Source organism: Rosa rugosa, chromosome 6, assembly GCF_958449725.1.
Source record: "Rosa rugosa chromosome 6, drRosRugo1.1, whole genome shotgun sequence".
In the NCBI taxonomy this organism is placed as follows: Eukaryota; Viridiplantae; Streptophyta; class Magnoliopsida; order Rosales; family Rosaceae; genus Rosa; species Rosa rugosa.
The window spans coordinates 43,351,010-43,410,382 of NC_084825.1; the positions used below are offsets into that span (position 1 = coordinate 43,351,010).

General features: G+C 38.8%; 6 protein-coding genes and 1 non-coding gene across 11 annotated transcripts; 2 read left to right on the plus strand and 5 right to left on the minus strand.

Annotated features, from left to right (window-relative positions):
* Positions 1-6,489: 6,489 nt before the first annotated feature.
* On the minus strand, positions 6,490-16,369 carry LOC133714526 (E3 SUMO-protein ligase SIZ1-like). Of its 3 annotated transcripts, XR_009848704.1 has the most exons (19): positions 15,960-16,367; positions 15,783-15,860; positions 15,577-15,657; positions 15,033-15,075; positions 14,667-14,745; positions 14,224-14,389; positions 12,684-12,814; positions 12,288-12,356; positions 11,968-12,055; positions 11,773-11,848; positions 11,085-11,158; positions 10,623-10,730; positions 10,242-10,403; positions 9,560-9,664; positions 9,393-9,473; positions 8,193-9,303; positions 7,643-7,799; positions 7,407-7,538; positions 6,490-7,196 (listed from the first exon to the last, which is right to left on the minus strand). XR_009848704.1 is itself a non-coding variant. In XM_062140648.1 (17 exons), exons 2-17 carry the CDS (start codon positions 15,825-15,827, stop codon positions 7,648-7,650), a joined length of 2,571 nt encoding a protein of 856 aa, XP_061996632.1. In that variant the 5' UTR covers positions 15,828-15,860; positions 15,960-16,369; the 3' UTR covers positions 7,642-7,647. The 3 variants fall into 3 exon arrangements, 1 of the variants encoding a protein (XP_061996632.1); XR_009848705.1 differs by lacking the exons at positions 15,577-15,657; positions 15,783-15,860; positions 15,960-16,367 and adding an exon at positions 15,180-15,203; XM_062140648.1 differs by lacking the exons at positions 6,490-7,196; positions 7,407-7,538 and having other exon boundaries at positions 7,642-7,799; positions 15,960-16,369.
* Positions 16,370-16,884: 515 nt separating this feature from the next.
* On the minus strand, positions 16,885-19,767 carry LOC133715506 (transcription factor GTE6-like). 2 transcript variants are annotated; one of them, XM_062142019.1, is made up of 9 exons: positions 19,628-19,767; positions 19,389-19,514; positions 18,927-19,136; positions 18,603-18,680; positions 18,182-18,406; positions 17,914-18,012; positions 17,718-17,776; positions 17,351-17,501; positions 16,885-17,237 (listed from the first exon to the last, which is right to left on the minus strand). In XM_062142019.1, exons 2-9 carry the CDS (start codon positions 19,512-19,514, stop codon positions 17,019-17,021), a joined length of 1,167 nt encoding a protein of 388 aa, XP_061998003.1. In that variant the 5' UTR covers positions 19,628-19,767; the 3' UTR covers positions 16,885-17,018. The 2 variants fall into 2 exon arrangements, with proteins under 2 accessions (XP_061998003.1, XP_061998004.1); XM_062142020.1 differs by lacking the exon at positions 18,603-18,680.
* A 14,242-nt stretch (positions 19,768-34,009) lies between these two features.
* TRNAP-AGG (transfer RNA proline (anticodon AGG)) lies at positions 34,010-34,081 on the minus strand. The gene has a single exon. It is a non-coding gene; the product is annotated as a tRNA-Pro (tRNA).
* A 54-nt stretch (positions 34,082-34,135) lies between these two features.
* LOC133715355 (uncharacterized) lies at positions 34,136-36,044 on the plus strand. The gene is made up of 2 exons (XM_062141829.1): positions 34,136-34,293; positions 35,182-36,044. The coding sequence occupies exons 1-2, from the start codon at positions 34,221-34,223 to the stop codon at positions 35,841-35,843; spliced, it is 735 nt and encodes a 244-aa protein (XP_061997813.1). The 5' UTR covers positions 34,136-34,220; the 3' UTR covers positions 35,844-36,044.
* A 3,326-nt stretch (positions 36,045-39,370) lies between these two features.
* On the minus strand, positions 39,371-42,550 carry LOC133713633 (cyclic nucleotide-gated ion channel 1-like). The gene is made up of 8 exons (XM_062139669.1): positions 42,330-42,550; positions 41,875-42,218; positions 41,694-41,755; positions 41,132-41,344; positions 40,767-41,041; positions 40,506-40,617; positions 40,123-40,407; positions 39,371-39,971 (listed from the first exon to the last, which is right to left on the minus strand). Exons 1-8 carry the CDS (start codon positions 42,404-42,406, stop codon positions 39,510-39,512), a joined length of 1,830 nt encoding a protein of 609 aa, XP_061995653.1. The 5' UTR covers positions 42,407-42,550; the 3' UTR covers positions 39,371-39,509.
* Positions 42,551-42,651: 101 nt separating this feature from the next.
* LOC133713634 (wall-associated receptor kinase 3-like) lies at positions 42,652-44,635 on the plus strand. 2 transcript variants are annotated; one of them, XM_062139670.1, is made up of 3 exons: positions 42,652-42,744; positions 42,897-42,943; positions 43,313-44,634. In XM_062139670.1, exons 2-3 carry the CDS (start codon positions 42,898-42,900, stop codon positions 44,518-44,520), a joined length of 1,254 nt encoding a protein of 417 aa, XP_061995654.1. In that variant the 5' UTR covers positions 42,652-42,744; position 42,897; the 3' UTR covers positions 44,521-44,634. The 2 variants fall into 2 exon arrangements, with proteins under 2 accessions (XP_061995654.1, XP_061995655.1); XM_062139671.1 differs by lacking the exon at positions 42,652-42,744 and having other exon boundaries at positions 42,809-42,943; positions 43,313-44,635.
* A 472-nt stretch (positions 44,636-45,107) lies between these two features.
* LOC133714611 (elongation factor 1-alpha-like) lies at positions 45,108-47,711 on the minus strand. Its single transcript, XM_062140767.1, has 3 exons — positions 47,566-47,711; positions 46,444-46,925; positions 45,108-46,296 (listed from the first exon to the last, which is right to left on the minus strand). The coding sequence occupies exons 2-3, from the start codon at positions 46,903-46,905 to the stop codon at positions 45,415-45,417; spliced, it is 1,344 nt and encodes a 447-aa protein (XP_061996751.1). The 5' UTR covers positions 46,906-46,925; positions 47,566-47,711; the 3' UTR covers positions 45,108-45,414.
* Between the last annotated feature and the right edge of the window lie 11,662 nt (positions 47,712-59,373).

A 59,373-nucleotide genomic window follows, 5' to 3' on the forward strand; every position in this document is an offset into this window, starting at 1 on the left:
TAGCTACCGTTTTTTTGCTCCAACTGCATTTGCCGTGCGGCGCAAGAATAATGAATAGCCAACTCTGTCTCTCTTGTCTATGATGATCAATGACCAAAACATCGAGTATCAAGAAAATATCGATAGTTTGAAAAATGAAAATTTAGAGGAAAATATTGGAAAATTTTCGATATCGAAAATTTTTCAAAAGAAATGGTGGAAATTGAGAGAAAATTATCCAAATTTTAAGTGAAACTTTGTGAGCTACTTATTTGTTTCATTATCTATTATATTTGAAAAAAAAATGGTGAAAAACCTTCATATCATAGTTAATTAAGTAATTAAGAGTATATATATGCTGCCGCCAGTAAAATATTTGGTACTAATTATAATTAGAGATTTAATAAAGTTGTAGAACTATTCAATCAAATACAAACTAATTAATACTACTAAAACGTGGCAAAAGTATTTTGGAGATCTTATAAAACATTAAACTATTTAGAAATGGTGGTTCTAGTTGGACCTCCAAATTTGCTATTTGGACCTCCTAGCTATACTTAGTACACCTCTAATTTACTTTTTAGAATACTTGAAAAGTGGAGTAGACCTCCTTATTTTTACCAAAGCACCCTTGAACTCGTTACTCTACATTTTATCTCTATCTTTAATCACGAGAAGAAGAATGAATCAAAATCACATGATATTGCTCTCTTATGAGTATGTCTCTCCTCCACCAAAATTAATCAGAGGGTTGGTTCTTGAGCTTGATATGTTGCTAGAATCCTTTTGAATTTGCTAAAAGAAGGATTTCAAGGGTTTTGGGTTGGAAGATTGAGTAATAACTATATCATAATATTCAATTAATTTAGTTTTAAAAAAATTCCAAATTAGATTGTTTTGAATTTACTTTTGTATTAAATGATGGGTTATGTATAGAAATTATTATTTTTACTTAATTGTTTTAGGTAAATTATAAAACTATATGGCAATATAAGGAAATTCTGGAAAAAGAAAAAAATAATTTAATTGAATGTTATATTTGGGGAGGTAAGAAGAGTAATTTTTTTTTTTCCATTTTTCTCACTTTGTCCTTGTTTGTCTTTTCATATAACTTGACAAAGTCTATTAATAATTGAAAAAAGTTGGAGGTCCAACTATCAAATTTGGAGGTTCAACTAGAACCACCCTTTTAATTAATATGTTAGAGTCAACAAACTAAAAATATAAATTTTCTAGAAATTATATCTTAGAAGTTTAAATTAATTATCTAAATAAATTAGTAATCTATTCCATGAAAAATACATACTAATATAAGAAAAAGTGTATTAGAACCAAAAACAACGTTAGTCCAGTTGGTTGGGGCGTTCTCCTGACTTCTTTTAGGAAGGCATATCTCTCGAGATTATGGTGGTAGGCTACCGAAAAAAAAAAATAATAAAAAAAAAAATAAAAAAAAAGAGGGTATTTTAGTCGTTGATGATGATATCAAAAATGGGTGTGAACTGTGAAGGTTCGGTATGCAATATGATAAAAACCCCCAGCTCTTGTCAGGCAGACTATAAATGCGTCCCCATTGCCGTAGTGCTACCCGTAGGGATCTGCCTTGGTAACTGTTGCAATAGTCCACCGTCGCCTCCCAAGCCACCATCACCTCCTCTTCCGCCACCGTCACCTCCTCCCATGACACCACCACATCCTCTGACTTCACCACCACATCCTCTGGCTCCGCCACCTCATCCTCCAATGCTAGTGCCCTGTCCTCCCAAGCCACCGTCACTGCCTCGGGCTCTTTAGCCTAAAATGATGTTTTTCCATCAACCCAACCGTCACACCTTAGCACAAATAAATAGTTCATCCATCCAATATTAGTCGTTTATATTCTGCTGTGTCTGTACGTAAGGATGTAATTCACTTACACTGTGATCAGCATGAGCTACATGGAAATGTGATCATGTATGTGTTATCTAATATTAATTGTTGTGTCTCATATTGTTAACCTTGCTAATTATGCTACGTACTACGGCAACAAAATCTAGACCAAAGACAAATCAAACGAATAAATTTTTTTCAACTAGTTACAATATTTTTATCAGCCAATTTCATCCTTAACTAGTAGTTATAATATCAAATGTTCAACGTGATCTCAAAGAATTGAAGATACATATATGCAAGAATTCAAATAAAGTTCAAGACTCATGGATCTTATTAGTGCACAGGTGTACCTTTAACATACTTATAGTTCCCTATCTACGGTATTAATTTTGGCGCTTTTCCTAATGGTTGGGTACAGAAGTTGATCAGTAACGAAAATTCATTTGATGATCCATGCTCATAGAAAAGTGTTAAAGTTTAATGATGAATTATGAGATTGATCAGTATAAAGATTAGTATAAGTGCAAGTATTTCGTAAGATCTAGTAAGTAAAATAAAATGTAACTATCGTCCCTAATTGTAATTTTTTATACTAGAATTTCAAAAATTGGTAGGATAGTAGTCATTGTACTTGCATGTAGATGAAATAAAATTAACCAAAACATAGTTTTATATTAATTTGATAAGTGAAATCATCTGGCAAGTTTTCATAACATGAGACCGCATCTTATTGTGAAACTTTTTGTAATATTGGTGTTAATTTTTATCTTACAAAGGTTTCCCCAAATTAGAATGTGTTTTTGGCTACATCCCTGCTTGAGGCCAGTATCAAACACGACCAAACTAGTCGTGCAATGGAGAAGGAACCGATAGATGTTTCCTTTATGCTCCGCAGAGCGAAACCCTAGCTAGTTTCTCACCTCCTAACTATCAAGCACTTGAAGTTTCTTTTGTTCTTCTTTTGATATCATAGTTTTCTTGCAAGTAAAAGTTGAGATTGTTGGGACTTGAACGTGGCTGGGGGTTTCACTCAAAGCCCAGGTCTTTCTAATCTTGCCAACCCGATTGGCATACCAACAACCCCGATTGTTTCGACTCTAAAACTGAATTATCTAACTATCAATGGGTGACAGACATGCAGTGATCGTCATCTGAAGGTGCTGATCATATAACTAGCTAAATAATCTACATGGTTGCTAAGCATACCGACATGAATATGTATCAATCAGGAATGAGCTACCAGAGACAGTTATAATATGGTCTCGGACTATGATACATGTGGTGGTTCAAATTGATGTCATTGGTCCATATATTTATGATATATTGGTCTCTTAAATTATTACTATTATTTATTTATTTTTACCCCTACAAGGTCATCACTAAATTCGAGTGTTATAATTTCTCCCTCACGGAAGTATTATTTTACTTGAAGGCCTAATGAGGGCCTTCCGCCTCTCTCTCTCTCTGCTAAACCCTAGCCCCCACGGCTTGGGACTCTATCAATGGAGCACGACGCCAACACCACGCAGATCAACTGTCTCTGCCTCTCGCTGTCTCTTTACGGCAATCCAACATCGACTTTGGGCGACGCATGTCCAATCGATTGTTCTCATCGCTGAGAATTATCGAGATGAGTTTGGGGGGTTTGCCTTTGCTGGGCTATCGCGTGTGATAGCAGATAATCCGGTCAGATTCCGGCCAGGCAGGAAGCTACTGAAGGCGGGTTTGGTGGGCCTTGCCGGAGAGACGGATTTCTGGATTCGCCCATGTCGGGCTCGACTCAAACCGGATCTGAGACTTGGTGGAGGAGAATACACAGCGAGATCAGGGGATGATCACCTCCTCCATGACCTATTTCTACCGGTGACGGAAAACCGACGTGCAGATCAGGGGCTTACCTATTCTGGTTTGCGATTGGAACTGGCTGTTGTTGTCGATCTGATACGGAAGACAGTGGTCTCAAGGTATCGATCTGCGGGCTCACCAAAGGGGTCTGATAGTCGTGAGCGTTGCATGACGGCGATGGTGGCAGCGAACGGGACAAACGCCGGTGATAGAAAGGCAGTGGTGCCCAGTTCTGGTTGGGTGCCAAAATTAATCTGTTCAGGGGCCCACACCAGATTGGACGCCCAAAGGGGGCTGGAGGCTTAATTGGCTAAGGGCTTGGTTTTGGACTACAAGGTTGGGCTTGATTACTTCAAGGTATCGTATTTGGGATCCTGGTGGGTGGATTCAAACAGCCTCGCTTATGTTTGACATAAGTGACATTGGCTTTCTTTTATGTTTCTATGCCTATACACTATGTATTAGATTATGTCATAGTTATAGGCTCTTTTTAGATCAGTGAGCGATAAGTTCGAATATAGTTGGTCTATCCTATGTACCACTGTGGCCCCTCCACAAATTCTTGTCTGACCATTGTTATGTGTCAGCGGATGGGTATGTAATGGTCTTCTTGGCATGCGATAATCAATGGATTTCCATTATCTCAAAAAAAAAAAAAAAAACTAAATTCGAGTGTTATTATTGACCCGGACCATCATATGACAATGTCACGTGGTAGTCGGGGACCATAGAATAATTACTCAAACACAGACAAATTAGATATATATCCCAGCCCTTTAACCTTAACCGCAAGAAAGTCAGATTCCTGAACCAAAAAGCAAACTATTACCCGAGTCCCGAGATAAGGAGCGGCAGGGGTGAGGATCCCGGTGATTCAAAATCCATGTTGTTGCGAGCATTACGTCGATAATCAAACAAAGGAGACGTTTAGGAGGTTACACAACAATAAGAGAGCACGAAAATGGTGTGATAACTTCTTTTCTGAATTTGCTATGTTCCTTGTCGCATGGTAAGTACGTTGTTAGGCTGGGAGAGGAAGCAGTTCCCAAATGAAATTATACATTCTTAGTCAACTGCACACTTTTATTTTCCATTCTAACTATAAATATGCGTTCGATTAGGTTCAGATATAGGCTACAAAAGGTCTTAAAAGAAAAGAGAAATATACATGGAGACTAATAAGTTCAGTTTGGTGGCAACGGTGGTTGTGCTCACCTTTTTCACTCCAACTGCCTTCGCCGTGTGGCATACAAATTATGAAGTAGCCTCGGCAGCTGCAGAGCCTGCAGACTCTGACTATCATATTGAAGTAGCCTTGGCCGCGGCTGAGCCTGACCTTGACGAGAGTATTGAAGTAGCCTCGGCCGCTGCTGAGCCTGCGGATCCTGTGGATTATTATGATAATATTATGGTAAAAAACGAAAGCATCATTAGTACTGGGTTAATACGTCGGAAGGTCGATGGTTGTACAACTTCGATATGCAATATGATGTTCAGCCCTTGCAAGATGGGTTGTATTTGCGTTCCCCTTGGAACGCTTCCTATTGGGCTCTGCATTGGTCTCTGTCATTGCAATATTACTCCACCTCCAGGTCCACAGCCACAGCCGCAGCCGCCTTCAGTCTCACTATCACCGTCACCATCACCGTCACCACTGATGTTTTAGCATAAAATGATGTCGATCAATCCATTTAATCGTCACCTTAGCTCAGACCAAAAAAAAAAAAAAAATTTGTCACCTTAGCATGAAATATTGTCGTATCCTCCATCGATCGTATGTATTGCGGTGTGTGTAGTGCTGTACGTGTATGTGTAATTTCACGTCGTGATCATCATAAGCTGCATATCTAGTGCATGGAAATGTGATCATGTTCTTGTTACTACATAATATATCTATTTAAATTGGTGTTATCTTTTCACTTTCTAATTAAGACTAATGTTGTCGATATACGTACATAAGCATTCATAATCAGATTGGTCTGCTTGCTAGCTGACGACCAACTAGGTTTATCAAAGAGGAATCAAACAAAACAAATTTCATCTTTCTTTTTTTTCTTTTATTGTATTCATCTTGGTGTTAGGAAGAAAATAAATGAAACATACTTATTACTACTGCTTGGCCTCCAAAGCTTGATATTAGAAACTGAACCAGCCATAAATACAGCCATATATGAAAGAGGAAGAAAGAATTGAAACAACTGGGACAGAACAAAACTACAAAAGACAAAGAGCCTCTTTTGCCCTTGGCCTTGCTCATTTGCCTGGAAACGTAAATTTGGGACAGGCGTTTTGGAAAGCACAAAGATGGTGCTGGTTCTTCTTTTGCCGAAGCACAAAGACAAAATTAAGGGTTTTGATCAGTGACAGGCTTCCAAAATACACACTTGCATATTGCAAGAAGTATATGGAGATATACAAGAAGGTGATGAATTAAGCGTGGGTTTTAATTTACTGGTGGCTGTGGTGGCGGTGGTGCTAATCGTATACTTGAGCGTTGAGCCGGCGGTGGGAGTTAACGTACTGTCCTGCAACGCTCCCACAACAATACGGGTCGTCATAGATGGTTTCATATATATTTTGTCCGACGAAATGTCCTAGGCACGTGTTTTCCATATACATCTTTTCTAATTGTGAATTATGGGTGTGTTTTACATGGTTTAGAAAAGGAAATCTTCTCTTTTTCTTTTATGATCCCAAATTTTGAAATTAGAAAATGACCAAGCTAGTGCACAGTTCTCAGTTCACTACTTATACAATGAAGAAAGAAACAATTGGGAAAGAACACAGCCAAAAGAATACCAATGGTAGGTGGGGAGTAATCAAGATGCTGCATATCAAAGATATCTCTGTATGTACAAATAAAAGTAACCAGAAAATTTGGCCATCATATTCGGGGAAGTACAGGTTACTACCTCCTCTTAACCACCGAACACTGGCACTAATCTGTAACTAGTACAGAACAGTTACACTAATGTAATGATATTTTAGCCTACTTCACCCCGGTGCCCATCTCTTCCCGTCTCTGTCTAAAGTCAGCACAGACGAAGAAGCATTTATCTTGTGAGAAAAAAAAATATTAATTGGCGAATGTGACACTGCAAGATTATCTCAAGTCCAAGTAACCAGACAGGATGGAAATCCACACTTCCATGTTATCTTCTATGTACACTCAACTCCAGTATATATCCAATCAATAAACCATATAGGGAAGAAACAGGAACCCACCCACTACTACTATGATAAAGTACAAAATGTTACAGGCTTGACTAGCTTTCAGATTGAAACTCTTTTTTTTTTACATTGCAGCTAAAACATCTAAAAGTACTAAACTTTGATGGTCCGGGAGGCACTAAAAGAGCACCCGCCTGTTGGTTATAAGTTATAACGGTTAGGCTTCCACTACGTCTGTTTATAAGCAAGTGGTGGATTTATAGGAATTAGTTTCTATGCGATGGCAATTTCAGTTCAGAATTGGTTCCAGTGGAGCAAGTCAAACCCACCTGAGAAAGAAAAAAAATGTCAGAACTTCTAATCAGTGTGTCAAACTTAGCTGCTAGAAAATGTATGTGCAATATGCACATGCAGACTATTCAGCTGACTTCTACTTTATGATACATTTGTTGGTAAATGTCAACACATTAATGATGCAAATATCTTAATCAAACGTTGATCCAGGATCTTGAAACATTAGCAGTTAATTTAGGGCTCACCATTAAATAAAGAGGCTCCAGAACTGCTCCTAACAGAATGAGAGTGAATCTGTGATGAGAGGGACTTCCAACAAATATGCTTTGCACATGGCTGAAACCTTGAACTTACAAAAATTAAGGTGTTTGTTTATCCTATAGGAATAAGATGAAAAATGCAGAATCGTCATTGACCAAAAGTGAAAAGAAACTGTGGAAAATGAATTATGTACCCAGTGGCTTCTTAACTAAGCAACAACCTTGTCTATTCAGAATTGGAATCTACTGACAGATACACTCGCGGTCTCACAGACCGTGGCTGACGGGGAAAGGAGAAAGGTCCATCCGAAAGTTTCCTTATATTTGCTCTGTTAGATTTCGACTTAGATCCCTCATTTCTATCCGTGATTAAAGCCACTGCATATGATTCAAAATATGAAACATTTAGACAGAGAAACATCAAAATCCTCATATTCAAAACAAATTCAGACCACATGAGAGCCTTCCTGCAGAATTCTTTAATCAACAGATATCCAAGTAATTGAAAGAATCGAACAAGACCCTAATCATTGTGTATGTATAGCTATATATGTAATATACATAATTTTATATGGATAATTTGATAAATTTTAGGATTGACATAATTATATACCAGCCTTCAAGAGATCAAGATGAAGTTTTATCGAGCAAAAATAATTGAAATCATATAATAATCTTTAATTTGAGACTTTATCATTAGGACAATATAAATTCCTCTTCCAATGTTAAGTAAAATCTTTCAGCAATTATTAAATAATTGAAGATTTTTACCCTTATTTGATCCACATTGGTTTCTTGAATATAGTCCATTTGTGTCTGCAGGTTCAGCATTTGCATCAACTTCATTGGGAACACTTTCACCTATACCAAGGCTAAGAGCAACCCAATCACTAGTAATGCCATTTGAGACTGGTTGATGTTGTCCAAAATCAGACTGCTCCAACAAACAAGAGGGATGACTTGGAAGAAAACTTTGCATTGAGGGGTCCTCACTACCAAAGCCCAAAGGATTATCAACCAAGCTAGCCAAGTTAGCATTGGTATGGGAAACAGAAGAGTTTAAGACATGTCCGCTTGGTTCTAGATTTTTATCTGAAACCAATGTGTTACCATTCATTGGAGCTGAACCATCAACTGATGTCTGCTCCAAATCAATAAAAGCATCGGAGAGATCTGAATCAGTACCAAATAATTGGAACCCAGGATCGGCGTGAGTACCAGTAGGATATGCATATTGTGACATCCCAGTGTCATTACCATTTCCATTTAAAAGACCCAAACAAGACGCATATGGGTCTGAAATGCCAGGAGCTGCAGACAGGGAGCATGCACTGCTGCTTACTGGGCAAGTATTGTTGATAACTCTTGGAGAAACCAAGTTGACTGTTTCATCTTCTGAGTCACTGAGAATAATAATACCAGCATTAACAGCTTCAGCAGAAGTACCATTCCCAATTTCAAATGTTGAGGCAAAATTAGGAGAAAGTGAATTGACTTCGTTGTCATCATATGCGGAGACATCTATATGAACACTGCTTTTGTGATTCATAATAAAGTCTTCATCCTCTCTGCCACAGGAAGTGTCACTGCTGCTCATTGTTATAACCTTTTGCTCGAAAGCCTCAAATTCTTTGTCTAATGGATCACCCAGATGTTTACCAACTTCACTGACCCCACCATGATTAGACATAAACCTATGGTGTTGGTTTGAACATGATTCTGGGTTGGACTGGCCTGTGGTTCCCAAATCCATACCAACATATGGAGATCCATCAGGAAAGTGCCATTGCGCAAGGTCGCTAAACTCACCCTTAGTCTTTGCACTCCAAGAACCATCTGGCTTCACATTGATCTCTGTTATGTCTTCCCCACAAATTCGCATCTGTGCACCAAATAAACAGAAAGATATGTCTTTGATTCCATATAATTTCACACTACATAAACTCAGATAATCTCCGCTACAGGAACTACCATAGTTGTGATGCGATTGAAATAACGGTCAATGATGATGTCCTCCAACGAGTAGTTCTTGAGGCATATGGGGCATTGCCACTGCAATAATAAAATGCCACATGTTCATATTTGCTGATGTTTAAAGAATAAAAATTTACAATTTATAGGTATGTTGTATCACTTGCCTTCCTAGATCGCTGGTTTAGCTCCACGAAAGTTTCGAGATCAAAGCAACCCATGTGAGCACAAGGTTTGAATCTGCCAGCTACCTTCATTCGAGAACCACTCATCTGCCAATTACATGTACACATTATTCCATAGGCAGCATTATCTACGAACTATACACCAAAACCTTACGGATAAACTATACAATTATTTTACTCATAACTTGGGCACTTCATATATATGCTATAGTCAAAGCCATAAAGATACAAACAAAAATTTGACCAAAGATGACATATCATAGTAGCCTGCACTTCAATACCCAATATACTAGCCAGAGGTAAGCCTGAACCAAACAAAAAAAAAGGAAAAAAAAAAAGAGCTTTTGAGACGTGGTGAAGCGCATCATTGGACTTCTAGACCATGAAAGGGTCAGCCTAGCCCAGCTCTTCTTTAGGAGGCCTCAGCATGAGCAAAGATTTTAGGCTGTAAGGTTTGACGAAAACTCCAGAAACTCAATATAAATTTAATATTTGTGGGCAAGCTCATTCCAAGCATCTTAAAGTTATAAAAAATTGATCCAGACCACCTCATGTATAACCAATCACCCTCCAAGCATGAATACATCAAGCAGAATATCATTAAAAAAAGCACACAGAAGTTAAAGGCCATAATGCTATCAAAAAAAAATTAACCATCACTTACAGGGCACCGGAGATTAACGGAAACTGAATCTGAAATCACTTCTAAATCACTATCACTATCTTCATGTGCCATAGCAGCCCCACCACCAATGCAACGACGAACCCGCGCAAGTGCATCCTCAAAAAGCTCACCATCTTCTTCTTTAGGAATCAGGTTGAGAACCTTTACATTAAGTTGCAAAAAGAATAAATGCAGTTCATGAGATGGGATGGAATTCAGATTTGAAGCTTGCTTTTTAACATCTTCCATCATTTGTTGGAATTTAATATTTGAACATAAATAGTAAAGAATTATCAGATTTGTTGCCATGGATCAATAATGTTCCTTCACTAATTTAAAAACAAAAAAAAGAAAGTTATATAAGAACCAGTGAGGTTGTACCTGCTGAAATGTTCGTCGTTTTACCAGTCTGACGCCAAAACAGAAAGCACGATTATCACATCCTGATAATGAAATCTTATTGATTCCCTCCCCAATGCAAAATGTGATCTGACATAAAGAAAGGTTAATTTAGACTTAAACCTATTTTGCTAAAATATATGGATCTGATTATACAAAAAAAAAATGAAGTTATTTTAGTTCTAAAAAAATTTTAAGCAACTACCAGAGGTACAACATCCAAAGTATACAGCAAATAAAAATGTTCAACAAACAATTCTAGAACACTGCAAAACGAAGGATGGATCCAAAAATATATATGCTAATGAGACTTAAACATCAAGAATGAGGTATGCAATCCATAGATGTGGAGTGCCTTGGATTGTGAATTAATCCATGCAGAAAAGAAATTTAAAAAATAAAAAATAAAAAAAATGTATAAAAACAAAAGTGAAATAGACTCACTAATGCTCCATCATCACGGCCATTAGCACCTAACAATTGATGTCCAGGTCTATTAACTGCCCTAACACTCGTACCTGTAAATAGGGTACAGATTTAAATGTTAGTTAAGCAGAGGGGATTCATTTCCTTACTGGAATTTAAAAAGGAAAGCACAATAGCAAGTCTAGCCAGCCTGTAGTAGTACCAAAAGAATTAATTTCTAGGTCATCCAAGATGCCAAAAATAGCAGGCCAAACTCAGTAGACCTGTTCTCTCTTGGGCACATGAATAGAGGATATATATATATATATATATATAAAAAGGGACTGGTATGATATTTTGACGTTTCGGGAAGAGTTTGACTTTCTTGAAAGAAAAGATACAGTACGCAAAGGCTGAAGCCGAGAGGTGTTTGACTCTGCCAAGAGCTTATTGACTCAACCCACCTTGAGCTAACAGAAAGGTTTACTGCCTCCATAAATTAGCCCACATATTTGACTTAATTCCATTGGTTCTATATAGGTATAGATGAAAAGGGAAAAACCAAAGCCCAGCAGGTACCAGTTCAATGCACCATCATTGAAAATGAGAGGCAGGTACCAGTTCAATGCACCATCATTGAAAATGAGAGAGAGAGAGAGAGAGAGAGAGAGCAACACATTTAGTTATATTATCATAATTAATGGGACAGGATCACCAAATTGCATACCATTAACTTGTAATTCTGCAAACTGAGGCCATTGCAACCTAAATGAAACACTATCATTGAGAAGTATACACCAAGCCTGTAGAATATAGCTAGAACAAGTAAGTAATAAATTTTCAAAGCAAGTACTCACTGAATGACCACAACTATCACCAGAGATAACTTTTCACAGTTAAACACTAAATAAAATAAACAAACCTGAACATCATATTCATTATGCTGAAGTAGATCTCTATTGGCTCTGGAAAGTTGAAAATTTTTCTCCACATTCTGAGTTGGATTTGCACTGAAACCATTGATAACATTATAATAATTAATTGTATCAGAACGCCTGACTTAATAAAAAGAAGAAGACAAGGAATATTACAACTGATGAATATAATTAACAGACTACAACTTCAACATCTTTAAGCAAAATAACAAAATTGCATGTTGCATAAACATGGAAAGAGAACTATAAGTCATGGGAACCAGTTTTCATATGTGTGTGAGAGAGAGAGAGAGAGAGAGAGAGATACCCATCAATTGAAATATTTGAAGCACTTAACTTCACTGCAGATACTAGATCCACCACAGTCACCCAGTAACTGTATATTGGAATAAATTCAAAAATATCAAAATCCCCTCATTTGAGACAAAACAAACTGAAAAGGCATTGACAACAATAATTATCACCACAATCCCCATTGAACCTCATCCTAAGTCACTGAACTATTGGTAAAGTTACACATACAATAACCTTTCTGATAGGGGTACTAATTAAACACATCTTTTTAAATCATCAAACACGTCTTTGCAAACCATAGGTACCTTCCATTCCATGTATTCAACAATAGGCTTCGTAATTGGAAGTTCATATTTTCATTTCATAATAAAGACACATTAAACCAAAATTAGAAATGCACAATACATACGGATCTGCTCGTTTGAGACGACACATTTCACAGTAGAAAAGAGGCGGAACTGGTGGACTGCAATCCTTTGTTTTCTCAGGAATAATCACGCAACCAATATGTTGCTGAACTTGACATATTGGATCTACACACTGTGGATAACATATAACTTAATTAGTCAGGTACTATTTTTGCAACTAGATCTATATAAGGTAGGAAGGACAAATGTAAAATATATTAATTCACAAGTAGATAAGACAATGGCCCATAACTGGCTTTCAAATGGAAATGAAGGAGGAAATAAGTAAACGTGCAAGGGAAGGAATAACGCCAATTACAACAGAATTAAGTAAAAAAGTATTGAAATAGACCAAGGTGCAAATAACTTGTTTGATTCAGATCATAAGGGAAATGCAGCTCCTATATATATGTGTGTGTGCCCGCGTGTGTCAGTATCTCAACACAAGTGTTCTCAAAAGAATGGAATTTCAGGAAGCTGCACTCACACTAAATTACTATCATACAGCGTGCAAATAGGTTGGAGAAATCTTGGTGACTATAGAGCATAACGAAGAAAATGACTAGCAAATGAAATTGGGATCTTTTTTTAAACCAGATGCTCTTAATGGGTCTTGTTTGGCTTCATACAAACTTCTGAAGTTCTACTCACCCTGGCTCATATCAAGCGGAAGAGGAAAATCAGATAACCCCCATTTGGGAAAAAATGGCTCCATATTGATAGGAAGAAATGGATGAAATTTTGAAGAGTGCTATTTGACTTCAACCTAAGGGATATAATCCTCAGACTAATTTCCTAGATACTTGTTATGAATTATGCCATAATCCATATTACCTACTGTTTCTTCAAAAGTCTCAGTCTGTTGTATTTCAAGAAAAGTGTAATCTTCAGAGAGTTACATATAAGACTTATGTGACAACTGCACTATAACACCTAAAAACTTCAGTCTTTCTTTCCTAAACCCTAAGAATTATAACATCGAGCATGCACATATTGACCTTATCACACTTTCAGAATAAGTTGAATTTGTTTTCACTAACTCTCTGGGAAATGATACCAGAGATTTCATTAAGCACCTACTTCCTCTCATGTCCCTAGAAGTGCATCATCATCCTACAACTTAAATGATACCGAAGAGATTGACTACCCATAGATATTACAATATTAGGCAAAGCAATCACCACTGAAATGTGTAATTTTGTACATGTGGATCAAAATTCCAATTTATTTAGAACCTTTTATACAAACATTCGCATGAAGGAAGAAACATAGAACAGTTTGCTAGGCATCATGACATATTGGCTCAAGCCTTCTTTTTATAGGCTCACTCAGTGTTCTACATTCTAATAGGTATACCGCATGCTTTTAAAGACTCCAATTTAGCAATAGAAATTGAAAATGGAGAAAATAAAAGGAGCATAAAAGCAACTTGAGTTCAATTTGCAATGAATGCTGGAATGCTCCTGCATGCATACAGACCAATGAAAACAAACAGAAAAATAAAGCACTTATAGGATCTTAATTAAAGCAAATGTACAAAACCTGTATCATTGAATCAGTTGACAATGAACTTTTACAGGGGCAAGAAATCTTCACGTCTGTCACATTCAAAATTTTAACTTCCTTTCTAGAGGGCTTCACACTGCAGCCATCTGAACCACTTTGTTCCTTTGTCGGAGAATCCGTTGACGGTGTACTCTGCATCTTTCTGAAACAATACAATAGATAGTCCAGTTCAAAAGCCCATGAGATAGAGAGAAGAAAATAATAACACAGATTTCCGATCACACAGAAAATGATACGAGGAAGAGTTAGAAGAAGGCACATGAAATACAGAATTGTATCTACTCAGTAATTGCAACACACTATAGATAATCCAAAAACATAACTGAAGATCCGAAAAACCCCTAAAAGCACATAACTATAGAAATAGAAAATAAAATCTTAACAGGAAAGACAGATAAAAACGCTAACAAATGTAGCACCTGTAAGCTTCATCAATTACTTGCACTACTCCATTCTTCTCAATGTGTTTTTTCTTTGACAAACTGCGTGTATTGGATGCTGCACAGAATTTATGACCAAATACAAGAAGCTTAATCAGATTTCTAATGAAGCATAAGGCATGTCAGAACAAGGACTATGAGTCTGACTATCTGAACTCGACGAATTATACAGGAACTAAGCAATAATTCTAGAAAAAAGCCTGGTGCCTGTGCCAAACGCCTAAACCACTTGGTTGTACACTTGTACTTGTAGTAAATTACTGCAGTTTGTCAATAGGGACAATGACCAGAGAGAAAACAAAATTTTATCTGGAGTGAGGATGATGATGTGGTTGAAGAACTTACTTTCTTCATCTGAAACTGATGCTAAGATTCTGTCAATTAGATCCTGCGAAGCAAAGAAATGTACAACAGTTTACCTCATATGACAAATTTAGAAGAAACAAAACCCCTACATTACTCAATGGATAGATGAACACATAGAAAACTAACTTAGACAGCAAAGACTCCTTCAAAGAATGAGTTAATAACCGGCTATAAGATGTCTGATTGAGAGCTGCAAGCGAAAAGTAACTAAGAAACCTTAAACCATGTGAACACAAGATTCTAGACAAATCGTAATAAACATGATTCCCAAAAATAAGCTTCTAAATAACTAAACTACAATTGTAAATGGACTCAAATTCAAACATCCTATCAATGCAAAGCACATGTCGAACAACCGAGCATTGTACAAACAGGTAGAAAATCTCTCCTAAATCGTAAAGAGCAAGATCACATACTCACAACAGAACAACAACAAGCAACTACTGGAATGCACGGCAGCGATAATTGAATGTGGTCCTTATAAACACTAGAAACTACATTCATGCAGATGCCAACACCATACCTGCTTCCTCCCTTGCTTTGAAAAACCCAGCTGGGTCAGAACATCCTTGAGCTCCTTAACTCGAAAAGACACCAACTTGGTCTAGAAAACAATCATTTAAACACAATCAATATGCAAATTCAAAACCCAAATTACAAATTACAACACCCACATTAATAAAGATCAAAACTTTAAACTGAAACACTAGAAATCAAAGCTAAATTCACCTTGCATTGAGTTACCAAATCCATTTCCTTAGCATCTGAACCCATTCCAGCTCCAAAACCAATAAACCCACCCAAAACCTGAACCCACAAAACCCAGAAACTCAATCAAAAACCAAATCCCAAACAAGATCAACACCCAGAAAAATCTAACAAGCTTGCATATGGTGGAATGCATACCCAATACGACAAGTCGGAGAATTGAGAGGTGGGTTTTACTGTGGCGCCATCATCAGGGACGTTTTTTATGTTTCTTTGAACTGAAGACTCAAAGACTTTGGGGGAGAGACTGGTTATTGTGGCGGACGTGAAGACGATTTATGCAATTCAGTTATGGGGCGGCGCAAAAGTCCGGGTTTGGGTTCTCTGCTTCGGGGGAGGACTTACTGGGTTCGCTGGCGGTGTGTGATTGGTTGGGCTGAGAGGCTCAGAATACGATGAGAAACAGTAGACAGGTTGACTTTGAAGTTCTTAAAGTTGTGTCAGACAGATGGTTTAGGTTTTCACTTTGTCTTACAAATCGGTCGGCAGCTATGGAGTCTGGGCCGTACAACGTGACGGTTGCTGCTGACATGAGACCTTCCAAGAGTTGGTCACATTTTTGCTAGGTATAGCAGGTTGTTATTTTTGGTAATTAAACGAACAGATTTTGTTGAAAACAAAATAAAATAAAATAAATTGATACTAGAGAATTTTATGAGTATTGATTGATATGAATTTCAAGAAAAACTTGATTAATGAACAATTTGACAAACTTTCGTAAGAGTCATTTTCGTAAGCATACTCAGGAGAACTCCAAACGTTTACTCCACGTTGATAAACTCGATGTGAGAACAAAAAAAGTTTATGGGTCTTTCTTAAAACTCACTCATACTCGTATCATATGTACTAGATTGCATTGGATGTGGCTTGAAGTTTATTCTGCCACGTTGTTCTTATTTTGTGACCAGGGGGAGCATGGTACTTTACTATACTACTCATCACAAGTACGAAGTCATAGCATGCATAGAAATTAGAAACTAGTATGTCTTCTTCTAATCTGTATTTCGTTGTAAAAAGGGCAAACATGGGTAGAGCATCACCATTAGGAGATTCAGAAGCAGACTTCAAAACTAAACTTTGCTTGTTTCATTCAGAAACATCACAGAAAACATAACTGTTTTTACAATTTTCCTAAGCTTACAACAACGGAATTGCGAAAATAACAACCTAAACGCTGCCTCCCACAGCATGGCATGATCAAGAAGCTGGTTTTTTATTCTTTTTATTGGTTTTGGCAATAGCATTACAAATCTCCCTTTTTCGCTTATTGTTAGCGTTGTTGATGTTATTTTTGTTACCGCTGTTATGCTTGTTAGTGTTGTCATTGTTGGTGGCGCCTATGCTTGCTGAGCTCTTGGCCTGAACTTCTAAAGTGTCCTTCACAAAAAACTTCAACCTCCACAGGGTAGATTCAGTCTGCAAAACATGTATATAGAACACTCAGCAAACACTTGCATATGGTATAAGAACATGAAATAGGAACAAACTAGAAGTTTGTCAACAATCCACAATGAAATATAAGTAGTGACCTGAGCGTCGATATCAAGGTCCACCTCTTCCGCGGTAGCTTGAAAACCTGGATTACTTTGTGCAACAATCTCTAGTGCTGTGTTGAGATCCTCTGGGGACAGTCTGCTGAGGGCTATCCCAAGCTTTCTCTTCTCTTCAGTTGACATTTTCCTGAAACAACAAGAATATAAGACATGGTGGCTGCAGAGGCATTATATGTCACTCAATTCGTGCACAAGAACATATAATCACTCTTTCACTTCACAGATAGATACAGAAAGATACCGAAGCCTGCATACTCACATCACCAGATGCCTACTTGCAATATATTAGATCAAAATGTAGATGAAAAGCACTTTATAATTAGATAAGATGTTACTAAGCAACCTGCACTTTTGAACAACCATATCTCGGAGCTCTTCCAAATGCATATCAACCTCATAAAGCTGAAAAGAAGACATCAGATGATTTAAAACAAAGTCTACTATTTCAATTGTAAATGATATGTATCTACAACAACTTCCAGTCCAAATTAATTATATACACATAACTACATAAGAAGGTTGTTTATTTTCAAATGCACCTCGTTGCTTAAGTCTCTAGCCATTTTAGCATGAGCAGCCTCTTCAGCAAGCTTCATATTTAACTGTGCTTCTGCCTCTTCCTCTTCTAGCCTCTTTTCCTGCAAGTATATTGCTCAGAAGTCAGAAGTTAAAGATTATCAAGAAATGATTAACCAAGATGCTATGAATATCTGTAATACCAAATTACCAGCATTACTGAACCACGAATGATAAAGAAGACTATCATGGTGAAAAGTGTAACTCATAGTACATCATGTTGGGATATACCTCTTCAGTAACTTTAGGCAGAAGCTGCAGCCACTTTTCCTCAAATTTTGCCATCAAAGTTTTGGCCATAACATGAACATCACTTCTCTCCTCATTATACTTCATCGCATTTTTGAAAACTAACCGCACATCAGCACATATCTCCCTTACGTTTTTATACCCAGTACCATCCTTGGCCTCCATTTGATTTTTAATTGTACTGAAATCCATTGGCTTGTCAATGACCTAGAATGTGACATATAACAGTAAATATATTAGTTCTTCATTACACAAAATCCATAAGATTGCATGAATATACTCTTTCTGGGAGACATGCCAAGCAGATCAAGGCAAAGCATCGTAAACATATATACGCAGAATAACATGAATAGATGTCTACACCAATTGCGATACATGTTAGAAGAACACGAATAGACTTTACCTCATAATAATCATGTAAACCAAGACCTTCTACATCTACAGGTTGCAAAAAGGGCCATGCCCACTTGTGTTGTGTAATCTGATTACAGAGGCAAAATCTATATCAGAAAACTAACTTGGAACTCACTGATCAGTAACATCACACACAAACACATAAACATTCTAATGTTATAACCGAATTGGAGGTGTTTAAGATTATAACCACTGTGCTTCCCGCATAGAAGAACAGATGATTTCAAGAGTACAGTATATCATGCTTACACACATGCACAAATCTCGAATCATGCACACAGAACACAACAAGATGGCTAGTTAAGTTAATTACTTGACGCAATATGGTGCCAAATTGGCGCATGAGTTCTTGCATTCTCTTTGCGGCAGCTGCCTCCCTCAATGCAGCCTCTTGCTGCTGCTTCTTCATACTCGGAACATGCTTCTCTTTATCCTTCACAGCTGAGCCACTCTTACTTGCATTCGCCTGCTTTTTACTCGCGCTCGAGTAAAACTGCTCTATCTCATTCACTCTCTGCTCAAGCTACAAAACCCAACAAAAAGAATCACCCCAACATCACTACACAAACCTCTACACCTCCACCAAACACTTCCCTCATGATCAACCACACAATTCAGCATTCTAAGTTAAACCCAAAAGAGAAGGCTATCTGAATCCAACAATTACATATCAAAAATTTGCAAACTTTTGACTACGACCACAATCACAAAATGGGTACACTGTACTTGATCAAGTTATGTGATACAGAGCAAAAAGACTATAGCTTTCAAATACCTTGTCAACCTGAACGAAAATTTCATCAACACGGTGCTTGAAAGACTCGGCTTCTACACCATTGCCAGTAAAATCTAGAGCTCCAACATGGCTGACATCTACAATTGGTGCCTCCACTTGATCCATCTGAAGCAAAAGCATGAAAATTTAGGCCTTGTTTTTGACACCAAGTGATTAGTACTGAACGGCCAAAGAGTAGAATTATACGAACAAATGCGTAGAAGAGAAGAATTGGGTACCAAAACGACGACGGAGGAGGTGAGATTGGGTTTCAGCAGGGGAATTTGTCTGTGTAAGACAATTTGTGCTGCGGTGTGAAGCTTTGGAACATATAACGGCGTCGGCTTTTGTTCCACCCTCGTTCGTTTCCCCTCCTTTTTTTTGCTTACCCTTCTTTGTTTCAATGGTTAATTAGGACACATACCTTCCTCCTATTGATTTTTTACTGTCATGTTTTACCGAGGTGTGTTTTACTAGGGTTTTTTTATTTTATTTTTCGAAATTGTGAAAATCCATTTTGTTCTTATATAATGAATAGTTAGGAAGTTACTTCATCGTCTCATTTTTCTTGAATAGAATGTTACAGTTGATGTAGTAAGCCAAAGCTGGAACTACAATATGCATAAGCATAAGGAATTAAGGATCAAGCACTCAACCAATGATGCCTTATGGTATGCACCCTATTAAAATAACGGCCACCTTCTTCATCACATAATGTAAATACTTATCTATAATGTTTAAAATGCAAAGAGACCTTGCTTTACTTTCTTTCTTTTAGAAGATTTTCTATACCACCTTTTGTTGACTACCACTACTTTATTTTTGTACTATGTATTGTATGAATAATATATGGAATGAAAACATTAATTTCAGCTTTTGAAAAATGCTTCTTGAAACCAAGCATTGATTCGATGATGATGATATGGATTGCTACAACAAATGAAGGTCGGAGGTCCTAATAATTATTTCTCTTAAACCTTAGGCATGAAACAAAAAAAAAAAAAAAAAAATCAACACTTTATGCTAAAAACATATTAGAAATATATTTATATCTTCATTTGATAAAAGATAAAAATGAGAGTTCGACAAACAAAAGGCCAGATCGCTCGTGATGAAGAGAGCTAGAGATCTCCTGAAGTGGTGTTAGGATGGCATCTTAGTGGTGGAAGAGCAGTGATCTGGTCCTGGTTTAGCCAAGATCAGATCCGGTCCTGGTTACTCCGACTATGGTGAGGGCGGCTGGCTCAAGCTCGTCGGATGAGTCGATCTGTTGGTGTCGATACGGTAACTGAGAAGGCCTTGGTGGCGGTGCCTTGTGCGGCGGCTTCCCTGCTCATCCCAAAGCTTAGAATGGTTGGGCCTTGAACTGGGTTGTGGAGCTTTCTTTTGGGCCCTTGCTTTGGACTACCCCTTTGGTGTGGGGTTGGCTGGATTGGGGCTCTAGGGCTTATAGTACCGTTTAATTTTTTTTTAGGTCACAAAAACCAAATGTTCAGTTGGAACCTTTTATTTAAACTGCTTCTAAGCATTTAGGTCTTTGTTAGAATAATAGTGTGTGGACTTTCTAAAATGTGGGTGTCTTTGGGTATGTTGGGTTCTATTTGTTTTAGAATAGGATTTTGTATGTCCTAAAGGACAGCTGTTTCTATCAACCCCATAGGGTTTATCGTTTGGTACTGCTTGCTGAATTATAAACTTTGGCTGACCTTCTTCGTTCAAAAAAAAAAAAAAAAGATCTTTCAAAGTTTCATTTGCCACTAGTGTATTTATATCAATTTTTACAAAATGACAATTTTACTCACCACTGACCTAAAAATTAAAAACCTCTACCATGCATAGGTTTTGCTGACCCAATTATTTTCTTTAAGCTCAAGATATGAAGGCCACATTAAAAAGGAAAACAAGTCCAATGAGAAAATTAGTTGAAGAACATTTAATTCACACACACATAAGCGTGGAGCAATATTCATGTCTTTCAACTTGATAAAATTTTCCAAGATCAAATCATCAAGCACTGATGAAACCAATCGAAAGGATTCAAGATTTACAACTTAATCTATGCATAGCACGATAAAATTGCATTCAGTAATATTCAAGATTTTGAGACTCGAACTAATTAAAGAGATGCTGGAAATCTTTGAAATCTTTAAAAGAACATGAAGTCAATGATAGATACTCGATGAAAGAGCACGCCCAAATTCGGGGAAAGAAAGAACCATTGTCAAACTACACAATTTCGAGGTGCATGATTTTCAAAGAGGGGAGAAGGCATTTATATGTACAAGATCAGCTCTAGGAACCAATAAATGACACCTCATGCAATAGTGTTGATCAGCGTGCTTTACAGCTAAAGAATAATGATCTTCCAATGATAAATTAGAAGGTTGTCTATGATATTAAGATTTTTTTTTTTTTTTTGAAAAGCAAATAAATTATATATTAAAACCTCTGGAACAACGAGAGTTTATAGTGTCGAACAACAAAGTACAAGAGGCTTCAGTTGGGACCTTATTGGTCCAAGTTACAACAGCGGGAGAATCACATCCTAGATTAGCTATTGCATCTGCTACAAAGTTCGCTTCCCTTAAAACATGTTTAAACGAAAATCGACTGGAAATGGGAAGCCAATCGCTTTATGTCCTCAATGATTTAAGAAAGTCTCCAAGGCGGGCTGATGACTCCACTAACAACATCGATGACAAGCTTTGAATCGCCCTCCACTTCAATCTTCCTGAAACCTCTCTCTATGGCGCAATGAAGACTATTGCGAAAAGCAGTGGCCGCTGCAATTGGAATCGTCGTCTTCCCCACATGTCGAGTAGCTGCTAGAAGAGGTTTGCCAAGGGATTCCCTAATTACAAAACCTCCGATAATCGAGTCTTTATAGACTGAACCATCAAAGTTTATTTTGACATGATCACTAGAGCTGCCGCCTGATTACATTTGAATTTGTAGGTGGCAAACCAGCTCTAGTAATTACTTCTTGTTTACTTGAAATTCTAGTTGCAGCAGCTACAGCTGCAACAATAGAGCCCGGGGTAGCTTTAGCGCTTCTAAAGACAACATAATTTCTAGCTTTCCATAATTTCCAACAGATGGTAATAATCTTCTCAAACAGATCACCACAAAACGGTTGTAGTAGGAAAAGTTCCTTAAACACTTTAAGGTAGCCTTCATCCCAGTTAATTGGGGGGATCTATGATAGCAAGATTCCAGACTTCTTTAGTGAAGTTGTAGTAACCAAATAAGTGATTGGCAGTTTCATTGTCTTCTTGACAAAGTGGACAAGAATTATCATTAATTAGTCCAAATCTTGAAAGTCTATCCCTAGTTTTTAGTCTTCCTCTAAGTAGTAGCCAACCAAACATTTTCACTTTTGGTTGGAGATTCAACTTCCATAGTTTATTAATAAGCTCAATTTGATCATGTTTTTGAAATATCAGAAATTTGTAACCAAGTAGCTGATTTAATTTGGGCTGGGCACGGGCCCAAATTATGGTAATACCGAGCCCGATCCCGGAAGTATTGTTCGGTACGGGCCGGGACGGGATTGACAATTCTCAAAAGTGAAACCGATACATCCCGAACCGATCGGTTTCGGTACGGGCCAATACAAGCTTTGGGCCCAAATCGGTATTTAAAAGAAACAAAAAATTTCGAGCTTAGATGCACTTTGTTGATATCTCTGTTTGCTTCAGTGAAATCTAATTCAAAGAAAATAAAGAGATCAACAAATATGTAGATTAGATCACTAATATACAAATCAAAACACACTAATTTCTTTGCAATTCCAGTATATAGCATGCTTCCAGTGCCTATATCTTCTTTTTCTGCTTCTGCTTTGGCAGCTGGAGAAGCACTTCAATAGCGGCATCAAAACTGCTTTCACATATTGGTGAAAGGTGAAAATTTTGGTGATGGGTTGCTTCAATTGATTTAAGAATGAGAGAGATTGGGAATTAAGGTTTGAGAATTTCTGGTATAGACATCTGACATCTAAGAGGTAAACGAGGGGTGGAGATGAGAGATATCGTGCTATGAGAATTTAAATTTCATGTTGAGGAAGAGATTGAGATGGAAGAGGTTGAGATCGCTTGGGGCTTTCTTCAAAATCTTGGACATCGTTTCTTCAGTTTGTTTGAAATCTACAGAGAGATGAAAAGATAAGGTTGTGTGTTGTACGTTAGGACCCCTAACACTTTAGAATTACCCAATATAAATAAAAAATTATCCAATAATAGCATGACTTGCATTTAAAAGGACAACATAAACTAGTTTTCGGGCCGGTACGGGATGAATCCGGGAGCAAAACATGCATACCGATCCTGTCCAGTTTCAAACGGTACGGTTCGGTATTGTACCGAACAGTGGAAAATGAAAAAATGCAGCCGTACTATACCGTACCGACTGAATTCAGGATAGTACCGGATTGGGTTCAGTACTTCGGTTTTGAACGCCCACCCCTAGATTTAATAGTAAACTAACCATTAGAAGAAGGTCCCTAAACATTCTGGTCATGTTGATCTATAATCGGGATGGGAATGCCAAGGATCTGATTGACAATGGAAGACTCAAGAGCAGTACTAGAGAGTATAACCTTGTTATATGATATTAAGATAATTATTATATACTCATTGTACATGTGATTAAACTAATATTACCATTTAATTGAACCAAATTTACGACATTGACAATAAAGTTACCACATTTGTTTTACATTATTTACATATAATTGAAACCGAGTTATCACATTAACAATAATTTGTTCATAAACTTATAAAAATGTTACAGGTGGAGTAATTATCTTTAATATAACTAAAATTACATAAACAATGACTCTCCTTACCACAATGACATACAAATTTGTTCTCATATTTGTAAATGTGTGTATGATATACAAGTAGATATGTAGAATTTTCTGATCAATTGGTCTTCTTTACCCCAAGAAACAGCAAAAATGATAAATTAGTATCATGGACTTTTTAGTCGTGTGTTAGGTGAACTTTTTTTTTTTTTTGATCAAATGTGTTAGGTGAACTTAGATTGCAAAGACAATAACAGGAGAAGAAATAGGATGGGAAAATTATTAATAAGGGGCTGTGACCAGTTACCCATTTTTAGCCTAAAAAATGCCCACTTACTCCACCAAGAGTTTTTTAACCCCATTTACCCAATCTTACATCTATTGACATTTTAGCCCCTGTTAATTAAATTAAAACCCATCCATCTCTTATCAGTCTCTCTCTCCTTCCCAAACTCTCTCTCTCTCCCCCCGATCTCCACCTCCACTCTCTCTCTCTCTCTCTCTCTCTCTCTCTCTCTCTCTCTCTCTCTCCTCCCCATGATCTCCACCTCCGGTCTGTCTCTCTCTCTCTGATCGCCGCGCCGGAGATGCAGTCCAAATCTGAACACGACGATGAAGCTCCAGTCGGCGATCCAACGTTCTCGTCGCCGTTCGATTGATCGGCGATCCAGCCACTCCAACGTCCTCGTCGCAGTTCATCGGCAATGTGTCTACTGCCCCTAACGCTGCCCCTAAACCCTAAACTTAACACGAAGACATTATTTGGGGGCAGTAATGTGTCTACTGCCCCCCACTAAACCATTATTACTGCCCCCCACTAAACCATTAAAACTTGCCCCAGTTTTGTGAAGGGTTCTGACTTCGTATGAAGACATTATTTGGGGGCAGTAATGTGTCTACTGCCCCCCACTAAACCATTAAAACTTGCACCAGTTAAGTGAAGGGTTCTGACTTCGTATGAAGACATTATTTGGGGGCAGTAATGTGTCTACTGCCCCCCACTAAACCATTAAAATTTGCACCAGTTTCAAGGATTCATAGTGTATTGCACTTTATCACAAACAAATCAACAAGAGATGATTACTGTCTCCTAAGAAAGACATTATTGGGTGGCACTAATGTGTCTACTGCCCCCCAATAGACCATCAAACATTACACCGCTTCCTATGTTTCGCAGATTATACAAGTTATTCACACTCAAAACAACAGATAATGTCTAAAAACCCACATTATGAGGGTCAATATTCTGTCTACTGCCCCCCACTAGACTGACACAAACAACACAATTTTTTTCATTTATCAACTACTGCAATTTAACACTACATTTACTTTGGAATAGCAGTTTTCAGTCCGTCAATAAATAAAGCAGTTATCATTGGCCCCCAATACAAAGTCTACTGGGGGGCACTAATGTTACAACTTTTATGGTTATGACTGCACAATAGCAGATAGCCATTGTCAGTCCGTCGTCGATTCCTTCAGAAGGTCAACCCCGGCCTCGTCGAGCTTCTCAGCGACGAGGACCGTCGGCTTGGCGTCGAGCCTGGCAGCGGAGAGCACGACGACGAGTTTCGGCGCGGCGATGGCTAGAGCAGGCGTCGTGGGCGACCTGCCGGAGGGATGGAGGGAGGGAGAGAGAGATCCGACGTCTTCTGGAGAGAGAGAGAGAGAGAGAGAGAGAGAGAGAGAGAGAGAGAGAGAGAGAGAGAGAGAGAGAGAGAGAGAGAGAGAGAGAGAGAGAGAGAGAGAGAGAGAGAGAGATAGAGAAATCGGTGAGGGGGGAGGAGAGAGAAATCGGTGAGGGGGAGAGAGAGAGAGAGAGAGAGAGAAACTGAGAGTAGAGAGATTGAAGGAGAGGGCAAAAAAGTCCCAAAAATTAATAAAAAGAATTAATTGGGTAAAGGGGAAATAATCCCTTAGAGTGTTTTGGGTAAATGGGGTTTAAAAACTCTTAGTCGGGCAAGTGGGCACATTTTAAGCTAAAATTGGGTAAATGAGCATTTTCCCTATTTTTATTTTACAAACAAAAAATAAATAAAACTTCGTCCACACATGACCAAGCAAAATAGAAAAATAAAAATAAAACAATCCTCCCAAGGAATATTAAATGTACATGAACAAATCTGTAACCAAAAGAAATTGTATATAAGAATCACGCCGGAGGCTCTAAGTCAATGCAGCGTGGCCGTTGACGGGTCGTGGCGACGGAATGCAACCAAAGGAGGCCTTCACCAACGCGCTCACGAAATGGGCCCTACACCTGAGTGGCCGAAGCAAGCTCAACTTGTGGGCCTTACTCCCACCGTCCACAGCCTGTTCTCCGCCTTCGCTGACAGGAAACAGCGGCGCCGGAGCCAACCTTCCTTGTCTCTTCTTTATATCGCTGAGCACCATCTTAGGCTGAGGCTTGGACAAAGATCCGATCAGCACCATCTTGTGCTTCCTAGACTTGACGCTCTGGTAACGGCAGCTCGCGGTCGCCGGTGAAGACTTGAACGAGGGTTTGGTGGCGAGATCGGTCGACCGGAGACTCTGGGATCGCTTGAAGGAGTTAGTTTTGACCAAGAAGAGGCCGTTATGCGGGTCTCTTGTGAACAGTTTAGGTTGCTTTGTTGTGGTGTTGTTCATGGTTTTACCGCAGAAGACGATGGTGTCCATTGTTGTTGAGTCGAGCTCGAAGTCCGGGTCGATGAGGAACTCGAACATGTCCTGGTCTGGAGACTCTGGATATTTCCGAGGAGTGGAGTAGTTGTTGTCGTAGTCGTCGTTGTAGATGGAGAAGTCACAGAAGGAGAGGGTGTCATCGGCGTCGTAGAGGTCTTTGTTGTTGGAGTCGGCCATTGTTTTAGGGTTTTGAGAGAAGTTGGGAGAGTTTGATATGTGAGAGATGAATGAGATGGTGAAGAGGCGTCTGTGGAGAAGTGGTTTATATATTATGCCCAGATGATGCGTTTTTGTGGAAATGAAAATGAGAGGTTGGTTCCTTGGGCAAGTTAGTATTGGACTTTCTAGAAGTGGGGGATAGAATCGTAGAAAGGAGAGGTGCTTTTGATGCTAAGGCTTCTGGAAGGAGGAAAAGACAAAATGCAAAACGAGTTGAAAAGGTGAAGAGGGAGAAAAAAGGAGTAGAAATTAGATGGGAGCTAGATATATGATCGAGCTTTGAGTCAGCAAGTAAAAATTTGTTTTACTATTAAATAAATAGATCGATACCATTGGATTGCAGTCATTGCAGTTTGCTGTTGTAATTGGAAACGAAATAACTCAATGGATTGGCAATTATATTTTATTAATTTTCTTTTGTTTGTTGCAATTTTGTTTCAGTTATACACATATATTTTAAAATAATACACCACATTAACAATGTATTGAAATCATGAGAATTTTTACAATATATTAACATATGACTCAATTGATAATTTATTTTACTCCATTAAGGACCTTTATTCACTTTAATGAGGATTTTTTTTTATAATTAATTACTAGTTACAAAATGAGTTATTTAAGTGCTAATTAATATATTAGACAAAAAAAAAAGTGCTAATTAATATAAGCCATCAAAGTGGCATATATTTCTTTAAATAGTACATGTATGAGAAATATAAACCTATCGAACTGAAATCGTATATCAACTAATTAAGACTTCCATGGTTACAGGGCAAGGTCAAGATTACAAGGCATGCATGAACAGTGAACATGCGGAATACTAACTTTGCATGTTTTTGAGGCACAACAGTAATTGCTATTAGTAGGTTAGCTGATATTGAAGGACCAAATACATCTTTAATTTGGTTGGTAAACTGGATTGAACAAAAGCCAAAACACATGTGAAATCATGAAGGGTTTTATTCTCGAGTTTTTCTATTGGAACCTCCAAATTTACTCACTTGACCTCTATGCTTTTTACACCTCTTATCAAATTTTCAAATACTAAATTTACTCACTAAACCTTTTTTTTTTTGAGTAAAATGATGTCAGCCCTTTATTGAAAATGAAAGATTACAACGATACGATGCAAAAATGCATCAACCATGAAAGAAAACAACACAAAAAGAAAAGATGCAAAAATTGCATCTGAAATACAAGGAAAAAAGGAAAAACGCAAGAGTAGCAACGTCGAAACGCCAGCTAATTTTACACAACGGATTGCAGCCGTGTAGTGAATTGAGTAGTCGGTGGTTTGACTACCCATCGAACTCCAACACACAAATTGACAAAAATCAACTTGGCGTTGGAATGAAGGCACTCTCCCACCTAAAGATCGAAGCCGGCCAAGGGTGTCAGAACATGGCCATGTTGGCAGACGATCTTTCACGAACAAATACCATAGAATTGGGTCCTGGATCCAATACCAATAAAGCACAGGAGCCCCAATCCATTCTTGCAAACAAACAGCCCACAAAAAAACATGGGTCTCAGTCCAAGTCCAACGTCCACCCGGATCCCAGATCCGAATCCATTTGCAAAAACCACCTGGATCCCAGATCTGGATCCGAAACTGTGGAAGCCCAAATCTGCTTGTCCACCTATGGCTGCTTCGGCCCATGTCCAAAAACTCTTGAGCCCAGAACCCACTAGGTCTTCGCCCCATACCCAAAGCATCTGGGCAATCAACCTTACTGCCGACGACACACCCGGTATCCGTTGCCGCCATGCCTCCAATCAAAGGGCCGTCGTCTACCTCACCACGCAGATCTCGAAGATCGCCGACTGCCCAAACAAGGTCGCCTACACCAGACCACAGCCTGCTCATCGCACTGTTAGCGCCAGAATGGTACAACCTGCTAAGACCACCGTGAGAGAGAGGGAACATATTCAACCCACTACCCTGATCCCACTCCTGCCGACAACCACCGCCGCCTTCCTTCGTCAATCCAAAATTCCTTTGGCTCGCCGGCATGACCACACCAACGTCAAAACTCTCCTCAAACAACACTCTACCATCGAAAACAGCAAGAGTCAACACACAGAGGCCAAAGCCTAGAAGTATCTCCATGAATGGAGCAGATTTAGGATGCGACGGCCACGAGACGCGCCGCTCCACAAACCCTAGCAGAGCGCTAGGGGCGAACCATTGAGCTATATTTTCGAATGAGAGATGTGAATGAGCTACAGCGGATTTAAAAAGTAACATTTCCAACATCCATGACTCGAACCTGGGACCAATTACAAAACCAATGCACACCTTACCACTACACCAAGTTGGCTAGTAAAAGAAAAAAGAAACACTAAACCTCACTAAACTTCCTCAAATAACCTCACTCATATAATTTACAAATAAATTATTATCTTTAAAATAAAAAATTTAGTCATTTCAATGATTTAATCACTCTATAAATCTTAACTAAATATACATTTCTTAATCAAACTTGAGTTTCAAAAATTAATGTCTAATCAATAAGAAAATGCAATGAACTATTATGTTTTTTTTTAAAATTTTTTTTTCTATTTTAGCTGTGCAAAAAAAAAAAATGAAGAAATCATTTGTTTTTCTTCTCAAAAAAAAAAAATCATTCGTTTTTTAATGTTTTTTTTCTGTATTTTTTGTACCACATGATTAATTATTTATTATTATTTTTTTTTTTGCAAATATAATGGATTGACTTAGATTTAGGTCATAAATCATAAGATGATTTATTTTGTTTTCCCTCACCAATATGCGTTCAACATATATATCATACATTTTTATGTCACATGATCTTAATCTATTTTTAATTATTATTAAATATATATGAATGTTTTAATGAGTATGTAGTGAAATTGGAAAGTGAAAATAGATAAGGAAAATAATAAGGAATACAATCTAATATTATTGAATTGGAAAGTCTACAGAAAATAAATATAATATCTTTTTGGTATAATTATTGTCCTTAATAGTCATTTTATAGTAGGTTATATATGTCATTTAATAACTCATAATAGAGTGAGGTCAAATGAGCAGATTTGGAGGTCTCAATAGAAACTCTCTTCTCATGATCGAGAAGACCATCTTCTCTTTTCACTTTCCCAATAATTATAATCAACAAACCAAATGACGCCATTGAGCTCTCGGTATTTCAAGCCAAGCATGCTCCCTGGCCAAGAACTTAATCAAGCTCTTAATTTGGTGATAATGTTTAGGTCGTCCACCTAAATATTATTAACGAACGCGATTTCAATTTTTCAACTACGTATGTAAAAGTTCTTTTGAAATTTTGATTGGTTCCACAATAATAATTTATTTGTAAATTAAATTCAGAACTTTTTACTTATAGAAAACTAAAATAATAATTTGCAAGCTCTCTTGTAAATTAGCTTAGAAACATCTTGCTAATTTTTGGCGACCACTGACCAGGACCAAATTTAAAGACTAGTTCTAGTTCATATTTTTTTTTTTTTAGAATAGAAGAAATTCATTAATCCAAGAAAATACAATGACGGGGATGACTCTGTAAAATCCCAATTACTCTACTAGAGAAGAGGAACTACTCATACCCCAAATGTAGAACCAGCGGTTAGATAGAGAAACCATGAGCCGATAGGGGCCAAACTCTAACCATCAACCTTTTCCAGGAGTCCCGACACATCCTTATAGCCAACCTCAAATCCCCTTCCGACACCATATACCAAAACCGCCAGTATACGTGTATATGCTCTGATTGTTGGTGGCTTGATTGATTTCAAGATCTTTCCACGGGGTTGGTGGTGGAGGTTTGGTCTTTGGCCAGGGTGTGTTATTATTGGAGTCGAGCTTACCGAAGCTGTGCACCCTGACTCTATTGCGGCTGAATCCGAGTTGCTGGAGCTGGCATCGTGGATGAGGAAAGTTAATAGCTGCAGTCTATTTTGTCGTTTTGTTAGGTTTTATTTTTTGGTTTTGGTTAGATCTAATAGTCCTTCCTCAATTGAGTGAGAGTTTGGTGTCTTGGTTTCGTGGTTGTGCTATTGTTATGGTGTCAATTCTAGGGACTATTTGTTTTAATTTCAATGTTTTGTAGTTCTAGTAGTTCATATTAATAGTAACGAATTATAAAAGAATTGTATTCTAACAAAATTAGTTATATAATGTACATGACCAACCTAGAACCCAATAAGAAAACAATTTTTCCACTAATCCATGTACAAAAAGTCTAAAACCACGTCTTCAGTCCACTATGTGATGCTTGGTCTCAAACATGAGGTATGCAACCCAGAGCCGCCTTAGCCAACGCGCTTAACAAGTGTGACCGACACCTCAGCGGTCTCATCACACCCGACTGCCCTTTCCCTTCACTCTTCACTTCCGGTTTCTCCCCGCCGTTCACCGGGAACATCGCCACCGGAGCTCGCCTGCCTTGCCGCTTTCTTATCTCGTTCAAGTCCATCTCCTGCTGGTGGTACTTCACCAGCCCTATCAAATGCTTACGTGAGTTGCTAGACTTGGATTTCAGGCTCTTGTGTTCTTGAATCACGTGATGAGATTGAGAACTGGGACAATGTCCTAGTTTGAAGGACTCGGATCTGGAGCCAAATTGTTTGTTCATTGGCTTCGAGCAAGGGATGGATTTTCCGCAGAAGACTATGTCCATTGGGTAGTAGCCATAGACAGGGTCGACAGCGAATTCGAAGAAGTCTTCCGGCTCGGAAACTAAGGCCGGGCTTTCTTCTTCGCTGTGTTCATGGAGTGGGAGATCACAAAGAGAAAGTGCGTCTTCTTCATGGTCTTGTTCAAATGCAAAACCAGAGTCTTGTACCGGAGCTTCAAAATGAGGGTTGTGAGACTCCATTGCCGATTTGGGTACGTTAGTGATGAGAATGAAAATTGAAAAGGGTGAGTAGTAGAGAGTAGAGAGGTTGTGATGATGATGGTGTTGGTGTTTGTTGATTTGGGATTAAAGAGTTGAAGGGTTTGTGTATATATATGGATGGAGAAAGTAGTAGCTAGGTGCTTCTAGATATGGAAGGTGGTGGCTACGTGGCGTGGGTGTTTTCTATCTTGGTGGTCAAGCTTCTGGATAGATGAGAATGGTGGCTCAGAAGCAGTGGAAAAGGGGGGCGAATTGACTTGTCTGACTGAGTTAGAAGAGAGATAAAACGCACGACAGAGATGGGAATAGGACGGAGTAGCGGTTTATCTAGAAGAGTCGGAAAAAATTAATTAGTGAAATGGGGTGCGACTATTTTCACTTTATTAATTACTTTCTTCACTCTATAATTAAATTTTTACGTTAAGGGTGCAGCTATTGTCACCCTACTATTTTCTTAGTTCATCCTACAAACATCTATACTATTATTAAGAGAACTCACTTTGTCAGTCAAACTGGGTGTGAAATAACGTAAATATCCTTAAACTATAGTTTAATTTAAAATAGTCTTTAATATATAAGGGATATTATGGTAAATAACAAAATATAAATAAAAATAAAAATTCAGAAAAAGTAGGAAATGATAACTTCTCATCCCACATTCTACATATATAACTTCACAATCCCACTATCTACAGATAAAACTGCCCACACCTTATTATTTTTTTTCCCCTCTAAAAACTAAAAATAAAAACTGTTTAACACATGCATCGCATGTGTCAATAAAGACTAGTATAAATTATTAAAAGACTAAATTACCCAAGTATAAAATGACTAATAAGTACACTAATTTTCAAAAATTCAAATTTGTAAGGAAAACTAAATACATAACCAATTTGAATACAAAGACTATTTAATTTCTCATTTGATAACATTAATCTTCATCTTCTCCACCCAAATTTGAATTTGTTACTTGTTTTTTTTTTTTTATCTTTTTGTTTCCTCCTCATCGTTAATTCGTTATTCAATTCATAAAATCATTAGTGTTTCATCTAAATCTTTGCTATCATTTTGTGAACACCAAAAGTAAAAATTTAAAACACAGAAAAAAAAAATCTCTTATTCATTACTCATAGTTGTTAACTTGCTAATCTTTTGACATGGATTGATATAGACAAATTGAAAGTTTTTTTTTTAAAATATGGAAGTAAATTAGATTGTAATTTTATTAGGAAACTTTAATATATTCTATTTTTTTATTAGTATAAATTAAATGAGAGATTTTTATTAAAAAAATTCTTTTTAATTAGATATGTCATATAAGGATAATTTTGGAAAGAGAAATTGGTTTAATAAGTAAATTTATTAATTGGTATTAAAATGTAGGGTGTACTGAGCAAGTAGGGTGAACAAAGAAAATGGTAGGGTGGCAATAGACGCACCCTTACGTTAATGTTATAAAATTACCCTCAATTAAAATTATTAAAAAATAATTACTCTATAATTAATTTTTTACATTAATGTTCTAAAATTATCCTAAATTAAAATTATTATTTTTTAATAATCAAACTATAAACTCTTACTCTGCTTTCTTCCCAACTTTCTCATCGCTAGCAAAAAGAGAGAAGAGTCGCTCGTGTGAGTTAAAAATCAAATATTTCGTCGATATAAAATCTTAACTAATAATTCAAATATTTTATGGTACTCGAACTAGACTCAAAAGAAGGCAGCTGTATTTAATTGTCTCCGCTAGCGCTTGCTACAATCAATTGCAGTGATAAATGAAATGGGTTATTAGTAGAGTGTAGAGAGATATTGATGGTGATGGTGTTAGTTTTGGCTTGCAGAGTAGGGTATGTCCATGAGCAAGGCTTCTAGAAATACATGGGGTTGTTACCGGGTTGCTTGGTTCTCAAGCTTCTGGATATCCAAACGAGACTTAATCAATTTTTCAGAGATTTCTATGGTGAATCTAGAACTCTAGAAGAGGAAAATAAAATTAAGAAAAAGTGGGCCCACAAAGTAAGCAATTAAAAGAGAGAGTAAAAAGGAAAGGGGCATTCCGAGAATTGAACTCGGGACCTCTCGCACCCTAAGCGAGAATCATACCACTAGACCAAATGCCCATTGTTGTCCAATTGTCTGACTTAAACTTATATGAACATAATTTAGTTCCTATTTTAGGGCCAGAAAGAATGTTAAACCCTGAAAACTGGAGGACACTGTGTAGCGTAGCTCAGAATCAGAGTTAAAGAAGCAAAAGAGATGGCGAGGACGGCTCTCCTTCACTTGCTCCGATCACACTCTAAAAACCTCGCTACATCAAATTTCCTTCCAGGTTCTTCTTCTTCTTCTACTTCTCCATATTTCCTTTGCTGTTATCTATTAGGGTTTAAGATCTCTGTCTTTCATTTGCATTTTTCTTTCTCAAATTAAGGAATTGGACCAAGACCCACAATGAATCCATTACCCAATTGACCATTCACAACAATCAATCTCATTTTTTCATGGGTAGAGACCATTTTCTGGATCTTCTGGTTTTAGTGGTAATTGGGCATGTTTGAGATTTGGTTTTAGGCAAAAGCAAAAAGGATGTGCCTTTCTTTCTCTTTCAGGCTGTTGTGAGTTTATGGTAGTGGAAAGCATACTTCTTTGCTGTTAATATGAAACCCTTTTTGCAGAATCAAAGTGTTCTTGTTGGACTTTTGTGCAGAACAGACTGTTATGGAAATTGTAACATTCCCTTGGGCTAGAATCAGGCATTGCTATTCACTTCATATTGCTATATTTGAGCGTATTGCTGCTGATACAGTGTCTCAAATATGGTTTCTTCAGTCTGTAGGACCGAGGATGAAGCTCTAGCTATGTCATGCTATGACCAGTGTCATTAGGATACTCTTTTCTCTTTTGAATGAAACTTAAGGTCAACCGATCCGGAAAGTACCCAAAAAGATAAAAACTATGTGCATTCATTGCTTTTGATGTCTGAGTAACATTTCACACTTTCAATAGGATACTGTGTTCATTGGTCATTATAGAAGCAGTTAAAAGTTCATTTCTTGAGTTGTTTACACTGTGTAATTTGGTTACCTATAAATCCTGCTCTGTTTCTCAATCACTCATTCTATGATTCCAATCTCTGAATTATACTGCTATCCAGAGTTCCAGTTTATCTACTAGTCGCCCCTTTGTCACTATTATTGGTATTGAAATCTTTTTGCTGCAGGTTATCAACCTTGTAAGTCTGGAGCATGGGCACGTGGTCGTGGCCTGAACAACAAACCTAGTTGCAACTCTGGTGTTCTGATCAATGCTTTCCAGAAGAGATGGGTGTCTCAAGCTGCAACAAGAGAAGATGATGGCAAAATCAGCATTGGACCACGTAGAGGTGTTGAAACTGGGAAAGATGAAAAAGATTCTGGGATTGTATACTATGGTCCGATCTCATCTACTATCAAGAAAGTGAAACTTCTCTCGCTTTCAACCTGCTGCCTTTCTGTATCTTTAGGCCCTGTGATAACCTTTATGACATCACCTGATATGAATGTTATCTTAAAGGGTGCGGTGGCATCTTCAGTGATATTCTTAAGTGCTTCTACCACAGCTGCCCTTCATTGGTTTGTGACCCCATACATTCACAAGCTCAAGTGGAAGCCTGGTTCAGACAGTTTTGAGGTCGAAATGTTGTCATGGCTAGCAACTTACATACCAAGGACAATTAAGTTCGCTGATATCCGGCCACCAGAAACCCAAAGGCCCTTTGTGACTTTCAAGGCCAATGGACAGTTTTACTTTGTTGATGCTGATCATTGTCAGAATAAGGCTTTGTTAGCAAAGCTGACCCCTCAGAAAGCACCAACTCGTGAGTCTGCTTTTAAGAACTTGTGATCATTTGATGTGAAGTTACCAGAAGTTCTCCTCTTGGACGGTGAATTGTGTTATAGAAACATCATGTTTGGCAATGAGCTTTTGTGGCTTCTATCTGTTTTTTGATTTAGGAGACCCCTGTTTTCGGGTTTTTGGATCCAGAAATAATTAGTATTCAAGTTATTTACAAGGATAACATGGTTACTGTGGTTTTCACACTCCCATTTTGTCTTCAGACCATCTTTTAGATCTCTTAGATCTTGCATTATTTTCTTTCCTTGTTTATTCAGCAGTACTGATTGTATGGACGGTTATGCGTCATGATTCTAACTCGACCTTCCGCAACAGTTACTGGGGTGAGTTTTTTTTTTTTTTACCAAGTAGTTTTTCAGCAAGGAGTTTTGTATTTACTCTAATACTTGCTCTTTTATGAGAAGTCATAATAACAAAAAGGTCGAGTCATGAAAGACTAATTAGCCAAGATTGCTAAGTCGCTTGATACTCGGTATTAGTTATGTAGCAAACAAGCTTCGACAACTGATTCGGCCTAGGATATGGTAGTCGTCGCCTTTGGAATAGTTTTCTCTTTACTACACAAACTTATGCCTTGCATGTGTACACCACATTAGCTAAGCTAGCTTATTAGGGCATGGCCTGACAAAAATATAAACTTTACAATCACCATAGCTGCAACATCCTTTTCTTACGTAGTGCAGATCTATCTAGAGGCAAAGTGCCATGGCTGAAATAAGCTTCCCTTACATACTGCAGATCTAACTTGGGGCAACTTACCAAGGCCTAGGCGGTCAAACCTGACATGGTCTGGTGGATGGGTGATCACTCTCTTGCTGAAATGCTCCCCGAATGATAAGACTACAGTATACAAGTCACCTGCCGTCAGAATTTGGGCATTGATATTATTCACGGCCGGGACAGTAATGGTGGAAAGTGGTAATACGGTAGGAAACAAAGGATCTGATATCCAATCTAAAAGTTTTTCTCCACAAAGTTCTCCTGTTACACGCATGCTCGGTGCAGAACCATCACTGCTGCTTTCAATCTCTATAGTCCCGCCAATGATCAACAGTTCAACACCATCATTTCAAGTGGTTCCTCCTCTCGAATTATATAACTGTTTGCAGTATAGCTCTTGGGCTTAAGATGCTTATTGATTGCTTGCAGCACCACTTCACCCATATTTTGAAGCTTTGGCGCCAAGGATGGACACATTTTTTTTTTTAATTAATAGATGATTAGGCGATATCGGCCCCTCATTAGCGGTCATTGCGTGAGGCGCCTACCTTCCTCATAAGAGGAGAGGACTGCTACACTCGAGAATCCACCGCCCGTCCCGCCTAGGATGGATACATTAAGTTCAAGATAATGAGAAAAAGAAAAACTAGCTTTACCTATTAAAGACATGTATCGTATCATCATATCTGACTACTAAGCTGATCATTGTCTTAATTGGAAGTGCATGTGTTCCTTGTTCCTGATAAAAAAAATGAGGAACTTACTGTCTTTAGCTTAGCCAACGTGGTACAACTTTAGATATAACTTTGAAGTTCCGAAGGAAGAATATAAAGGATATCCTCCACATCAACATCTCCGTTTCCTTCAACTTCTTGTTTTACCTTTCTCATGATCTGCGACTTTACATTCTCCTTGGAACTTGCAGGGATGAATGGGGAGTATAAAGATAACCACGATTCTATCTCTGCACCTTTCTCTTCCAGCTTTCGTTCGATTTTCATCTTGTGTTCATGTTCCTCTCTTCTTGCACTGTCCAACTGCATATATGTCTGTTCCAAAACAAGTAGCCAGGCTTAAAAGAAGTCTTGAACTGCAAATTATCAAGACCCTGCACGAACCTGCAAATTTCCAATGAGATATAAGAACAGTAGCAAGCCAATGACCGAAATAGAAACTTCAAAGAGATTTTCCCATGTATTGATACTAGTCTGGAGGTTTGAACCAAGAGAACTGCAAAAATTGAAACTGATCGAGCAGTCTAATCAACTTGTTCAAACTACAACCACGTCCCTATTTTAACAGCATTATTAGGACATTCTTTTCCTACCTCAAGTTTCGCAGACCCCACCAAAAACAGTAGGAGAATTTTGTTGGAAGATTCCTTGACCGCATACATGAGACTGAAGGACGTCAAGAAATATACCAAAGTTATAGATTGTTGTATCTGATGGATTTATCGGGCATACATGATTTAGAAGTGTGGAATTTTTTTTTGGCAAAGAGTATTTGGGAGGGGGGAAGGCGGGACCCCCCCGGCCCAGGAACTTTATGATCGACCGTTTGCCCCGATTACTCGAGGCAGGGCTTGGCAGGAGCCCAACTAACATCTGGGCCCCGAACCGGTTACAATTGGGAGTAGACAGACCCCGCAACGTCCCAAAGCCCACACTACCACACTACCACACTGAAGTGGTCAGGTGGTAGGACCCGCAGGTATCCTCAATCAAGCCTCGAGATGACTTAGACACCCGTGAATCGTTCACCAGCGTTCACATGGGCCCCGCAAGACCCCGGCACTCAGCAACCTACCAGCAAGAAATAAATTGACAACTCTGGGGCTCGAACCTTGGATGGGGGTGCCAACCAAGGCAAGACCTTGCTTTTGCCAATCCTGCCAAGCCTTGCTGGCTAGAAGTGTGGAATTTGTAGATTGATTAACACAATCAATAGTACTAGGGTCACATCCATTTTCAATTCGGCAAGCAGATTGCCAGCAAGTTGTCATTCGTTGAATACCAAAAAAGTACCACAAAGCTCCAGCTACCTAATTAAAGAATCAACAGGTTAATCGATGGACTACCAAATCTTGCATAATAGAGGCTGCTATATAATTCATGGAGACGATGCACCATTGCACATTGAACTTGATCAATAAATCCCACAAAATAACCTTAAAGTCCTAAACATTGACATATATAGCGTTTGACTGGTAAGGATGTACAAGAAGAAATTGAGTACTCCTTCAACCCATGATCCACACTCTCATTGATGATATTTATTAAGGTCCGTACATCAGTTACATGAGAAGTAGATGCGAAGAACCCGTTAATTCTTAATTAGTGGTGCATGTTTGTAGTTGTCAAGAACATTTGAAGTGATTTCGGGTTTTTCTGCAGACTGATGAAGCTGAAACTGAAACCGACTAAGTGTGCTAGAGCATTCAGTGTGAAGGTGAAGACCATGGATCACGTTCCTTTAAAACAAACTGCGATGTATGAAACTTCAAAAGAGTGATGGTCCACATTTTGTCAATTAAGTTCATAGGATTCTTGTTTACTTTGGTTTTGGCCTTTGCTTGTGTTTTCAAGCTGAAAAAATTCTCTCGGTTTTGAGATTATTTTTTTGTTCTTGAAAAAATGTTTCAGTTGAGAAGTCGAGCAGCTGCAGGTTGGTGAGCAGTGAGCTCCAGTTGGGTACCCATAGTGGTAATGAAATTTCGAGACTAGCTCTAATTGCCTCTGCTAGCTTCAGCGTAGTCAGATTTATGTCACTAATGAACAAATTTCATCACCCAAGACAGAAAAAAATAGCCACATTCACAAATCAATAGTTTGAATAATGTTCTCTTACTACACAAATGTATGCCTCACATACAAGTGCCAGAACATTAGGTAAGCTTATGCTACAATATAAACCATACAACCTCCATAGCTGTCACACCCTTTCAATGTTCAGTGCAGCTCTGAGTTGGGGCAAATTACCGAGGCCTAGTCTGTTAAACCTAACAAGGTCTGGTGGAGCGGCGAACACGCTCTCACTGAAGTGCTGCCAGAATAAACAGACTACAGTATACAAGTCACTTGCCGTGAGAACTCGGGCTTCGACATTATTCATGGCCCGGACAGTAATGATGGAAAAGGGTAATATGGTAGGAAACAATGGATCTGATGCCCAATCTACAAGTTCTTCTCCGCATAGTTCTCCTCTTTCACGCATGGTTGATGCAGAAGCATTACTGATGCTTTCAACCTTTACAGTTCCGTCCATGATCAACAACATCATTTCAAGTGGTTCCTTCTCTCGAATTATATAGCTGTTTGAAGTAAAGCTCATGGGCTTAAGATGCTTACATATTTCTTGCAGCACCATGTCATCCATATTTTGAAGCTTTGGCACCTAAGTAATTGGATACATGATAGTTAAACATTTAGATAGCCAATACCAACATGCATCATATAATCATACTAGATATGAGCACCAATTAAGACAATCATCGATTGGAAGTGCATCTGTTTGGTCTTCCTGATAGAAAAGATGAGGAACTTACCGTCTTTAGCTTACTCAAAGTCGTAAAGCTTTGGATATAGCTTTGAAGTCCTGAGGGAAGAATAGAGAGGATATCCTCCACATCCACATCCCTATTTCCTTCAAGTTCTTGTTTTACCTTTCTCATGATCTGCGACTTTACATTATTCTTCGAACTTACAGGGATGAATGGGGAATTTACAGATAACCATGATTCTATCTCCGGATCTTTCTCTTCCAACTTTCTTTCAATTCTCATCTTGTGGCTATGTGCCTCTCTTCTTGCACTGTTCAACTGCATATATGTCTTTTTCACAAGTAGTAGCTTGGTTCAGTGGATCATTAAAAAATAGAAGCTTTAAGCTTAAAAAGAAGGTTCTGAACCATATAAAGAACCGCACCAACCTGTACATTTCCAATGAGATATAAAAATAGTAGCATGCCAATTATGGAGATAGAAGCTGCAAAAAGATTTTCCCCTGTATCGCTACTAGTCTCGAGGTTTGAACCAAGAGAACTGCAAAAATGAAATCAAGCAATATATAACTTACAAATATCAAAATAAAAATGTAATTGAGAAAATTATGTTAAAAAATCAAATGTGTTCATACGAATTTTTTATCTACAACCATTTCAACTTGTAAAAAGGGTTTCACAGATACAAACCTCAAGTTTTGCACTCCCCACCAAAAACACTTGGAGAACTTTTGTGGAAGATTTTTGGACCCCGATATATTAGACTCAAGAGCTCCACTAAATATACCAAAATCTGTTGCATTTGGTGGCTTTATAGGGCACCAACCATTTGGAAGTGTGGAATTTCTAGATGTATTATCACAATTAAACACCGAAAGGTCACATCCTGGAAGATGTGAACATGAAAATTGCCAGTAACCTGTCGTTTTTTGAATTGCAAAGAAGTACCACAAAGCTCCAAGTACCTAAAAAATCAATTAACAAGTTTGTTAACTGGATTAACTACGAATCATGCACAACAGCAGAGGCTTAAACTATTTAAGATGAAAACTTACATGACTTGAAAGGATGTATAAGAAGAAATTGAGTACACCTTTAATCCAGAGTCCAATCTCTCCATGAGTCTCTTTAAGTTCCTTGCATGAGAAGTAGATGCGAAGAATTCGTGGAACATATTGCAGCAGAACCAAAGAGTTCATCATGACCTTCTTAATTGTATTCAAAGACATCCATCCTCTCGCGTTTGTTACGAAATAGAGAATTAAAATCTGGACATGTACAATACAGTGAGGAAAAACATTAAAATTAGATGCGACTTTTTCACTCGAGTCCTCTCATCCTAGCCTTTTCCTATTCATTCCATCATTTCTTCATGCCAAATCTTCTTTTATCAACCAATAAAGAAGACTGGCACAGTTAAAGATCTACAAAAAATGACGACAGTTGACAAAACTCGCTAGTTGGTAGATTCGGTGGTACTGGGATATCATAAAATATTTAAACTTCAGACATGAGAGTAAAATGTTTAGTTAAACTTCCTAAACCAACAAGTCATTGCATATATTTAAACAAAACAAATATAGTTTGGTCTAGGTATATAGACGGGGTTTTTCTTACCTGCGGAAGCGGAAGAATAGCTAAAATGTCAATTAGGATGTATGATCGCCAAATCGTCTCAACTAGGACAAGATGAACAGGAGCTTCCATTAGAACTTTGAACAAGGCTTTGAAGTAGGCAAGCAAGTAGTTTCTGGTATGAACTTAAAAGGTGAAGATTGAGTTCAGAGTTTATTCTCACATGTATAAAATTGAACAACAATGTCCACAAGATAAGAGAAATCCGTGATGGAACGTGACACAAGAGCAATCTTGTTCAATGCCTTGTCGACCCCTAAGCAATTGATGTCATTGTTTATGAAAGGAATGTAGAGGAACAAAGGATCCATTAAAACAGCAAGCACACACGATCCGACAAATATCTTTTTCCAGTGACTAGAGAAGCAGTGAAACAGCAAATGCACCAGTTTCTTGACTGACCACACAAGACCAACAAATCTCCATTTTGTTGACCTTACAGTAGCATCAGGAATACTGTAGTCCTTCACTGATAGCAGAATAGTCTCTGAATCTGAGTCTGGATGGCTGGATATACGACACACAACAAACATTTATTCAGAAAACAAGAAGGAAAAAAAGATATTTGAAGAAAATTGTACGTGTTGATCAATCTCAAGTTACAGATCGAAACTTAACGCTGCAGCTTGTACTCCGGATTGCTGCTGTTCCGAGTGGTCAATAACGTCTGAAGTTATTTCGAGGTTAGCAGCCATAACTAAAACTACTTGTTCTTGTGCAAAAACTGAATCTGGCTATGAATTAGATGCAGTACAAATTAATCGAGAAGAATGAGTAATGGTCTTATGGAACACATTCAAGTTGATCATAAATGATGATATGAACCATCCAATCCACTAATTTTATTCACCAAAACATAAAGTCAGTCAACATCTTAGTGGACCTGAAATAGTTTATGACCTCAAGAATTGAGCAAATGAGCTGTAGCCTCAACCTTTGCATAGGCTCCTGTTGACTATACAAACACAAATCATCAAAGAAGTGGATAACATCTTCCAAATCGTTCTTCCTCAATTTGATTGCTGTTTCAGAGGTAAACCCCTTCATTCATTTGTTCTACTACTCTGCTTTGCACTTTGAAATTTCTACCGGTTGTAATTTTCCTTTCCTTTGATGACTTCAAAGCCCTGCAACTGTACTGTAACTTGTGTTAATTTAGTTTTGTTTGTGACCCAAATGGTTCAGAATGGAACGCATGAAGACGAAGGCCGTCCCGAAGAAACTTATATTAGGTATGTACTGCTACGTAGCTATTTAAATATCCTGTATATTTTATCATAAATACACACACACACACACACACACACACACACTACCAGCTAAACATGGAGGTCCCTTTCATGCTAAGGAATTCATTTACTCGTTTTATGCTATATATTTGATTCTCCTTAAAGGATGATCTGCCAAATCAGAAATCATTTTAGTTATGAAATGCTAGGTGAACAATATTACAATAGTCATGCATAAAGAGAATGTAGGTCGTCTACTATGTAAATGTATCTTGCAATGCTGATTGCCTGATTTAAACATCCAACCATGATTGTTTAGAATACGTAACTGTAATTTGGTGGTTGTAAATTTTCCCATATGTCTGTGTGCAGCTGTCTTTGCGGTTATCTTGGTTTTGCTGTTTGGAATTTGGTTGATTTGTTGTGAAATGATGAAAAGAAGAAAGGGCAGAAAACTAAATCAAAGGTGTTTTAGTCACAATGAGGGCATATTGTTACAGGACTTGACAAACCATGAGGCATATGTTGAGAGAAGAATGATAACTTTTACTTTAAAAGAACTTCAGAAGGCAACAAATAATTTCAGTCGACATGAGAAAGTTGGTGAAGGAGTTCATGGATCAGTTTACCGAGGAATACTACCAGATAAAATGGTGGTAGCCATAAAGAAGTTGAAAGTAGTTAACTCTTCCAGAATTGTTAATGAGATGATTGCTCTTTCTCAGATCAACCACAGGAATGTAGTGAGGCTCCTAGGCTGTTGTTTAGAGACCCGCAAGCCTTTACTGGTTTACGAGTACTTCTCTAATGTTGGCACTCTTTTTGAGCACATATCCTATAGAAGACAATCCTTACCATTTTCATTGGAATTACGAATGAAAATTGCTGTAGAAATCGCAGCTGCACTAGCATACTTGCACTCCTCCACATCAAAGCCAGTAATCATACACCAAAATGTGAAGGCACAGAATATACTATTAGATAATAACTACATGGTCAAACTGACAGACTCTGGATTTACACCACCCCAGATTTTAATGCAGAGGACACTCGGATACTTAGACCCTGAATGCCATCGATCAAACAAGCTGACAGAAAAAAGCGATGTGTACAGCTTTGGAGTTGTCCTTGCGGAGCTAATAACTAGCAGAAGGGCAGCTTCTCCCCATAGGCCCGAGGCTGAGAGAAGCCTGGCAACTCTATTTGCTCGTGCAATGGAAGGCAGGGTCTTGTATCAAATTCTGGATGATGAAATTCTCAATGAGGGAAACATACAAATTGTTGAAAAGGTGGCGGATTTGGCAAAGAGATGCATAAGGGCAAGAGGGACAGAAAGACCTTCCATGAAACAAGTAGCCCTGGAACTCGAGGCATTGCGAATTATGGCAAAGCATCCACAGGGCATACTTAGTTTCTATGAGTCTCCCGAAAAGACTGACCACCTTGTGACACCACCTTCAGACGCTTACATTGTTGATGTTAGATGTGAAGGCTTTGGTGGTGGTTCTAGCAGTATTAGAACAAATGCAGAAGAAATTGGATATCATAGGTTGCAAGAAGTAGATTATTATTTGACCTAAATTTATATGTTTTGCAACTTTTAATCAGCACTTGTATAATGCTTTGTTTTCAGCTCTGGTTTGAACTAGTAGTTGCTTTTTTGATGACATTGAACTATTAGTTGTTGTTCTTGTTTCTTTAGTACCTTTAGTAGTTCCTATACCTGTCATGTTCTTTACAAGCGGTATATAGAAAACTCTCCCAGCTTAGTTCTTCTTGACCAAGAACATCTAAACAAAAAACTTGAATTTATAGCATACCTTGTTCGGCAGCATATCTAATTGATACCAAGAGTGAAGGCAAGGCGCTCACGGCAGGTCATCTTTCTCCCCGTTTGTTCAACGCTGTTAATGTTCAACCCTACCGGTGAGCTTTAGGTATTTTGGAGATTGCATTTACTTGGGGATGAAGCACACTGAAGAGGGCACCAGTATGTTATAAAAGGCAGAAGTTAGAACCACCTTACGGTCCAAGTAGTCAGGAAGTAAAAAGAAACTGATTTGCAGTAGCATTCAAAATGAGTCGCATATAAAACCCCTCTTTTTACTTTTTTTGTACAGGCAAACATTGATGTTGAAAAAACTCAAAGAAGAGCACACACAAAATCTGACACAATATTAAGTCCATATTATATAAGTAAACAATATCCAGGCAGCATGTGAAAGCTGCTTAAAAAGATAGTCACAGAACATAGCTAGGACAACAGAACAGAACTAGAAAAAACACAAGTAAGCTCGCCACCGCCTATCAAGCACCCAATTCTGCGAACAGCCACACGAAGACGGAGGAAACTTGAGCCTATGACTGACAAAGACGACAACTAAAGACCAACTGAAAATACTAGTAGCAACCACCCATGCTTTATTATAACCACACTGAAGATGGCCTTCACTTGCACCTGCAAAGCGCACAATTCACTTCTTCTTGACCGCAGACTTGGTAACCTTGGCTCCGCTGGGATCCTTCTTCTCCACAGCCTTGATGACTCCCACAGCAACTGTCTGGCGCATGTCCCTCACAGCAAAACGACCAAGTGGGGGATACTCAGAGAAAGTTTCAACGACCATGGGCTTGGTGGGAATCATCTTAACAAACCCTGCGTCACCATTCTTCAAAAACTTGGGCTCCTTCTCTAGCTCCTTGCCAGAACGTCTGTCAATCTTGGTCAAAATCTCATTGAACTTGACAGCAATGTGAGAGGTGTGGCAATCAAGCACAGGAGCATAACCGTTTCCAATCTGGCCAGGGTGATTCATGATGATTACCTGGGCGGTGAAGTTAGCTGCTTCCTTAGCTGGATCTTCCTTGGAGTTTGAAGCAACATACCCACGCTTGAGATCCTTGACTGCAACGTTCTTGACGTTGAAGCCAACATTGTCACCGGGAAGAGCCTCCTGGAGAGCCTCGTGGTGCATCTCCACAGACTTAACTTCAGTGGTCAATCCAGTGGGACCAAAAGTCACAACCATACCAGGCTTGATAATACCAGTCTCAACACGTCCAACAGGGACAGTTCCAATACCTCCAATCTTGTAGACATCCTGAAGTGGAAGTCGGAGGGGCTTGTCGAAGGGCCTCTTGGGCTCGTTGATCAGGTCAAGGGCCTCAAGAAGGGTTGGACCCTTGTACCAGTCGAGGTTGGTGGACCTCTCAATCATGTTGTCACCCTCAAATCCAGAGATGGGAACAAAAGCAATTTTTTCTGGGTTGTATCCAATCTTCTTCAGATAGGATGACACTTCCTTCACGATTTCATCATACCTTGCCTTCGAGTACTTAGGACTGGTCGCATCCATCTGTATAACAGAAATACCATCAACATTAGTAGAAGCAAAGACAACCATCAACATTAGTAGAACCAAAGACATATGCTAGATAAACACTCAATTACAATAGAAATACATCAATGACAGATTCTGCTTCAGAATGACCCAAAAGTTTACCTTGTTGCAGCAACAAATCATTTGCCTAACACCAAGGGTGAAAGCAAGGAGAGCATGCTCACGGGTCTGACCATCCTTAGAGATACCAGCCTCAAAACCTCCAGTGGTAGAGTCAATAATGAGGACAGCACAATCAGCCTGGGAAGTTCCAGTAATCATGTTCTTGATGAAGTCACGATGTCCAGGAGCATCAATGACAGTGCAGTAGTACTTGGTGGTCTCAAACTTCCAGAGAGCAATGTCAATAGTAATACCCCTTTCACGCTCAGCCTTAAGCTTGTCAAGCACCCAAGCATACTTGAATGAACGCTTGTTCATCTCAGCAGCCTCCTTCTCGAACCTCTCAATCACACGCTTGTCAATACCCCCAAGCTTGTAGATCAAATGACCAGTGGTGGTCGACTTCCCAGAGTCAACATGGCCAATAACCACAATGTTGATATGAAACTTTTCCTTGCCCATAACGAAATATCAACTTGAACCTGTATGAACAACATAAACAAGAACAGGTAAGTCACCCAATTGCAAATTCCCAAAACCAATACACACACACAGCTTGTTCAATAATCACAAACCAATAACTAAAAGGATGTTCTTCAATACACTGTAAAACAATCATAGCAGGCAAACTAAGCAACGAACCAGCCAAATATCTTTTCTTTTCTCATAAAAAGAGTAACAAAATCAGGAATTGGCAGAAATACTAGACTAGATTCAGTAGACTCATCGATCGGATTAAATTAGACTCGGAACAGAAACGATCCACCAAACATATAACATACACTGAAATAAACTTCAATTCTACTAAAACGAGAGATTTTGATAAATCTATCACAGTAGCTGCATCAGTAAAACATACAGAGGCTAAAATCAGTCCCATCATCATCAGACAACAATCAAATCAGATTCACAATTAAGCTAACAAAAACATCAAAATCAGCCAGCAAGGTTTACAATTGAGCCAAATACAAAATCGAAAACAGAGTCCTCTCACACAACCAAAAAAAAAAAACAGAGACGGATGCAAAACGAAATCGAATTCGAACATCGCAATATGAGTAATCTAGATGATCAACATCAAGCAAGTAAAGCTAATCGATAAAAAGGGAAAGAAAATCGAACCTGGAGGAAGTGCTAAAACCCTAGAGAGAGAGAGAGAGCCGAGGCACAGGAGAGTCACAACCGCCAATCGATGATATAGGGTTTTCCAGCGAAATGCTGGGTTTATATAAGAGAGCGAATTGCTGGTTGTTTACGATTTTGCCCTTGGAGTCAGCAAATTTAGGACGGTGGTATCCTTTGTGTTCATATGTTTGGCGGTTATTCGAATACCCCACTCGCTTCGACGCGCGTGTTAGTTGGGAGTTTTGCTGAGGGGAAGGTGTGGTATTGGTGAAGATTTATACACGCGCTGAAGAGGAGCGTGGGATTGGAGGGGTCCGTGAGGAATTAGACAAGAAATAGGCGGGGTGCCGTGAAACGCTCACAAATGTCAGAAGCTACTTGGCCACCACGAAATAGAAACGACGTCGGATTGGTTCTTTTAATAAGTCAATGGGTTCGGTTGGGTTGGATTTCGAATCAAGCATATTGGTTTTTCCCAAGGCCCAAGTAATGACCTTCTTTTTTCACTTCTATTTTGTCTGCTATTAAACATCAAAAAGTTTTAGTAATGAATTTGGGTTCTGAATGTGAGGAGTGATTTGGGTGGGATGAGGAATTTCTTTGGGCTTTTGAAGAATTGCTGAATCTATTTTACACTTCATCGTTAAACTTCAACCTAATTAGACAACTTTGATGCGGCGCATCATATCAATTGTTGATCGATATGTATAAAAGTATAGCCTAGTGGCAAATGCATCCGTTGATAGTGATGTCGGAGTATATTGACGGTGTCTCAAGTTTAGTTATCCAAATCTGATTGCCAGTACACTCACGGGTAAATTCAACGTGCACATTAGAATTTACATAAGGCTTTCCCAATAGTAAAATAAATTTAGGTATTATTTTGTTCATAAAATATGTCTCTATACTGTTTTAAAATAGTACATAGAATTGAGCTATACATTAACCCAAATTTTTTTTTTTTTGAGAAAATACATTAACCCAAACTTTGATTGATTTAAAATTAAAAAAATAAAAAATAAAAACTAATAAAAAAATTTTAAAAAAAGTTTTCTCTTCCTTCATATTTGACTCTTTTGTTGATAATGGGTTAGGCTCTGTAGTCTGTACCAATTAATCTCATTTCCCATGTTTTCCGTTTTCATTTTATTCGACGTTAGAGCTGCAGGCTTCATATTCCCACTGAACCGAAGCAGAATGCAACAACGTAAAACATGTGGCATATATATCATTCTCATATGTGGTGGAACCAATACTATGAGTTATCTACTGTTTGTCGTCTTATTCGTGATTGTTTATAGCATAAGGTTAATGAATTTCTGTACGTATATCTTACTTAGCTAATTGTCTGTACTCTATAAATCTAATGGATATATTGTAAACTTAGGATTAGTGCCAGCCACCAAGAGAACAAAAACAAAAATACGTTAACAATGTTTGAGATTAGTGCCAATTGCCAAATAATTAATGGAGTCGTTCTTGCCTACCCTTCATGACGTATAATGAAAGAATTCAAGAAAATGGCTCTTCACTATGATGTTAAGCCAAAACGTCTTCTTTAGTTATGTTGAGAATATGAACCTTATCACACATAAAAATACACACACACAACATTGCGTACAGATTTGTAAGTCTCTCACATATTACTAATTAGTTTTGAATGTGATACATGCTCATATTATTGTATCGATCAAAACAAACACAAAGATTACATGTAATACAAGGAACATTAGATTTAGATTGCATATATATATATATATATATATATATATATATATATATATATATATATATATATATATATATATATATCCACCTGTTCTATCACAAAAGAACTCTCTCTCTCACACACATACATATATTAATTTCTCATCAAGAAAGAAAAAACCAGTAAAACTAAAATCTCATTTGGCAAACGCGATCCCTCGATGACTTCAAAGTTCAACCTCTAATTTCCTACATAGTTAATTAGCTCAATCGATCTTTAACCATCAAACAGACAAAACTATATAAGCTATATAGAAACCTCATCAACAACCTTAAGCTATATAGAAACCTCATCAACAACCTAGTTGATATACTGGCGGATCACCTTTGTCAATATGTCGTGCATGAAAGAATATATAATAGGAAATCCACCTCAATTCGCAGAAGCAGACACACACACATACATATTATATAGGATGTTGGGAGTTAGCTAGCTAACTTTGGTCTACTGCATGCAGGTCATGACCTCGACCTGTGTACTAACTCCTTCCCAGTATTTGACTTGGTATGTGTATATATGAGTCATCTTCATTCTAGAAGTGATCGATGTTGTTCAAAACATAACAAGTAATATACTACCCAAAAAAAAAAAAAAAAAAACATAACAAGTAATATAATAACCACTAAGAGAGGGACAGACTTGATGAGACTTGCTACCCAAGAAAATTAGCCCTCTATATATATATATATATATATATATATATATATATATATATGCTTTTATTCAATTTCTGGGACCCCATCTGACAGACTAACTACGAAGTTTATTACTAAGGGAGTAAGGGTCGATGTTGATGCTTGTGTTGAGGTCTGTTGTGATGTTACTATCTATGTCGAGAGTTCTTCCCGTTATGAAGAATTTCAAAGCTAGGTTATTAACTTGTTTTTGTCTATTGGTTTTAGTTTGTTTGAGATAATTTGGTGAAAATTTTGCATGCAAGTATATCTAAGTGAGACACATATCGATCATAAAGCTTTTGTATTAGTAAGTAATTTCATATCTATGTAGAAAACAAATCGATAGGAGCGATTTTTGATCACTTTCTCTACAATAAATCTAATTCAAAACGATTGGGAATCTTAAGCGATTGTAAGGTTTAACAATCATATGTACGCACGTACGTGAATCATCATATTTTAGCATAACAAAAATATAAGGACCCCGACAAAAGTCCATGTGACTAGGAGAGAGAATAGAGGAAAACCCTAAGAGAGAAAATCTACTCGCCCGGCTGCACCACCACGCCTGTGCTGGCTCATGGCCTCGCCGGCGTGCGCCGAGTGTGGCCGGACGGGATGCTGATGTAGGTAATCGGATCTTGGGGTCGGGGGGGGGGGGGGGGGGGGTCTTCTTTTGCCTCGTTTCCAGTTGACGGAGATGGCTGCGCAGGGTTGGGTGTGCGGGCTGATGGCGATCGGTGGTGCAGGTGGGGTACGTACCGGATCTGGATTGTGGGTTTGTGGATGGATCCTCTCCGATCTCGTCGCAAAGCCTGTGGAGAATGGTGGCTTGGTTTCAGATCAAGCAGCAGAGGGCGGCGGTGGAAGTTTCAGTGCTGGTTTCGCTTTCCAGGATGCGGCCTCGAGGGTTGGGGCGGTGCTAGTGGGGACCGTGAGCTGCTGGTGCTCTACCGGCGGCATCTGTTCTACGGCGCTTGGGATCCTAAGGCGGCGGCGGAGCTACGGACAGGGGGGTGCGTCAGTGGTGGCGGGATTGCCTGTGCAGCAATCTGTTTGGGCTGGGTTCAAGGCTGGGAACCATCTGGCCTTAATCCGAAGGTGGGCCTAGTTGTTCTTGGGCCTGGGGTTTTACTCTAGGTCCATTAGAGTTTGATTTTTATGTTCAATGCTTTAATTATCGTTATGTTTACTTGTTAGTTGTTCGGTTAATAAGTTGCTACCGTTTTTTGGTAGAACGAGGTGAGCTTGGTCCCGGTATATGCACCTTGTGTGGCTTGTCTGCTCTAGGTAGGTGGCGAGTTCCTTGCATTAGCAAATGGTCGCAACCTCCTAGTGGCAGTAACGTGTCTGCTCTAGGTAGGCGGCGAGTTCCTTGCTTGGTCAAATGGTCGCTGCCTCCTAGTGGCAGGATGAAACTAAGTGTCACTGGATGTATTTTCCAGTGGCATCATGATGGGAAAGCTGTGCATATGGAAATTATGCTATGCTGTAATCGAGTTGCAGATCGAGTTATCTTTCCGTTGTATCACCGCTGTGTCAAAGCAAATAGAGTCGCCAGTAGAGCGCTCTTTGCTAGCTGGTGCCTTGTTGAATACAGTTGTTTAGTGGAGACTCATGATAGTATTTCAGGATGTTCTCTATATGCTTATTGTAATCAATGTCCCCCCCCCTTGTATTCGACGGTTTCTTTAATCAAGGCTTGAGGGCAGTCGTACCGGCCCTTTATTAAAAAAAAAAAAAAAAAAAAAAAGTCATTGACCCAAAGCACCAAAATGAGCCAAAATTGTCCCACTTACCCCAGCAACATATTTTTATTCCCACTTACCCAATTTAGAGCAAAATGACATTTTTGCCCTTGAATTAATTATTTAATTACATTTTAGGTCACTCTCTCTCTCTCTCTCTCTCTCTCTCTCTCTCTCTCTCTCTCTCTCTCTCTCTCTCTCTCTCTCTCTCTCTCGTATAGAGCGTGGGCCGGAGAAAGTTTCACGGCGACCATGGCCGGCTAATTTTCTAGCTGCGTTGAGTCTGAGGAAGCACGAAGGTTCGGATCGCTGTCGGAATTCTCTTTCAGATTCCGAGCACTGCTGCCAAGCGAAGGAAAAGCAAGAAGAAGAGGATCGCCGTAATTGCAGTATCCGTCGGCGATGTCGAGGTCGTCGTCTCGGTCAACTCCGTCTGTGATGCCAGGCCTCTGGAAGGACCTTCCGGTCAAGATCCACCACAAGGTCTACAGATTCTCAATGTCGCCGGCGTGTACCTCGATCTCGCTTCAAACACTTTCTCCGGCGAGATTCCGAGGAGCAGCGCCAACCTTGGTGACAGATTTCGATCCAGAAAGGATTGGCGAAGGTGAGGACCATGGAGTTGGGGCCGACGTCGTTGTTAGTAACGTCGGAGACGAGTTTGCCGGTAGAAATGCACCGGCGTCGTTGTTGGATGGCTGCTTGGGTGCCTAAAGCATTTTTTGGGTGCCCAAATCAGATTTTTTTTTTTTTTTAAGTAATGGGGCAGAAGGAAAGGGGAAAAAAATGTTTTGAATGTCTAATAGATGTTTTGAATTGATGTAATCTCATTGTTTTTTTTCTGTAATCAAAGTTTTATTTGTCTAAATTTAGGGAGATTAGTTCCCATTCTGGCGACTAAAAGTCCTATTGGGGGGCAATAGACGTCTATTGGGGGGCAATACATGGCTGATAGTCGTCTATTGGGGGCAAAAAAACCTTTCCGGTGAGATTTTCAGCAAATTCCGATGGGCGGCGGCCGGTGACCGGAATCCGGCGGCTGGTGACCGGGCTCTGGCGAAGTCTCATATGGTTTCTTTCTCTTCCATTCTCTCTCTCTCTCTCTCTCTAAGTAATAAAGGGGTGAGGGTAAAATGGTATAAAAAAAAATTAAAAAACAAAAAAAAAATCTTAATGGGGTATTAGGGAAGACCTCCTTAGAGTGTTTTGGGTAAGAGGGAATTAAAAAAACTTAATGGGGTAGTGGGAAAAAAATCTCTAAAAATGGTGTAAATGGACAAAAAAAAAAAAAAAAAAGATATATAAGGACCCTTATAACAACATATAAGGAATCATTCTTCTTCAACTTCAAATGTACGTGTTGTTCATAATGAAGAGATCGATTAGTGCGCGCAATCGTTAAGCATTTACGTTGATTAATTATTGATTTAATAATATTTATAAATCAATTATATATGAACTGATGCTGAGAAAGCAAACATATCTGGATTTCCAATTCCTCCTTCCCGAAGAGGCTAAACTATATAACAAACAAAAAATTAGACGACGACAACAACAACAGAAAAATTCAGGCTACTTATCAGTAGGTTTAAGACATTTAGTCTACAAAGCTGTTGAAAATTAACCTTTCTCATTAACCTAATTAGACTGCTTTATGAAAACAACTGCGTTGAATCGACTAGACTACTTTCAAACAATATCTTGAAGACCACGCAATTAAGTCATTAGTTAGAATTTGAAACCAGTAAACAAGCTACTTAATCAAACCTGTTAACTGGTAATTAAATAGGTTGAACCAAAAGACTTTGCTCAACCCGTTAACTGGGATATTATTCTTCTGTTAACTCGATTCATAAGCTTGACCAACCCATCTCTTTTCTTATTTGAGTACGTAGGTAATCTTTTTTCCACTTTCCAAGCATAAAGAAAACACAGGACACATCATATACCCGGAATTGACCAAACCAGAGAGATACTGAGACCCCATTTGGACTTTTAATAGTTGAATCTAATAGTTTTTGCTTTTCTGATGAACAGGTCTCTGATTCACACTGCAAGCATATCTTCTGGAAACTAATAATAATAATATAAGTCGATCGAATTTTCCCCTACAGTACGTTTGTTCTTTGATTTTTTATATTCTTCAAACACGCTATTATGAATATGATCCTGTTTTGAATTGATGAATACTAGTAACAATTCAAAGTCACATAAGTTCGTGACCTAAATCTTGCTAAAAATCATCCGCCAATGAATTGGAATTGAAGAAGTTGGAGTATTCAATCTAATTTAACAACTAGAAAAATGTTCTTAATTTGATAATCAAATGAGGCTTCACATCGAGGGGAAATCTAGTTTCAACTTGTGACTTTTAATACCGATAGATCCAATAGGAGGAGCTAGCAGAGGCAATCACCCTATCAATAGTTATTCTGAGCCACAAATAAGTTTGGATTTCATATATTTTAGTTCTGTTTTTAGTATATGGGTGATCGATGAAAACGTATTACGTACATTTGTTAAAAATATCTTGATTAAGTAGGAAAAGTCAAATATGTTGTGTGTTAAAAAGAAACAAATTATATAAAAATGTTTGAACAAAGTAAGATGTGTTTAAGGAAAACTGAATTGAGAGAGAATTGAGTCGTGCTTTCATTGATAATAGGGGCTTCTTTATATAGAGGATTACAAGCATAGAGATAGAGTTGTACATGGAAACATAATCGTACATTAATTGGATATCTCCTAAGATTCTCCGAGAATATCTCTAATATAAACCCTATTTCAACTAGAGCAAGTAACCTCGAGTTTGGGCCATACACATATTCTGGATTTGGTTGAACACTCCCCCTTGTGTCGCCCAAACGTGGTGCTCCTCTCGTTGCCTCATTAAAAACATTGTCGAGTAACAAAAACCCAGTGGGACAAAAATAACCTCGGTCGAAGGGGAAAAAGAGCACAACACACCCTTCACGTTTCGAGACCATACATGTAGACACCTCCCCCTGATGTCTGCATCTCCCCCTGACGACTACAGTCATTGGAGTTCGGATAACTTCCGCAAACGATGCTACCAACATGTTTCTCGAAAGTGGAATTTAGGCAATGACTTAGTGAGCAAGCCTGCTGCACTGTCCTCAGATTGAACCTAGTTCACTCTGATCTTGAGGAGAGTTTGTTGTTGCTGATTATACTTGGTGTGGTCGCTTTTGATGTAGCCTTGCTTCAAAACAAGCAGCATTATCCTATATGCTCGTAGGCTCATCTGTGGTAGACTTCAAACCACAATTGTTCGAACATGCGTAACTATGGATCCAATCCATATACATTCACGAATCACTTCGTGAAGAGCAATAATCTCTGCATTGTTCGAAGATATAGCGACTAGGGTCTGTTCTGTAGACCTCCAAGATATCACGGTCTTTACCCATGGTGAACACTTAACAAGTTTGGGAATGACCTTTGTATGGGTTAGAGAGATACCCAACATAAGCAAAACTTTCCAAAACACATGTCGTTTTGGGATGGGGATAGAGGACGCAGGCCAGTGTTGGCGGCGTTCCTGGTGTGTGATGGGTCCGAATCCATCATCTATCTGTAGGGATAGAACAAGCCCATATCAATCGTACATCTCAAGTACCAAAAAATATCTTTTACACCAATCCTAATGGCGTCGCGTTGGCGCAGAGCTATATCTTAGCTAACAAGCTTACTGCAAATGAGATGTCCGATCTTTGTGCATTTAGCTAAGTACAATAATGCGCCTATTGTAATAAGTAAGGCACTTCTGCCTCTAGCATATCCTCGTCATCATCCTTTGGACGAAGAGGATCCTTTTCAGGATCAAGACTACAGACGATCATGGGGGTGCTTGAAGGCTTGACCTTGTCAAAATGCCTAAGCATCTATCGACACGATGCTCAAGTTCGAAACCGAGACATAATCGTGTTCTCCCATAATCCTTCATCTCAAAATCGGATTTCAAGTGTTCAGCGGTTTTCCTTAACTCTTTAAGGGCTTCCGATGAATATCATGTCCAACATGAACCGCGATAGAATCCGAAACTTGTCATAGATACGCGCGGGCATATCCCTTACCAATCAAATAGTCATTTTAGTGAGCGTTTCATTCTTATTGCAAACGCGCTCCGTGATCTAGAACCATTTGACTTGGGTGAATGAAGTCCACCATGGACCTTCATGTATATTCCGTATCTAGATCCCCATAGAGATACGTAGTGACCACATTCGTAAGCTGCATGTTCAGTTATTCGGAAACTACCAAACTGACAAGATAGTGGAGTGCAATGACATCCATTACGAGAGAATATGTCTCCTCGTAGTTCATTCCAGGGCGTTTTGTGAGAAGCCTTGCGTCATAAGGTGAGATCACCATATCTTTTTCTCATCACGCTTTCTAACGAAGACCCATTAGTAATAAGGTTTTATGTTAGGAGGTGTTGGCATCACTGGCTCTAAAAACTTTCCTCTTCGATAGAGAATCCAACTCAACCTGGATCGCATATTTCCATTTAGGCCAAATCTCTCTACATTGGCATTCATTCATCAACGGAGCGTGGTTCGATATCATCGGACTCAACAAACTCATGCGCAACTACATCATCAATTATGATGGAGTTTCTATCCCACGTCTCATGTACACTAGTGTAAGTTTCATAGAGCTCTATATTCTCAGGAATAGGTTCTGACGTTGAGGCGTCCCCCAACGATAACCATAACCTGGAAGATACTTATGAGACGGATTTTGAGTGTCGATGATCAAAGGATTGAAATGTGCCAAAGTATCCTTCGAACTCACGGGCCTCCCACGCATCCTAGCTTGGGCCATGGCCTATAACGCCAGAGTGCCACTCTCTTTGGCATTGGCGCCATGCCTACCTCCGTGTAGGGTGGCGCTACGTCCTCTCGTAGGAACGTCCTTCCTTGCAGGCATGTTTGCAGCATATTTGTGTGATCTAGTCACTTTAGTAGGGATCGAGATGAGACATAGTAGGGACAGACCACGACAATTCATGTTGTTCCTGCTGAACATCTGTGTTCTTATCTCCCCTTAACGATGGGAAGACTGTCTCATCAAAGTGACATCCACAAATCTAGCGGTAAGGAGATCGCCTAGCAATGTCATGAAGTGGCGGACGATTGTTGGAGTCTCAAATCCAACGTAGTTGCCCATTCGTATGTGAGGACCCATTATAAAGCGTTGTGGCGGTGCAATTGGCACATAAAGGCACACTCAAATATGCGTAAGTACGATACTTGTACCCAGTCACTAGCTGTAACGCAGAGGTACATGGAGTGGCGGTGGGTCGTAGACGAATTAGCATAGCTGCATGCGATATTGCAGTACCCCAAGCGGGTATAAGGATATTGGTGCGCATTACCAATGTCCGGACTACCATCGTAGTCGTTTCCGCAAGACCATTTGGGTGTGTACATGGAAATATGATGTCCAACATCAGTCCCGATGCAATAACCATCGAAGGTCTTTGATGTAAACTCTCTAGCATAGTCAAATCCAATTAACTGAATAGGATGATATGGGGAGTGAGCCCGTTGTCATATGATATGTGCTAGGAGTGGAGCATAAGCAGCATTTATAGGTGGACAATGGCACAACACGTGACCAGCGTGTTTGCGTGTTAACCAACATCATGAAATATTTAAACGTCCGCAGATTGGTTGAAACAGTCCACAGAATCCCTACGGATTCTATGTAAGAACAGAATGAGTATTTTCATATCCTTTGCATAGGACGGTCTCAGTCCTAATTTCCCGAAGGAACAGGCTTTGCAAAATGAGCGAGAGGCCGTAGAAGCAACCAATGAGGATTTTGGTTGGGCCTGAGTGTCTGTAGCGCTATTAGAAGCAAAATGTGTGACTACATCTCCCATCATGGCGTTGGAGCCATGGAAATTAGCATGTATGGCGTCATGGCCAATAGGAGGAACAACCATGGCGTTATGCTCATGGTTGGCACCATTTATGGCGTCATTAGATTCTTGCTTCGTTTTGCTCAAAAGGATGGATGTCCGTGTGAAGTCTTCAGTAGACGGATCATCATGTCATGACTAGGATGATCTATCCTGTCGTGACAAAGCCAATATGTGTCTAAATCCAAGAGATCTTCTCTCATAACTTTATTGGATTTAATGGCTCGAATAGTGACATAGAGTCCACTAGAGAGACACATAGACTTCTCTAAGATGCGCCTTTGTTCGCAATCATTAGAGGCATTGCAAAGGAACTCATTTTCGTTCTCTACATGCGTTTTCGCATGGGATCCGTTGGCTATTCATAGGGCAATTTGCCCTAAGAGCGTAGAGAGTTTATGTGACAGTAATTAAGGTGCCATTTGGCAAGTGGAACTTGGGCTATTCCATGTCCTTGAATTAATATTGATGGCCCAGCCATCGTAGTCACAAAGGTCATATGCTCAGAATCAAAATGGAGTCATAAAGAAAAGAACTCGAAATTTTATTCATAAGCCAACGGAATACATCATTGTCTCTTAACCATTAAGAGAATCTAATCCAAATGCTAGCTAATGCAAAACAAAGATAGTCGTTTGACTTCTTTCGGTAACTCCAAAATAAATATGACCAGGTGAGTAGAGAGATGTCGGTGGAGCAAAGCTCGCTTAAGTACCACTTATCTCAAAACCTTCCTAGACATCACACTCATTTTGGATGAGCCTATGTGAAGAAAAACTAAACCAATGGCATTTACTACATAGTGTGGCAATTGCCTATTACATCTCTTGGAAAATAAAGACTTAAAACAGAATTGGCGATCTATTGATCCCAGCCAAATTTGTAGTCTTCAACCCTTTACTCTAGATCATCTTCTTGATCTTCTTGTTCCACATAGTGAGCTTCTCTTGCTTCACAATTTCTTCACGAGCTCTACAAATGTGTGCCCAATGATCAGACACTCCACATCGAGAACATACATCTCTTTGCTCAAACTCCATTGATTGAGGCGCTTTGAAAGCGTCATTTAGATGGCTCTTAGTGTTGGTGGCGCCACCAACATGGCCAGAGGCGTTGCCTCTCTCTCTCTTTCCACGTTGACCTCTTCGGTTCCGTGTACGCCTATTTTGGCGATTACCTTCCGAAGTAGAGCGATTATATGGACCAGAACGTCCAGAAGTATCCCTAAGATTAGGGTTTCGCTCTTGAAGGAACGGGCTTTGTAAAACGAGCGAGAGGCTTTAGAAGCAACCAATGAGAATTTTGGTTGGGCCTGAGCGTCTGAAACGCTATTTGAAGCAAGTTGGTGATTGTAGCATCACCTAGGGCGCCATCACCATGACGGACGCCATCCATGGCGTCATGGATAGGGACTGCGCCAGCCCTAGGCTGGTGGTGGACGGAGGCAGTGCCCTAGGCAGCTGCGTCGGTCACACGTAGTCCAGAAATCAACTTTTGATTCATGCTTCGTTTCGCTCGAAAGAAATGATGTCCATGTGAAGTCTTTAGTAGACGGATCATCATATCATGACTAGGATGATCTATCCTGTCGTGACAAAGCCAATATGTGTCTAAATCCAAGAGATCTTCTCTCATAACTTTATTGGATTTTATAGCTCGAAT

Bases quoted from the DNA above. Each gene is read 5' to 3' on its own strand.
- LOC133714526 (XM_062140648.1), bottom strand. From the start codon at position 15,827: ATGGGTTCAGATGCTAAGGAAATGGATTTGGTAACTCAATGCAAG. The intron at 15,658-15,782 runs GTGAATTTAGCT...ATTGTTTTCTAG, and splicing joins ATTTGGTAACTCAATGCAAG to ACCAAGTTGGTGTCTTTTCG. The intron at 11,849-11,967 runs GTTTGTTTATTT...TATATTCTACAG, and splicing joins ATAATGAATATGATGTTCAG to GCTTGGTGTATACTTCTCAA.
- LOC133715506 (XM_062142019.1), bottom strand. From the start codon at position 19,514: ATGGATCAAGTGGAGGCACCAATTGTAGATGTCAGCCATGTTGGAGCT. The intron at 18,013-18,181 runs GTATATCCCAAC...ATATACTTGCAG, and splicing joins TGCCTAAAGTTACTGAAGAG to GAAAAGAGGCTAGAAGAGGA. The intron at 17,238-17,350 runs GTCACTACTTAT...CATGTTTTGCAG, and splicing joins ACCTTGATATCGACGCTCAG to ACTGAATCTACCCTGTGGAG.
- LOC133715355 (XM_062141829.1), top strand. From the start codon at position 34,221: ATGGCGAGGACGGCTCTCCTTCACTTGCTCCGATCACACTCTAAAAAC. The intron at 34,294-35,181 runs GTTCTTCTTCTT...TTTTTGCTGCAG, and splicing joins TACATCAAATTTCCTTCCAG to GTTATCAACCTTGTAAGTCT.
- LOC133713633 (XM_062139669.1), bottom strand. From the start codon at position 42,406: ATGGCTGCTAACCTCGAAATAACTTCAGACGTTATTGACCACTCGGAA. The intron at 41,042-41,131 runs GTAAGTTTTCAT...TTGATTTTTTAG, and splicing joins TATACATCCTTTCAAGTCAT to GTACTTGGAGCTTTGTGGTA. The intron at 40,408-40,505 runs GTTGGTGCGGTT...CTTGTGAAAAAG, and splicing joins ATCTCATTGGAAATGTACAG to ACATATATGCAGTTGAACAG.
- LOC133713634 (XM_062139670.1), top strand. From the start codon at position 42,898: ATGGAACGCATGAAGACGAAGGCCGTCCCGAAGAAACTTATATTAG. The intron at 42,944-43,312 runs GTATGTACTGCT...GTCTGTGTGCAG, and splicing joins CCCGAAGAAACTTATATTAG to CTGTCTTTGCGGTTATCTTG.
- LOC133714611 (XM_062140767.1), bottom strand. From the start codon at position 46,905: ATGGGCAAGGAAAAGTTTCATATCAACATTGTGGTTATTGGCCATGTT. The intron at 46,297-46,443 runs GTAAACTTTTGG...TCTGTTATACAG, and splicing joins TGATTTGTTGCTGCAACAAG to ATGGATGCGACCAGTCCTAA.